The sequence below is a fragment of the Heptranchias perlo genome, chromosome 9, assembly GCF_035084215.1.
Source record: "Heptranchias perlo isolate sHepPer1 chromosome 9, sHepPer1.hap1, whole genome shotgun sequence".
Taxonomy (NCBI): domain Eukaryota; kingdom Metazoa; phylum Chordata; class Chondrichthyes; order Hexanchiformes; family Hexanchidae; genus Heptranchias; species Heptranchias perlo.
Genome location: NC_090333.1, coordinates 2,532,661 through 2,603,558, shown reverse-complemented (window position 1 = coordinate 2,603,558; position 70,898 = coordinate 2,532,661). Strand labels below are relative to the sequence as shown.

Sequence of the window (70,898 nt, the reverse complement as noted above, 5' to 3'; positions counted from 1 at the left end):
GAGGAGAGGACTTTTGACTGACAAGCTTCTGTTATATCAGGGCAGGTAGGTGCACTGACCCCTCTCTCTCTCGCTCTTTCTCCTGGGATGTGTTATTGAAGACGGACTGGTGAGTGTAAGCATGTTTAAACTCTTGGTCTCTGTCTCACTGTACAGGTAATGAAAGTGTATTGTAGGATGGTGCGTGCGGGACTCCTTGCTCTAACAGTGATTGAGTGTGTGCGAGACTCCTTGCTCTGTGGATCTTGACCGGAGATGTGTGTGTGGATTTTGACTGATGGAATCGTAGAATCTTATTGGACAGGAGGATTTAAATAACAGGTGATGCAGTGCCCTGAGGAGAAGGGATCTGCACTGTTCTGTGTGGTACAAATGGAGAATAAGAGAGTTCAATAAAAATCCTGGGATGTGCTATTGCAGGCGGGTTGGTGAGTATTAGTGTGTTTAAACTCTGATCTCGGTCTCGCTGCACAGATAATGAAAGTATATTGTAGGATGGTGTGTGCGAGACTCCTTGCTCTGTATTTTTACTGATGAATGTGGATTTTCACTGATGTGAGTGTGGAGATTTACTGATGATGTGAGTGTGGAGATTGAGCACAGAGTTTGGGAAAGGCAGAGAGTGAGCCTCGAACGGAGTGAACACATTCAACTGGGAAATTGGTGCATGTGGGAATTAGGTGCAGAGGGGGAAGGAGGTGCTAAGTGATTTAAACCCAAGAACTGCAGATGTTGACTGAGCGGAGCATAAAGGGAGACGCAGGAGGAATCAAAACAAGGCAAGGAGGCGCGCCGAGGGCAGGTCAGTCAGTATTTAGTTCATTGGTTAGTGTTTTTTAGTGGTTGGTTCGTGTTTTACTGTCTGATAAACAGTAAAGTGCCTTAAAGCTAAAGAAACAGTTTCCATGGCAGGACAGCTGGGGCCCGTCCCATGCACATCCTGTGCCATGTGGGAACTCCAGAACGCACTTTGTGTCCTGGAAAACCACATGTACAGGAAGTGCCGCCATCTGCTGGAGTTCAAGCTCAGGGCTTCTGAGTTTGAGGGGCGGCTGGCGTCACTACAGTGAATGCGGGAAGCTGAGAGTTTTGTGGATCGCACGTTTCAGGAGGTGGTCACCCCCCAGCTGCAGAGAGTTCAGGTGGAGAGGGAGTGGGTGTCCACCGGACAGACAAGAAGGAACAGGCAGGCCGTGCAGGAGTCCCCTGGGAGTGTGGCACTCACAAATTGGTATTCAGTGTTGAGTCCCAGTGAGGGTGTTGACACCATGGGGGAGTGCAGTCTGGAGCAAATCCACGGCACCGTGGGAGACTCGGCTGCACAGGGTCGGGGGGAGGGGGGGTACAAGAAATGCAGCTGTTATAGAGGATTCGAAAGTCCGGGGGATAGACAGGCATTTCTGCAACCGGCGACGTGAGTCCCACATGGTGTGTTGCCTCCCTGGTGCCAGGGTAAAGGACATCACTGAGAGGGTGCGGAACATTTTGAGGGGGGGCAGGGGAACAGCCAGAAGTCGTGGTCGATGTGGGAACCAATGACATAGGAAGGAAAGGGGTTGAGGTTCTGCAGCGTTTCAGGAGCTAGGGAGGAAGTTAAAAAGCAGGACCTCAAAGATAGTAATTTCTGGATTACTCCCAGTGTCTCCTGCTGGTGAGTGTAGGAATAGTAGGATAAGACAAGTTAATGCGTGGCTGGAGCAATGGTGCAGGAGAGAGGGCTTCAGGTTCCTGGGGCATTGGGACCAGTTCTGTCGGAGGGATCTGTTCAAGATGGACGGGTGACACCTCAACAGAACTGGGACCAGTGTCCTCATGGGGAGCTTAACTCGTGCTGTGGGGGAGGGTTAATATAATATAATTTGAATATAATGTGGGAAAATGTGAAGTCATCCACTTTGGGAGGAAAAATAAAAAAGCAAAATATTATTTGAATGGAGAAATACTACAAAATGCTGTGGTACAGTGGGATCTGGGTGTCCTCGTACATGACACACAAAAAGTCAACATACAGGTGCAGCAGGTAATCCGGAAGGCAAACGGACTATTGGCCTTTATTTCTCGGGGGATGGAGTATAAAAGCAGGGAAGTCATGCTACAACTGTACAGGGTGCTGGTGAGACCACACCTGGAGTACTGCATACAGTTCTGGTGCCCTTATTTAATGAAGGACATACTTGCATTGGAGGCAGTTCAGAGAAGGTTCACGAGGTTGATTCCGGGTATGGAAGGGTTGTCTTATGAGGAAAAATTGAACAGGTTGGGTCTATACTCATTGGAATTCAGAAGAATGAGAGGAGATCTTCTTGAAACATACAAGATTCTGAGGGGACTCGATAGGGTAGATGCTGAGAGGATGTTACCCCTCATGGGGGAATCTAAAACCAGGGGGCATAGTCTCAGAATAAGGGGTGACCGGTTTAGACTGAAATGAAGTGGAATTTCTTCTCCCAGAGGATCGTGAATCTTTGGAATTCTTTACCCCAAAAAGCTGTGGAGGCTGAGTCATTGAATACATTCAAGGCTGAGTCAGACAAATTTTTAATCAGCAAGGGAGTCAAAGGATATGGGGAAAGGGCGGGAAAGTGGAGTTGAGGTAAAAATCAGATCAGGCATGGTCTCATTAAATGGTGGAGTCGGCTCGAGGGGCCGAATGGCCTACTCCTGCTCCTATCTCGATGGTCTTATGGTGAAAACTAATTTGGCAGGGGAATGGACACCAGGAGGAAATACTTGAGGGGCGAAACAAGATGCTCAGAGGACTGGGAGGGACACGTAGCACTAGATTAAAGAATAGTTCAGAAATAGGGATCAGTCAGGGGGAAAATGCGAGGCAGTTTAAGATGAGATTGTGGGAGTACCTTCATCACACGGACTGCAGCGGTTCAAGAAGGCGGCTCACCACCACCAGCAACACCCACATTCCATGAACGAATCAGAAAAAAGATTGGAGTGCATTTGCGTAAATTCACGTAGTGTGGTAAATAAGGTTGGTGAGCTGCAGGCTCAAGTCGCCACATGGGACAATGATATCGTGGCAATAACAGAGACCTGGCTCAAAGAAGGGGAGGATTACGTACTTAATATTCCTGGCTACAAGGTATTCAGGAGAAAGAGGGAAGGATAGAAAGGAGGGGGGACTAGCAGTGTTGATCAAAGAAACTGTTATAGCACTGGAAAGGGATGATGTTGTTGAGGGGTCAAAGACAGAATCTATTTGGTTCGAATTAAGGGACAATAGAGGAACTATTATGTTACTGGGTGTATACTACAGGCCACCAAATAGTGGGGAGGAGAGAGAGGAGAACATTTGCAGGCAAATTACAGAAAGATGCAAGAACTATAGGGCAGTAATAATGGGGGACTTCAATTATCCTAATATAGATTGGGATAGTAACAGTATAAAGGGCAAAGAGGGGGAGGAATTCCTGAAATGTGTTCCAGAGAGCTTTCTGGAAGTGTGTTTCCAGCCCAACCAGGAAGGAAACAGTGCTGGACCTAGTTCTGGGGAATGAAGTGGGGCAGGTAGAGCATGTTTCAGTGGGGGAGCATTTGGGGAACAGTGATCATAATGTCATTAGGTTTAGAATAGTAATGGAAAAGGACAAGGAACAATCAAATGTGAAAATGCTTAACTGGAGAAGGGCAAATTTCAGTCAGTTAAAAGAGATCATGCCCAGGTGGAGTGGAATCAAAAATCGGCAGGCAAAACGGTAATTGAACGATGGGAGGCCAGTAAGGAGAAGTCTGTTCGAGTGCAGAGTAGACACATCCCAATGAGGGGAAAAGGGCGTTACAAAGCTAGAGCTCCCTGAATGACTAAAGATATCGAGATTAAAATGAAACATAAAAAGGAGGCTTATGATGAATGTAAGGTTCATAATACAGTAGAGAACCAGGCTGAATAATGGAAGTACAGTGGAGACCTTGTTTAAAATAAAGGGAATAATAGGGGCAAAGAGAGAGGATGAGAATAGATTAGAGGCTAATATAAAAGGGAACCCAAAAGTCTTTCATAAACACACGAATAGTAAAAGGGTAGTCAAAGGAGATCTTCTTGTGCAGGCAGAGGATATGGCTGAGGTACTAAATGAATACTTTGCATCGGTCTTCACTAGAGAAGAGGATGCTGCCATTGTACCAGTAAAGGAGGAGGTGGTAGTGATGTTGGACAGGATAAAAATAGATAAAGAGGAGATACTTAAAAGATTGGCAGGGCTCAAAGTAGAAAAGTCACCTGGTCCAGATGGGATGCAATCCAGGTTACTGAGGGAAGTAAGGGTAGAAATTACAGAGGCTCTGGCCACAATCTTCTAATCCTCCTTCGATACGGGGATGGTGCTGGAGGATTGCAAATGTTACACCCCTGTTCAAAAAAGGGGCGAGGTATAAACCCGGCAATTCCAGGCAGTCAGCCCAACATCGGTGGTGAGGAAACTTTGAGGCAAAAATCCAGACAAAATAAATTGGCACTTGGAAGAGTATGGGCTAATAAATGAAAGTCAGCATGGATTTGTTAAAGGAAAATCGAGTTTGACTAACTTGATTGAGTTCTTTGATGAAGTAACGGAGAGGGTTGATATTGTGTTTATGGACTTTAAAAGGCAATTGATAAAGTACCGCATAATAGACTTGTTAGCAAATTTCTACCCCATTGCGATTAAAACGACAGTGGCAGCATGGATATAAACTTGGCTATGGGATAGAAAGCAGAGAGTACTGTTGACCGGGTATTTTTCAGACTGGAGGGAAGTATAGAGTGGTGTTCCCCAGGGGTCAGTATTAGGACCACTGCTATTTTTAATATATATTAGTGACCTGGACTTGGATCTAGAGGGTATAATTTCAAAGTTTGCAGATGACACAAAACTCGGAAAAGTAGTAAACAATGTGGAGGACAGTAACAGACTTCAGGGGGACGGAGACAGACTGGTGAAATGGGCAGACACATGGCAGTGAAATTTACTGCAGAGAAGTGTGAAGTGATGCATTTTGGTAAGAAGAATAAGGAGAGGCAATATAAACTAAATGGTACAATTTTAAAGGGGGTGCAGGAACAGAGAGAACTGGGGGTGTATATACATTAACCTTTGAAGGTGACAGGACAAGTTGAGAAGGCTCTTAATCAAGTCCAGGATCCCATATGCTTTATTAAGAGCATAGAGTACAAAAGCAAGGAAGTTAAGTTAAACCTTTATAAAACACTGGTTAGGCCTCAACTGGAGTATTGTGTTCAATTCTGGGCACTGCACTTCAGGAAGGATGGAAAGGCCTTAGGGTTCAAAAGAGATTTACTAGAATGGAACCAGGGATGAGGGACTTCAGTGATGTGGAGAGACTGAAGAAGCTTGGGTTGTTCTCCTTGGAGCAGAGAAGGCGAAGGGGAGATTTGTTAGAGGTGCTCAATATCATGAACGGTTTTGACAGAGTAAATATGAGAAACTGTTTCCAGAGGCAGAAGGGTCAGTAACGAGTGGGTACAGAGATAAAATGATTGGCAAAAGAACCAGAGGCGACATGAGGAAACATTTTTTTATGCAGCCAGTTGTAATGATCTGGAATACACTGCCTGAAAGGGTGGATGAAGCAGATTCAATTGTAACTTTCAAAAGGGAATTGGATAAATACTTGACTTGGAAAAAAATTGACAGGGCCATGGGGAAAGACCACTGCATCGCTGCAGTATTTTCTCTGAGTATGTTATCGGATACATGTTACAATACAGGAGCAAAATTAATCTCTGAGCATTAGCACATTGTGAGTGAAGAGGCAGTGAATGCTGTCAAGTGGCACTGTGTGGTGACATAAGGCATACTTACCTGGCAGGGGAGAATCTGTGATCCTGAAGGTGGATCTCCCAGGATGAGGCTAGCCCATTGCACGCGGGGTGCGCTGACGCCTGCGATGTCCCCAAATGCGGGATACTTAACTGCAAAATTTGTGGTAGTGGGGGACTGCGTTCGGGCTCTCCCCTGCATTGAAACTAAAAGTTTGATTTTCGATCCAGTAGTCCACCAATCGGATGGGAGGCGGTGTTGTGTGTGTGTGTGTGTGTGTGTGTGTGTGCACGTTGTGTCAGTCAGTGAGTCTCTCTCTCTCTCTCTCTCTCTCTCACCCAGAGGCTGCTGTGGAAGGAAAGCTTTTTAAAAGGAACTTGCATATTGAAAGAAAGATATGTCTCAAGCTGCTGGGCCCTGTCCATTGTCACTTTAATGGCAGGGCGGGGCAGGACTGCTTTGACCAGGAGACCTGTTTTCTGGGTCGGAGGTATGACATTCCACTGATTTCCCACCCTCCCGTCCTTCCTTCTGAACACCTTTGCCGTTTAATCGAGGGCCAAAAGCCTGTGAAAGGGAAGGACTGGACGGACAGCTCCCTGCTGGTCGGTGCTGCCAGTGGGGCCGGTGTGCGTGTTCTCAGCCTCATGTCCAGGTTCCTCAGGGAGGTTGAGGCAGCTCCCCTGGTGGTCTAGTGGTTAGGACTGTAGGGTGCTTTGGGGTTGTTCTCACCCTATTGATCGGTGCAGATATCTGGTCCCCGGTCTAGCCAAGGAACACTTATACCTCACGGACCGGGGGTTCAGGAAGACAGGACTTTTGCTAACGCACCCAGTGATGGATCACGTAGCCGAATAACACAGAGAACACACAAACTCGGTGTTTGAATTTAATTGGAATGTTGCTTTGATTATTCCATCAACACGAAGAAAATAACGATAAAAACGGTCCTGCACAGTACATTGAGTTACACACACCCACTACAGTACCTTATCCCGCAAAACTAAGAGGCTGGTGGGGACCCTGGAGACACCTATCACACACACACACACACACACGTGTGGTCGGGGCTCACCGTTCCTTTGCACTCTTCGGTCTGGCTGACCGGTTCTCTCACATTGGTTTCACTGGAAGCTGCTCGTCTCCCTGGAGAGCTCGGGTGAAAAAAAAAGAGCGAGCAGGAACAAAGAGAGAGAGAAAGAGAGATAGAGCTGGAAAAGGGATAAGAGCTAAGAAGCAAGAGAGCAAGAACCAGAGACAGCAAACAAGAGCAAAAAACAAGAGACCAAACGCAAGAGAGCAAACAAGAGAGAGAGGGGTTTCGAGCTTCCACTTATATACCGCTCTCTTACAATAGTTTTCGTTGTTAAATGAGGCCCTTCCATGTCTGTTTAACAGTTCTTACAAAGTTGTTAAGAGTCTTTAATGGCTTTTGATGGTCTCTCATCATGTTGCAATTGCTTCTCTCGATGGGCCATTGTTCTTCGAATTCATTCCGATCGTCGAGCACTTGCCACACAAGGTTCCCTTTTCACCCCACGTCCTCGCTGTCGATTGGTTTTGCATCAGAACCGAGGCATGGCTCCGCCATGTCTGGAGCAGTTGCCTCTCTCAATGACCGACTGCCTCTCGAATTAGTGCTGATCATTGACCACCTGCTGTAGGTTTTGCATTGAAACAGAGACTGGTGACGTCTCACCTATCCTTCCATCTTAGGATTTTGGTCAATGGCCACAGTTTTACATACTCGGAAAAGGAGGAATTCCCAGAATTCTGACAGGACGCAACCTTTCAAACTCGTTGAGACCTGGGTTCGAATCCCGGTCGGGGGGAGCGACTTTCTGGTGCGGATTAATTGGCACCATCAAAGAAAGTCTCCTTTCCTGAGCGCGATGCTCCACCCTCACCACCACCGCCTTTTCCTCTCCTTGACAGACAGACAGAGAGTTCAGGAGCACGCACACTTTAATCTCGCAGTTTTCATTTGTACGCACAAAGACACGCAGACCCTGCTCGTTTAAAGTCAACGACGTCAAGGTATTTTGCAGTTTGAATTATATCGCTGCGAGGGAGCGAGGGGCACTCAGCCCAGGAGAAGAAAAGAATAGCAATGAGCTGAGAAAGTAAGTGCAATATATCAGCTTTATTCTGAGTAATAATCCATACACACGTAGAGAGACGCTGGGAAAGAGCTGTTTTTTCCTTTTGAATATCTCCCCAGAGGGAGGTGCACCGTTCCCAGAGACACTGCAATACTGGGTCGATGCGTGGAGTGGACGGAGCAAGCCCCTGTTCCATCTCCCTGTTCCAAAAATCAATTTAATATATGGTCCCCAGATAGGGGACGTATCAGATATTAAACTGATAAGAACAGATTTTTTTTCAAAAAATATACTTTATTCATAAAATTTGCAGCAATACATATAAAACAGTTGTCATATCACATTCCAAATGTACACAATACAGATTATACAATTTGCAGGTTACGTCAAGTACAGTTCAATGAACACATTGGACATCATTGCAGTTCATGACACTCTCGGGTGTCTCATTGCATCATACTCAACACAGATTATTGCTTACAGATTCATTTCAGATTCATTACAGGTACATTACAGCAATTTGAATTTTACATTCTGCCCGAGGGGGTTTTTCCCTGATTGCAGCCCCTCGGTTTACAATGGCGGGAAGGCTCTAATCGGTTGCCTTTCCCCACAGAGCCTTTGCGGCGGCCGCACCCATCCTCAGTGCGTCCCTCAGCACGTAGTCCTGGACCTTGGAATGTGCCAGTCTGCAACACTCGGTCGAGGACAGCTCCTTGTGCTGGAAGACCAGCAAGTTTCGGGCAGACCAAAGGGCGTCTTTCACCGAGTTGATGGTCTTCCAGCAGCAGCCGATGTCCGTCTCAGTGTGCGTCCCCGGGAACAGCCCATAGAGCACAGAATCCTGTGTTACGGAACTGCTCGGGACGAACCTGGACAGATACCACTGCATCTCTCTCCAGACCTTCTTTGCAAAGGCACATTCCATAAGGAGATGGGTGACGGTCTCGTCTCCACCGCAGCCTCCTCTGGGACAGCGCGCGGTGGCGCTGAGAGCCCGGGAGTGCATGAAGGATCTGACGGGAAGGGCCCTTCTCACCACCAGCCAAGCTAGGTCTTGGTGCTTGTTTGAAAGCTCTGGCGATGAGGCGTTCTGCCAAATGACATTGACAGTCTGCTCGGGGAACCAACCGACAGGATCCACCATCTCCTTTTCCCGCAGGGTCTCGAGGACGTTACGTGCGGACCACTTGTTGATCGCCTTGTGGTCAAAGGTGTTTTCCTGCACAAACCTTTCCACGCAGGACAGGTGGGGCGGAACGGTCCAACTGGACGGAGCGTTCCGTGGCAGCGTGGCCAGGCCCATCCTTCTCAACACCGGGGACAGGTAGAACCTCAGCACGTAGTGACACTTTGTGTTTGCGTACCGAGGGTCTATGCACAGCTTGATGCAGCCGCACACAAAGGCACGCCTTTCCCCCCTTTCTCTGGAGATTTGTACATCGTGACCCTGCGGACACAAAGGGAACGGGGGGAGATGGAGAGACAAGAGCAGAGGGAAAAGCAGAAAGTGGATGTTTTCTTCAAAAGGAAAAATTTGGCTACGGGGGATAAGCTGGGGAGTGGGACTAATTGGACAGCTCTTTCAAAGAGCCGGCACAGGCACGATGGGCCCAATGGGCTCCTTCTGTGCTGTTTGATTCTGATTCTATAACAGATGGGGAAGAGGGAAAGAGCAACCAAAAAGCAGACGGGTAACAGACAAAGAAGCAGCAGGTTAAAATAAAGCAAGGAACATTGAAATGAGACAATTGAGGTGATTGTAATGAAAGGAAGATCCTTCCTTTCATTAATGCTCCAGTGAGCAATGGAGCTTTGGAGGTGAGTGAGGGCTCCCCTCAGTTTCAGCTCACTGCCTGTCTGTGCACAATGGTTAACAGGGCCCTGGCTTCCACAGATAGTAGGCCTTATTCAAGATGTTCAGTCACTCTATCCTTGATTTTCGACTCTAGTAATTTCCCGACAACAGATGTTAGGTTAACTGGTCTATAATTTCCTGGTTTCCCCCTCTCACCATTCTTGAATCGCGGAGTGATGTGCAAATTTCCATTCTAAAGGAATGGTTCCTGAATTGAGAGAACTATGGACGATTATAGTTCGGGCATCTGCAGTGTCCTCACCTACTTCCTGCAAAACCCTGGGATGGAAATCCTGGGCATTTGTCACTCTTTAGTGCCATTATTTTCTTCATTACTGTTAATGTGCTCACGTTAATTATAATGAGTCCCCATCCCTGATTCAAAATTAGTTTCCTTGGGATGTCCAGCATGCTATCCTCTTCCTCCACTGTAAATACTGACGCAAAGTAATTAACGTAGTAAAAACAGGCTGAGGTACAGTGACTACCACAGACAGAGACAGTGAGAGAGACAAACATTGCTTGAAGCACAGACACAGAGACCTGTACACACGGACTGCACAGTGTCACAGGGGGAAATGGAAGCAAACGTCGTGATTATAAAGGGAACGGGGGGAGACGGAGAAAAAGAGCAGAGGGAAAAGCAGAAAGTGGATGTAGACTTCAAAAGGAAAAATTTGCAGGGCTACGGGGAATTAGCAGGGAGTGGGACTAATTGGATAGATCTTTCAAAGAGTCAGCCCAATGGCCTCCTTCTGTGCTGTTTGATTCTATGACCGATAGGGAACAGGGAAAAAGCAATCAAAAAGCAGATGGATAACAGACAAAGAAGTAGCAGGTTAAAATAAAAGAAAGGAAACTTTTGAAATCAGACAATTGAGGTGAGTTTAATGAAAGGAAGGTGTGAGCAAAGGAGCTTTGCAGGTGATTGAGGGCTCCGTTCAGTTCATTTGCTCACTGCCTGTCTGCACACAATGGTGAAAAGAGCTCTGTCCTCTCCAGGTAGCAGACCTTAGACCTGGCTCCCAGCAGGAGGTCTCACCTCACACAGCCCCGGGAAGGAACAATCTGGGTCACTGCACCAAGACAAAATGCCCTCCCCCCTCACAGACAGACTCAACTTGGACCTTTCCACAGCAGGGGGCTGTTTGAGACAGAGAAAGCAGTTAGCTGGTAGGATAGGGGCTTTGGACTGGGAGGAGAGGACTTTTGACTGACAAGCTTCTGTTACATCAGGGCAGGTAGGTGCACTGACCCCTCTCTCTCTCACTCTTTCTCCTGGGATGTGTTATTGAAGACGGACTGGTGAGTGTAAGCATGTTTAAACTCTTGGTCCCTGTCTCACTGTACAGGTAATGAAAGTGTATTGTAGGATGGTGCGTGCGGGACTCCTTGCTCTAACAGTGATTGAGTGTGTGCGAGACTCCTTGCTCTGTGGATCTTGACCGGAGATGTGTGTGTGGATTTTGACTGATGGAATCGTAGAATCTTATAGGACAGGAGGATTTAAATAACAGGTGATGCAGTGCCCTGAGGAGAAGGGATCTGCACTGTTCTGTGTGGTACAAATGGAGAATAAGAGAGTTCAATAAAAATCCTGGGATGTGCTATTGCAGGCGGGTTGGTGAGTATTAGTGTGTTTAAACTCTGATCTCGGTCTCGCTGCACAGATAATGAAAGTATATTGTAGGATGGTGTGTGCGAGACTCCTTGCTCTGTATTTTTACTGATGAATGCGGATTTTCACTGATGTGAGTGTGGAGATTTACTGATGATGTGAGTGTGGAGATTGAGCACAGAGTTTGGGAAAGGCAGAGAGTGAGCCTCGAACGGAGTGAACACATTCAACTGGGAATTTGGTGCATGTGGGAATTGGGTGCAGAGGGGGAAGGAGGTGCTAAGTGATTTAAACCCAAGAACTGCAGATGTTGACTGAGCGGAGCATAAAGGGAGACGCAGGAGGAATCAAAACAAGGCAAGGAGGCGCGCCGAGGGCAGGTCAGTCAGTATTTAGTTCATTGGTTCGTGTTTTTTAGTGGTTGGTTCGTGTTTTACTGTCAGATAAACAGTAAAGTGCCTTAAAGCTAAAGAAACAGTTTACGTGGCAGGACAGCTGGGGCCCGTCCCATGCACATCCTGTGCCATGTGGGAACTCCAGAACGCACTTTGTGTCCTGGAAAACCACATGTACAGGAAGTGCCGCCATCTGCTGGAGTTCAAGCTCAGGGCTTCTGAGTTTGAGGGGCGGCTGGCGTCACTACAGTGAATGCGGGAAGCTGAGAGTTTTGTGGATCGCACGTTTCAGGAGGTGGTCACCCCCCAGCTACAGAGAGTTCAGGTGGAGAGGGAGTGGGTGACTACCGGACAGACAAGAAGGAACAGGCAGGCCGTGCAGGAGTCCCCTGGGAGTGTGGCACTCACAAATTGGTATTCAGTGTTGAGTCCCAGTGAGGGTGTTGACACCATGGGGGAGTGCAGTCTGGAGCAAATCCACGGCACCGTGGGAGACTCGGCTGCACAGGGTCGGGGGGAGGGGGGGCACAAGAAATGCAGCTGTTATAGAGGATTCGAAAGTCCGGGGGATAGACAGGCATTTCTGCAACCGGCGACGTGAGTCCCACATGGTGTGTTGCCTCCCTGGTGCCAGGGTAAAGGACATCACTGAGAGGGTGCGGAACATTTTGAGGGGGGGCAGGGCAACAGCCAGAAGTCGTGGTCTATGTGGGAACCAATGACATAGGAAGGAAAGGGGTTGAGGTTCTGCAGAGTTTCAGGAACTAGGGAGGAAGTTAAAAAGCAGGACCTCAAAGATAGTAATCTCTGGATTACTCCCAGTGTCTCGTGCTGATGAGTGTAGGAATAGTTGGAAAAGACAAGTTAATGCGTGGCTGGAGCAATGGTGCAGGAGAGAGGGCTTCAGGTTCCTGGGGCATTGGGACCAGTTCTGTAGGAGGGATCTGTTCAAGATGGACGGGTGACACCTCAACAGAACTGGGACCAGTGTCCTCATGGGGAGGTTAACTCGTGCTGTGGGGGAGGGTTAATATAATATAATTGGAATATAATGTGGGAAAATGTGAAGTCATCCACTTTGGGAGGAAAAATAAAAAAGCAAAATATTATTTGAATGGAGAAATACTCTTCAAGGGAGAACATCACGGCAGTAGTGAGAGGGGATATATCCGAGGGTTCGCCCACTGAGTCTATATGGGTAGAACTGAAAAATAAGAAAGGAGAGATCACTTTGATAGGATTGTACTACAGACCCCCAAATAGTCAACGGGAAATTGAGGAGCAAATATGTAAGGAGATTACAGACAGCTGCAAGAAAAATAGGGTGGTAATAGTCGGGGACTTTAACTTTCCCAACATTGACTGGGACAGCCATAGCATTAGGGGCTTGGATGGAGAGAAATTTGTTGAGTGTATTCAGGAGGAATTTCTCAATCAGTATGTGGATGGCCCGACTAGAGAGGGGGCAAAACTTGACCTCCTCTTGGGAAATAAGGAAGGGCAGGTGACAGAAGTGTTAGTGAGGGATCACTTTGGGACCAGTGATCATAATTCCATTAGTTTTAAGATAGCTATGGAGAAGGATAGGTCTGGCCCAAAAGTTAAAATTCTAAATTGGGGAAAGGCCAATTTTGATGGTATTAGACTGGAACTTTCAGAAGTTGATTGGGAGAGTCTGTTGGCAGGCAAAGGGACGTCTGGTAAGTGGGAGGCTTTCAAAAGTGTGTTAACCAGGGTTCAGGGTAAGCACATTCCTTATAAAGTGAAGGGCAAGGCTGGTAGAAGTAGGGAACCTTGGATGACTCGGGAGATTGAGGCACTAGTCAAAAAGAAGAAGGAGGCACATGACATGCATAGGCAGCTAGGATCAAGTTGATCCCTTGAAGAGTATAGAGATTGCCGGAGTAGAGTTAAGAGAGAAATCAGGAGGGCAAAAAGGGGACATGAGATTGCTTTGGCAGATAAGGCAAAGGAGAATCCAAAGAGCTTCTACAAATACATAAAGGGCAAAAGAGTAACTAGGGAGAGAGTAGGGCCTCTTAAGGATCAACAAGGTCATCTATGTGCGGAACCACAAGAGATGGGTGAGATCCTGAATGAATATTTCACATCGGTATTTACGGTTGAGAAAGGCATGGATGTTAGGGAACTTGGGGAAAGAAATAGTGATGTCTTGAGGAGTGTACATATTACAGAGAGGGAGGTGCTGGAAGTCTTAACTCGCATCAAGGTAGATAAATCTCCGGGACCTGATGAAATGTATCCCAGGACGTTATGGGAGGTTCGGGAGGAAATTGCGGGTCCCCTAGCAGAGATATTTGAATCATCCACCGCTACAGGTGAGGTGCCTGAAGATTGGAGGGTAGCAAATGTTGTGCCTTTGTTTAAGAAGGGCGGCAGGGAAAAGCCTGGGAACTGCAGACCGGTGAGCCTGACATCTGTAGTGGGCAAGTTGTTGGAGGGTATTCTGAGGGACAGAATCTACAGGCATTTGGAGAGGCAGGGACTAATTAGGAACAGTCAGCATGGTTTTGTGAGAGGAAAATCATGTCTCACGAATTTGATTGAGTTTTTTGAAGGGGTAACCAAGAAGATAGATGAGGGCTGTGCAGTGGACGTGGTCTACATGGACTTCAGCAAAGCCTTTGACAAGGTACCGCATGGTAGGTTGTTGCATAAGGTTAAATCTCACGGGATCCAAGGTGAGGTAGCCAATTGGATACAAAATTGGCTTGACGACAGAAGACAGAGGGTGGTTGTAGAGGGTTGTTTTTCAAACTGGATGCCTGTGTCCAGCGGTGTGCCTCAGGGATCGGTGCTGGGTCCGCTGTTATTTGTTATTTATATTAATGATTTGGATGAGAATTTAGGAGGCATGGTTAGTAAGTTTGCAGATGACACCAAGATTGGTGGCATTGTGGACAGTGAAGAAGGTTATCCAGGATTGCAACGGGATCTTGATCAATTGGGTCAGTGGGCCGATGAATGGCAGATGGAGTTTAATTTAGATAAATGTGAGGTGATGCATTTTGGGAGATCGAATCGGGCCAGGACCTACTCCGTTAATGGTAGGGCGTTGGGGAGAGTTATAGAACAAAGAGATCTAGGAGTACAGGTTCATAGCTCCTTGAAAGTGGAGTCACAGGTGGATAGGGTGGTGAAGAAGGCATTTGGCATGCTTGGTTTCATTGGTCAGAACATTGAATGCAGGAGTTGGGATGTATTGTTGAAGTTGTACAGGGCATTGGTGAGGCCACACTTGGAGTACTGTGTACAGTTCTGGTCACCCTATTACAGAAAGGATATTATTAAACTAGAAAGAGTGCAGAAAAGATTTACTAGGATGCTACCGGGACTTGATGGTTTGACTTATAGGGAGAGGTTGGACAGACTGGGACTTTTTTCCCTGGAGAGTAGGAGGTTAAGGGGTGATCTTATAGAAGTCTATAAAATAATGAGGGGCATAGATAAGGTAGATAGTCAAAATCTTTTCCCAAAGGTAGGGGAGTCTATAACGAGGGGGCATAGATTTCAGTATGACAGAGAATAAATGTCCAATCTATTGGCGCAATAGCTAAATGGACTCAATTTAGATTGTCAGTTATATTGCCACGAAATTCTAAAATGATTTGGGTGTATGATGTTCCTCTGAATTAATCAGCAAGGGTGGGAGTCCATAACGAGGGGGCACAGATTTAAGGTGAGAGGGGAGAGATACAAAAGGGTCCAGAGTGGCAATTTTTTCACTCAAAGGGTGGTGAGTGTCTGGAACGAGCTGCCAGAGGCAGTAGTAGAGGCGGGTACAATTTTGTCTTTTAAAAAGCATGTGGACAGTTACATGGGTAAGATGGGTATACAGGGATATGGGCCAAGTGCAGGAAATTGGGACTAGCTTAGTGGTACAAACTGGGCGACATGGACATGTTGGGCCAAAGGGCCTGTTTCCATGTTGTAACTTCTGTGATTCTATAAAATGCTGTGGTACAGTGGGATCTGGGTGTCCTCGTACATGACACACAAAAAGTCAACATACAGGTGCAGCAGGTAATCTGGAAGGCAAACGGACTATTGGCCTTTATTTCTAGGGGGATGGAGTATAAAAACAGTGAAGTCATGCTACAACTGTACAGGGTGCTGGTGAGACCACACCTGGAGTACTGCATACAGTTCTGGTGCCCTTATTTAATGAAGGACATACTTGCATTGGAGGCAGCTCAGAGAAGGTTCACGAGGTTGATTCCGGGTATGGAAGGGTTGTCTTATGAGGAAAGATTGAACAGGTTGGGTCTATACTCATTGGAGTTCAGAAGAATGAGAGGAGATCTTCTTGAAAGATACAAGATTCTGAGGGGACTCGATAGGGTAGATGCTGAGAGGATGTTACCCCTCATGGGGGAATCTAAAACTAGGGGGCATAGTCTCAGAATAAGGGGTGACCGGTTTAGACTGAAATGAAGTGGAATTTCTTCTCCCAGAGGATCGTGAATCTTTGGAATTCTTTATCCCAAAAAGCTGTGGAGGCTGAGTCATTGAATACATTCAAGGCTGAGTCAGACAAATTTTTAATCAGCAAGGGAGTCAAAGGATATGGGGAAAGGGCGGGAAAGTGGAGTTGAGGTAAAAATCAGATCAGGCATGGTCTCATTAAATGGTGGAGTAGGCACGAGGGGCCGAATGGCCTACTCCTGCTCCTATCTCGATGGTCTAATGGTGAAAACTAATTTGGCAGGGGAATGGACACCAGGAGGAAATATTTGAGAGGAGAAACAAGATGCACAGAGGACTGGGAGGGACAAGTAGCACTCGATTAAAGAATAGTTCAGAAATAGGGATCAGTCAGGGGGAAAATGCGAGGCAGTTTAAGATGAGATTGTGGGAGTACCTTCATCACACGGACTGCAGCGGTTCAAGAAGGCGGCTCACCACCACCAGCAACACCCACATTCCATGAACGAATCAGAAAAAAGATTGGAGTGCATTTGCGTAAATGCACGTAGTGTGGTAAATAAGGTTGGTGAGCTGCAGGCTCAAGTCGCCACATGGGACAATGATATAGTGGCAATAACAGAGACCTGGCTCAAAGAAGGGGAGGATTACGTACTTAATATTCCTGGCTACAAGGTATTCAGGAGAAAGAGGGAAGGATAGAAAGGAGGAGGGACTAGCAGTGTTGATCAAAGAAACTGTTATAGCACTGGAAAGGGATGATGTTGTTGAGGGGTCAAAGACAGAATCTATTTGGTTAGAATTAAGGGACAATAGAGGAACTATTATGTTACTGGGTGTATACTACAGGCGACCAAATAGTGGGGAGGAGAGAGAGGAGAACATTTGCAGGCAAATTACAGAAAGATGCAAGAACTATAGGGCAGTAATAATGGGGGACTTCAATTATCCTAATATAGATTGGGATAGTAACAGTATAAAGGGCAAAGAGGGGGAGGAATTCCTGAAATGTGTTCCAGAGAGCTTTCTGGAACAGTGTGTTTCCAGCCCAACCAGGATGGAAACAGTGCTGGACCTAGTTCTGGGGAATGAAGTGGGGCTGGTAGAGCATGTTTCAGTGGGGGAGCATTTGGGGAACAGTGATCATAATGTCATTAGGTTTAGAATAGTAATGGAAAAGGACAAGGAACAATCAAATGTGAAAATGCTTAACTGGAGAAGGGCAAATTTCAGTCAGTTAAAAGAGATCATGCCCAGGTGGAGTGGAATCAAAAATCGGCAGGCAAAACGGTAATTGAACGATGGGAGGCCTGTAAGGAGAAGTCTGTTTGAGTGCAGAGTAGACACATCCCAATGAGGGGAAAAGGGCGTTACAAAGCTAGAGCTCCCTGAATGACTAAAGATATCGAGATTAAAATGAAACATAAAAAGGAGGCTTATGATGAATGTAAGGTTCATAATACAGTAGAGAACCAGGCTGAATAATGGAAGTACAGTGGAGACCTTGTTTAAAATAAAGGGAATAATAGGGGCAAAGAGAGAGGATGAGAATAGATTAGAGGCTAATATAAAAGGGAACGCAAAAGTCTTTCATAAACACACGAATAGTAAAAGGGTAGTCAAAGGAGATCTTCTTGTGCAGGCAGAGGATATGGCTGAGGTACTAAATGAATACTTTGCATCGGTCTTCACTAGAGAAGAGGATGCTGCCATTGTACCAGTAAAGGAGGAGGTGGTAGTGATGTTGGACAGGATAAAAATAGATAAAGAGGAGATACTTAAAAGATTGGCAGGGCTCAAAGTAGAAAAGTCACCTGGTCCAGATGGGATGCAATCCAGGTTACTGAGGGAAGTAAGGGTAGAAATTACAGAGGCTCTGGCCACAATCTTCTAATCCTCCTTCGATACGGGGATGGTGCTGGAGGATTGCAAATGTTACACCCCTGTTCAAAAAAGGGGCGAGGTATAAACCCGGCAATTCCAGGCAGTCAGCCCAACATCGGTGGTGAGGAAACTTTGAGGCAAAAATCCAGACAAAATAAATTGGCACTTGGAAGAGTATGGGCTAATAAATGAAAGTCAGCATGGATTTGTTAAAGGAAAATCGAGTTTGACTAACTTGATTGAGTTCTTTGATGAAGTAACGGAGAGGGTTGATATTGTGTTTATGGACTTTAAAAGGCAATTGATAAAGTACCGCATAATTGACTTGTTAGCAAAATTAAAGCCCATGCGATTAAAACGACAGTGGCAGCATGGATATAAACTTGGCTATGGGATAGAAAGCAGAGAATACTGGTGACCGGTTATTTTTCAGACTGGAGGGAAGTATAGAGTGGTGTTCCCCAGGGGTCAGTATTAGGACCACTGCTATTTTTAATATATATTAGTGACCTGGACTTGGATCTAGAGGGTATAATTTCAAAGTTTGCAGATGACACAAAACTCGGAAAAGTAGTAAACAATGTGGAGGATAGTAACAGACTTCAGGGGGACGTAGACAGACTGGTGAAATGGGCAGACACATGGCAGTGAAATTTACTGCAGAGAAGTGTGAAGTGATGCATTTTGGTAAGAAGAATAAGGAGAGGCAATATAAACTAAATGGTACAATTTTAAAGGGGGTGCAGGAACAGAGAGAACTGGGGGTGTATATACATTAACCTTTGAAGGTGACAGGACAAGTTGAGAAGGCTCTTAATCAAGTCCAGGATCCCATATGCTTTATTAAGAGCATAGAGTACAAAAGCAAGGAAGTTAAGTTAAACCTTTATAAAACACTGGTTAGGCCTCAACTGGAGTATTGTGTTCAATTCTGGGCACCGCACTTCAGGAAGGATGGAAAGGCCTTAGGGTTCAAAAGAGATTTACTAGAATGGAACCAGGGATGAGGGACTTCAGTGATGTGGAGAGACTGAAGAAGCTTGGGTTGTTCTCCTTGGAGCAGAGAAGGCGAAGGGGAGATTTGTTAGAGGTGCTCAATATCATGAACGGTTTTGACAGAGTAAATATGAGAAACTGTTTCCAGAGGCAGAAGGGTCAGTAACGAGTGGGTACAGAGATAAAATGATTGGCAAAAGAACCAGAGGCGACATGAGGAAACATTTTTTTATGCAGCCAGTTGTAATGATCTGGAATACACTGCCTGAAAGGGTGGATGAAGCAGATTCAATTGTAACTTTCAAAAGGGAATTGGATAAATACTTGACTTGGAAAAAAATTGACAGGGCCATGGGGAAAGACCACTGCATCGCTGCAGTATTTTCTCTGAGTATGTTATCGGATACATGTTACAATACAGGAGCAAAATTAATCTCTGAGCATTAGCACATTGTGAGTGAAGAGGTAGTGAATGCTGTCAAGTGGCACTGTGTGGAGACATAAGGCATACTTACCTGGCAGGGGAGAATCTGTGATCCTGAAGGTGGATCTCCCAGGATGAGGCTAGCCCATTGCACGCGGGGTGCGCTGACGCCTGCGATGTCCCCAAATGCGGGATACTTAACTGCAAAATTTGTGGTAGTGGGGGACTGCGTTCGGGCTCTCCCCTGCATTGAAACTAAAAGTTTGATTTTCGATCCAGTAGTCCACCAATCGGATGGGAGGTGTTGTTTGTGTGTGTGTATGTGTGTGTGTGTGTGTGTGTGTGTGTGTGTGTACGTTGTGTCAGTCAGTGAGTCTCTCTCTCACTCAGAGGCTGCTGTGGAGGGAAAGCTTTTTAAAAAGAACTTTCATATTGAAAGAAAGATATGTCTGAAGCTGCTGGGCCCTGTCCATTGTCACATTAATGGCAGGGCGGGGCAGGACTGCTTTGACCAGGAGACCTGTTTTCTGGGTCGGAGGTGTGACATTCCAGTGGACCTGCTTTGTGCTGATTTCCCTCCCTCCCGTCCTTCTGAACACCTTTGCCGTTTTATCGAGGGCCAAAAGCCTGTGAAAGGGAAGGACCGGCCGGCCGTTTCCCTGCTGGTCGGTGCTGCCATTGGGGCCGGCGTGCATGTTCTCAGCCTCATGTACAGGTTCCTCAGGGAGATCGAGGCAGGTCTAGTGGTTAGGACTGTAGGGTGCTTTGGGGTTGTTCTCACCCTATTGATCGGTGCAGATATCTGGTCCCCGGTCTAGCCAAGGAACACTTATACCTCACGGACCGGGGGTTCAGGAAGACAGGACTTTTGCTAACGCACCCGGTGATGGATCACGTAGCCGAATAGCACAGAGAACACAAAAACTCGGTGTTTGAATTTAATTGGAATGTTGGTTTTATTATTCCATCAACACGAAGAAAATAACGATAAAAACGGTCCTACACAGTACATTGAGTTACACACACCCACTACAGGACCTTATCCCGCTGAACAATATGAAAGTTCTTTTTAAAAAGCTTTCCCTCCACAGCAGCCTCTGAGTGAGAGAGAGGCTGGTGGGGACCCTGGAGACACCTATCACACACACACACACACACGTATGGTTGGGGCTCACCATTCCTTTGCACTCTTCGGTCTGGCTGACCGGTTCTCTCACATTGGTTTCGTTGGAAGCTGCTCTCCTCCCTGGAGAGCTCAGGTGAAAAAAAAGAGCGAGCAGGAACTAAGAGAGAGAGAGAGAGAGAAAGAGCTGGAAAAGGGATAAGAGCTAAGAAGCAAGAGAGCAAGAACCAGAGACAGCAAACAAGCGCAAAAAACAAGAGACCAAAAGCAAGAGAGCAAACAAGAGAGAGAGAGGTTTCGAACTTCCACTAAAAGACCCTTCTCTTACAATAGTTTTCGTTGTTAAATGAGGCCCTTCCATGTCTGTTTAACAGTTCTTACAAAGTCGTTAAGAGTCTTTAATGGTTTTTGATGGTCTCTCATCATGTTGCAATTGCTTCGCTCGATGGGCCATTGTTCTTCGAATTCATTCCGATCGTCGAGCACTTGCCACACAAGGCTCCCTTTTCACCCCACGTCCTCGCTGTCGATTTGGTTTTGCATCAGAACCGAGGCCATGTCTGGAGCAGTTGCCTCTCTCAATGACCGACTGCCTCTCGAATTAGTGCTGATCGTTGACCACCTGCTGTAGGTTTTGCATTGAAACAGAGACTGGTGACGTCTCACCTATCCTTCCATCTTAGGATTTTGGTCAATGGCCAAAGTTTTACAAACTCGGAAGAGGAGGAATTCTCAGAATTCTAATAGGAGGCAACCTTTCAAACTCGTTGAGACCTGGGTTCGAATCCCCGTCGGGGGGAGCGACTTTCTGGTGCAGATTAATTGGCACCATCAAAGAAAGTCTCCTTTCCTGAGCGCGATGTTACTTGCCACTTATGAGCCCAAGCCTGGATGTTGTCCAGGTCTTGCTGCATGCAGGCTCGGACTGCTTCATTATTTGAGGGGTTGCGAATGGAACTGAACACTGTGCAGTCATCAGCGAACATCCCCATTTCTGACCTTATGATGGAGGGAAGGTCATTGATGAAGCAGCTGAAGATGGTTGGGCCTAGGACACTGCCCTGAGGAACTCCTGCAGCAATGCCCTGGGGCTGAGATGATTGGCCTCCAACAACCACTACCATCTTCCTTTGTGCTAGGTATGACTCCAGCCACTGGAGAGTTTTCCCCCTGATTCCCATTGACTTCAATTTTACTCGGGCTCCTTGGTGCCACACTCGGTCAAATGCTGCCTTGATGTCAAGGGCAGTCACACTCACCTCACCTCTGGAATTCAGCTCTTTTGTCCATGTTTGGACCAAGGCTGTAATGAGGTCTGGAGCCGAGTGGTCCTGGCGGAACCCAAACTGAGCATCGGTGAGCAGGTTATTGGTGAGTAAGTGCCGCTTGATAGCACTGTCGACGACACCTTCCATCACTTTGCTGATGATTGAGAGTAGACTGATGGGGCGGTAATTGGCCGGATTGGATTTGTCCTGCTTTTTGTGGACAGGACATACCTGGGCAATTTTCCACATTGTCGGGTAGATGCCAGTGTTGCAGCTGTACTGGAACAGCTTGGCTAGAGGCGCAGCTAGTTCTGGAGCACAAGTCTTCAGCACGACAGCTGGGATGTTGTCGGGGCCCATAGCCTTTGCTGTATCCAGTGCACTCAGCCGTTTCTTGACATCACGTGGAGTGAATCGAATTGGCCGATGACTGGGTTTCGTGATGGTGGGGATATCGGGAGGAGGCTGAGATGGATCATCCACTCGGCACTTAGAATCATAGAAGAATCATAGAAGTTACAACATGGAAACAGGCCCTTCGGCCCAACATGTCCATGTCGCCCAGTTTATACCACTAAGCTAGTCCCAATTGCCTGCACTTGGCCCATATCCCTCTATACCCATCTTACCCATGTAACTGTCCAAAATAGAATCATAGAAGTTACAACAGAATCATAGAAGTTACAACTTCTGGCTGAAGATGGTTGCAAACGCTTCAGCCTTGTCTTTTGCACTCACGTGCTGGACTCCGCCATCATTGAGAATGGGGATGTTTGCAGAGCCTCCTCCTCCCGTTAGTTGTTTAATTGTCCACCACCATTCACGATTGGATGTGGCAGGACTGCAGAGCTTTGATCTGATCCGTTGGTTGTGGAATCGCTTAGCTCTGTCTATAGCATGTTGCTTCCGCTGTTTAGCATGCATGTAGTCCTGAGTTGTAGCTTCACCAGGTTGGCACCTCATTTTTAGGTACGCCTGGTGCTGCTCCTGGCATGCTCTTCTACACTCCTCATTGAACCAGGGTTGATCCCCTGGCTTGTTGGTAATTGTAGAGTGAGGAATATGCCGGGCCATGAGGTTACAGATTGTGCTGGAATACAATTCTGCTGCTGCTGATGGCCCACAGCGCCTCATGGATGCCCAGTTTTGAGCTGCTAGATCTGTTCTGAATCTATCCCATTTAGCACGGTGGTAGTGCCACACAACACGTTGGATGGTGTCCTCATTGCGAAGACGGGACTTCATCTCCACGAGGACTGTGCGGTGGTCACTCCTACCAATACTGTCATGGACAGATGCATTTGCGACAGGTAGATTGGTGAGGACGAGGTCAAGTAAGTTTTTCCCTCGTGTTGGTTCGCTCACCACCTGCCGCAGGCCCAGTCTGGCAGCTATGTCCTTCAGGACTCGGCCAGCTCGGTCAGTAGTGGTGCTACCGAGCCACTCTTGGTGATGGACATTGAAGTCCCCCACCCAGAGTACATTTTGTGCCCTTGCTACCCTCAGTGCTTCCTCCAAGTGGTGCTCAACATGGAGGAGGACTGATTCATCAGCTGAGGGAGAACGGTAGGTGGTAATCAGCAGGAGGTTTCCTTGCCCATGTTTGACCTGATGCCATGAGATTTCATGGGGTCCAGAGTCAATGTTGAGGACTCCCAGGGCCACTCCCTCCTGACTGTATATCACTGTACCGCCACCTCTGGCGGGTCTGTCCTGCCGGTGGGACAGGACATACCCAGGGATGGTGATGGAAGAGTCTGGGACGTTGGCTGAAAGATATGATTCTGTGAGTATGGCTATGTCAGGCTGTTGCTTGACTAGTCTGTGGGACAGCTCTCCCAATTTTGGCACAAGTCCCCAGATGTTAGTAAGGAGGACCTTGCAGGGTCGACTGGGCTTGGTGTTTTGCCGTTGTCGTGTCCGGTGCCTAGTGGTCCGATGCCGGGTGGTCCGTCCGGTTTTATTCTTATTATGACTTTTCGTAGCGAGATTTTACAACTGAGTGGCTTGCTAGGCCATTTCAGAGGGCAATTAAGAATCAACCACATTGCTGTGGGTCTGGAGTCACATATAGGCCAGACCGGGTAAGGGCAGCAGGCTTCCAAAACCCTGGTTAGACCGCACCTGGAGTACTGTGAGCAGTTCTGGGCACCGCACCTTCGGAAGGACATATTGGCCTTGGAGGGAGTGCAGCGTAGGTTTACTAGAATGATACCCGGACTTCAAGGGTTAAGTTACGAGGAGAGATTACACAAATTGGGGTTGTATTCTCTAGAGTTTCGAAGGTTAAGGGGTGATCTGATCGAAGTTTATAAGATATTAAGGGGAACAGATAGGGTGGATAGAGAGAAACTATTTCCGCTGGTTGGGGATTGTAGGAGTAGGGGGCACAGTCTTAAAAATTAGAGCCAGACCTTTCAGGAGTGAGATTAGAAAACATTTGGAACTCACTTCCCCAAACGGCAATTGATACCAGCTCAATTGCTAAATTTAAATCTGAGATAGACAGCTTTTTGGCAACCAAAGATAGAATCATAGAATCATAGAATCATAGAAGTTACAACATGGAAACAGGCCCTTCGGCCCAACATGTCCATGTCGCCCAGTTGATACCACTAAGCTAGTCCCAATTGCCTGCACTTGGCCCATATCCCTCGATACCCATCTTCCCCATGTAACTGTCCAAATGCTTTTTAAAAGACAAAATTGTACCCGCCTCTACTACTGCCTCTGGCAGCTCGTTCCAGACACTCACCACCCTTTGAGTGAAAAAATTGCCCCTCTGGATCCTTTTGTATCTCTCCCCTCTCACCTTAAATCTGTGCCCCCTCGTTATAGACTCCCCTACCTTTGGGAAAAGATTTTGACTATCGACCTTATCTATGCCCCTCATTATTTTATAGACTTCTATAAGATCACCCCTTAACCTCCTACTCTCCAGGGAAAAAAGTCCCAGTCTGTCTAACCTCTCCCTGTAAGTCAAACCATCAAGTCCCGGTAGCATCCTAGTAAATCTTTTCTGCACTCTTTCTAGTTTAATAATATCCTTTCTATAATAGGGTGACCAGAACTGTACACAGTACTCCAAGTGTGGCCTCACCAATGCCCTGTACAACTTCAACAAGACATCCCAACTCCTGCATTCAATGTTCTGACCAATGAAACCAAGCATGCTGAATGCCTTCTTCACCACCCTATCCACCTGTGACTCCACTTTCAAGGAGCTATGAATCTGTACTCCTAGATCTCTTTGTTCTATAACTCTCCCCAACGCCCTACCATTAACGGAGTAGGTCCTGGCCCGATTCGATCTACCAAAATGCATCACCTCACATTTATCTAAATTAAACTCCATCTGCCATTCATCGGCCCACTGGCCCAATTTATCAAGATCCCGTTGCAATCCTAGATAACCTTCTTCACTGTCCACAATGCCACCAATCTTGGTGTCATCTGCAAACTTACTAACCATGCCTCCTAAATTCTCATCCAAATCATTAATATAAATAACAAATAACAGCGGACCCAGCACCGATCCCTGAGGCACACCGCTGGACACAGGCATCCAGTTTGAAAAACAACCCTCGACAACCACCCTCTGTCTTCTGTCGTCAAGCCAATTTTGTATCCAATTGGCTACCTCACCTTGGATCCCATGAGATTTAACCTTATGTAACAACCTACCATGCGGTACCTTGTCAAATGCTTTGCTGAAGTCCATGTAGACCACGTCTACTGCACAGCCCTCATCTATCTTCTTGGTTACCCCTTCAAAAAACTCAATCAAATTCGTGAGACATGATTTTCCTCTCACAAAACCATGCTGACTGTTCCTAATTAGTCCCTGCCTCTCCAAATGCCTGTAGATCCTGTCCCTCAGAATACCCTCTAACAACTTACCCACTACAGATGTCAGGCTCACTGGTCTGTAGTTCCCAGGCTTTTCCCTGCCGCCCTTCTTAAACAAAGGCACAACATTTGCTACCCTCCAATCTTCAGGCACCTCACCTGTAGCGGTGGATGATTCAAATATCTCTGCTAGGGGACCCGCAATTTCCTCCCTAACCTCCCTTAACGTCCTGGGATACATTTCATCAGGTCCCGGAGATTTATCTACCTTGATGCGCGTTAAGACTTCCAGCACCTCCCTCTCTGTAATATGTACACTCCTCAAGACATCACTATTTATTTCCCCAAGTTCCCTAACATCCATGCCTTTCTCAACCGTAAATACCGATGTGAAACATTCGTTCAGGATCTCACCCATCTCTTGTGGTTCCGCACATAGATGACCTTGTTGATCCTTAAGAGGCCCTACTCTCTCCCTAGTTACCCTTTTGCCCTTTATGTATTTGTCGAAGCTCTTTGGATTCTCCTTTGCCTTATCTGCCAAAGCAATCTCATGTCCCCTTTTTGCCCTCCTGATTTCTCTCTTAACTCTACTCCGGCAATCTCTATACTCTTCAAGGGATCAACTTGATCCTAGCTGCCTATGCATGTCATGTGCCTCCTTCTTCTTTTTGACGAGTGCCTCAATCTCCCGAGTCATCCAAGGTTCCCTACTTCTACCAGCCTTGCCCTTCACTTTATAAGGAATGTGCTTACCCTGAACCCTGGTTAACACACTTTTGAAAGCCTCCCACTTACCAGACGTCCCTTTGCCTGCCAACAGACTCTCCCAATCAACTTCTGAAAGTTCCTGTCTAATACCATCAAAATTGGCCTTTCCCCAATTTAGAATTTTAACTTTTGGGCCAGACCTATCCTTCTCCATAGCTATCTTAAAACTAATGGAATTATGATCACTGGTCCCAAAGTGATCCCTCACTAACACTTCTGTCACCTGCCCTTCCTTATTTCCCAAGAGGAGGTCAAGTTTTGCCCCCTCTCTAGTCGTGCCATCCACATACTGAATGAGAAATTCCTCCTGAATACACTCAACAAATTTCTCTCCATCCAAGCCCCTAATGCTATGGCTGTCCCAGTCAATGTTGGGAAAGTTAAAGTCCCCTACTATTACCACCCTATTTTTCTTGCAGCTGTCTGTAATCTCCTTACATATTTGCTCCTCAATTTCCCGTTGACTATTTGGGGGTCTGTAGTACAATCCTATCAAAGTGATCTCTCCCTTCTTATTTTTCAGTTCTACCCATATGGACTCAGTGGGCGAACCCTCGGATATATCCCCTCTCACTACTGCCGTGATGTTCTCCCTAATCAAGAACGCAACTCCCCCTCCTCTCTTACCTCCTGCTCTATCTTTCCTATAGCATCTGTACCCTGGAACATTGAGCTGCCAGTCCTGCCCCTCCCTTAGCCATGTTTCAGTAATAGCTATAACATCCGAGTCCCATGTACCCATCCATGCCCTGAGTTCATCTGCCTTGCCCATCAGACTTCTTGCATTGAAATAAATGCAGTTTAATCTAGACTTCCCTTGGTCTTTGCCCTGCTTTCTCAGACCATCTGTCCGGTCATGTTCTGTACACTCTCCCTTACTACTTTTTGTTTCTGTCACCACTTTATTTCCCACTGACTTCCTGCATCGGTTCCCATCCCCCTGCCACATTAGTTTAAACCCTCCCCAACAGCACTGGCAAACACTCCCCCTCGGACATTGGTTCCAGTCCTGCCCAGATGCAGACCGTCCAATTTGTACTGGTCCCACCTCCCCCAGAACCGGTTCCAATGGCCCAGGAATTTGAATCCCTCCAGCTTGCACCATCTCTCAAGCCACGTATTCATCTTAGCTATCCTGTCATTCCTACTCTGACTAACCCGTGGCACTGGTAGCAATCCTGAGATTACTACCTTTGAGGTCCTACTCTTTAGTTTAACTCCTAACTCACTAAATTCAGCTTGTAGGACCTCATCCTGTTTTTTACCTATATCGTTGGTGCCTATATGCACCACGACAACTGGCTGTTCACCCTCCCCCTCCAGAATGTCCTGCAGCCGCTCCGAGACATCCTTGACCCTTGCACCAGGGAGGCAACATACCATCCTGGAGTCTCGGTTGCGTCCGCAGAAACGCCTGTCTATTCCCCTTACAATCGAGTCCCCTATCACAATAGCTCTGCCACTCTTTTTCCTGCCCTCCTGTGCAGCAGAGCCAGCCACGGTGCCATGAACCTGGCCACTGCCACCTTCCCCTGGTAAGCCATCTCCCCCAACAGTATCCAAAACGGTATACCTGTTTTGGAGGGAGATGACCGCAGGGGACCCCTGCACTGCCTTCCTACTCTTCCTCTGTCTGTTGGTCACCCATTCACTATCTCCCTCAGTAATTTTTATCTGCGGTGTGACCAACTCACTGAACGTGCTATCCACGACTTTCTCAGCATCGCGGATGCTCCAAAGTGAATCCATCCGCAGCTCCAGAGCCGTCAAGCGGTCAAACAATAGCTGCAGCTGGACACACATCCCGCAGGTGAAGGAATCAGGGATACAGGAAGGAGCCCTGAATTCCCACATCCCACAAGAGGAACATGACACGGCGCTGGGATCTCCTGCCATGACTTAACCCTTAAATTAGCTTAAGAACAACTACAATGTCAAGAGAAAAAAAAAGGAAAGAAAAACTACTTACCACTCCCTTTAAGGAGTTTACTCCTTTAAATTGTTCTCGATTTAGAGAATGTTAACTACACTAGGGACCTTGATTCACTAAAAAATAAACGCTACTTCCGATAAGACCTGCAGACCTTCCCTTTCTTTTTACTTCAGTTACTGCAGATAAGTAGAAATACTCACCTGAACCTACTCACCAATCAGGTGCCTCCCCTGTGTCGCGTCCCGATCTGATTCCTGACGTCACTTCGAACTCGGTCGCAGCTCGGCTCGGCTCCGCTCGGCTCGGCTGTTCTCAGCGCTCTGAAATCCCGCCTTTTATCGGACGCTCCCTCCGCTCGGCTCGGCTCCTCTCAGCTGTTCTCAGCGCTCTGAAATCCCGCCTTTTATCGGAAGCTCCCTCCGCTCGGCTCGGCTCCTCTCAGCTGTTCTCAGCGCTCTGAAATCCCGCCTTTTATCGGACGCTCCCTCCGCTCGGCTCCTCTCAGCTGTTCTCAGCGCTCTGAAATCCCGCCTTTAATCGGACGCTCCCTCCGCTCGGCTCGGCTCCTCTCAGCTGTTCTCAGCGCTCTGAAATCCCGCCTTTTATCGGACGCTCCCTCCGCTCGGCTCCTCTCAGCTGTACTCAGCGCTCTGAAATCCCGCCTTTTATCGGACGCTCCCTCCGCTCGGCTCGGCTCCTCTCAGCTGTTCTCAGCGCTCTGAAATCCCGCCTTTTATCGGACGCTCCCTCCGCTCGGCTCGGCTCCTCTCAGCTGTTCTCAGCGCTCTGAAATCCCGCCTTTTATCGGAAGCTCCCTCCGCTCGGCTCGGCTCCTCTCAGCTGTTCTCAGCGCTCTGAAATCCCGCCTTTTATCGGACGCTCCCTCCGCTCGGCAAAGGCAGGTATATGGAGTTAGATCACAGATCAGCCATGATCTTATCAAATGGCGGAGCAGGCACGAGGGCTGAATGGCCTCCTCCTGTTCCTATGTTCCTAAAACACAAGACGTGTTAAAGGCTGGTTAAACTGTTGAACGACGTTAATGTTTCAGAAGTGCATATTGTGAGTTGTGTGTCAAGCTGCTCCTGACTAGGCCCTGTCCATTGTCATGTTAATCCAAGGGCAGGGCGGGGCGGGACTGCTTTGACCAGGAGATCTGTTTTCTGGGACGCAGGCGTGACATTCCAGGCCAGGTCAGGGAGGGACCTGCCACCCACGTGTGACATTCCAGGGAGGCACCTGCTTTGTGCTGATTCGAAACTACTACTATAGCGACAACTTGCAGCTGGAGGCGGGACATTTCCCTCGAAGGGCGACACGCAAACAACGATCGCCGGCACCGCATCGCTGCAGTATTTTCTCCGAGAGTAATGCATCGGATATAGGGTCCAATATTTGAGCAGAATTAATCTCTCAGAGCATCAGCACGTTGCGAGCGAAGCGACATTTTGATTTTTAAAACCTGCCGTTGCAACCGTAAGAGGCAGTGAATGCTGTCAAGTGGCACTGTGTGGCGACATAAGGCATACTTACCTGGCAGGGAAGAATCTGTGATCCCGAAGGTGGATCTCCCAGGACGAGGCTAGCCCATTGCACACGGGGTGTGCTGACACCTGCGATGTCCCCAAATGCGGGATACTCGACTGCAAAATTTGTGGTAGTGGGGGACTGCGTTCGCGCTCTCCCCTGCATTGAAACTAAAAGTTAGATTTTCGATCCAGTAGTCCACCAATCGGATGGGAGGCGTTGTTTTGTGTGTGTGTGTACGTTATGTCAGTCAGTCAGTCTCTCTCTCTCTCTCTCACTCAGAGGCTGCTGTGGAAGGAAAGGTTTTTAAAAAGAACTTGCATATTGAAAGAAAGATGTGTCTGAAGCTGCTGGGCCCTGTCCATTGTCACATTAATGGCAGGGCGGGGCAGGACTGCTTTGACCAGGAGACCTGTTTTCTGGGTCGGAGGTGTGACATTCCACTGATTTCCCACCCTCCCGTCCTTCCTTCTGAACACCTTTGCCGTTTAATCGAGGGCCAAAAGCCTGTGAAAGGGAAGGACCAGCCGGCCGGCCCCCTACTGGTCGGTGCTGCCAGTGGGGCCGGTGTGCGTGTTCTCAGCCTCATGTCCAGGTTCCTCAGGGAGGTTGAGGCAGCTCCCCTGGTGGTCTAGTGGTTAGGACTGTAGGGTGCTTTGGGGTTGTTCTCACCCTATTGATCGGTGCAGATATCTGGTCCCCGGTCTAGCCAAGGAACACTTATACCTCATGGACCGGGAGTTCAGGAAGACAGGACTTATGCTAACGCACCCGGTGATGGATCACATAGCCGAATGGCACAGAGAACACACAAACTCGGTGTTTGAATTTAATTGGAATGTTGCTTTTATTATTCCATCAACACGAAGAAAATAACGATAAAAACGGTCCTGCACAGTACATTGAGTTACACACACCCACTACAGTACCTTATCCCGCTAAACTAAGAGGCTGGTGGGGACCCTGGAGACACCTATCACACACACACACGTATGGTTGGGGCTCACCATTCCTTTACACTCTTCGGTCTGGCTGACCGGTTCTCTCACATTGGTTTCGTTGGAAGCTGCTCTCCTCCCTGGAGAGCTCGGGTGAAAAAAAAAGAGCGAGCAGGAACTAAGAGAGAGAGAGAAAGAGCTGGAAAAGAGATAAGAGCAAAGAAGCAAGAGAGCAAGAACCAGAGACAGCAAACAAGCGCAAAAAACAAGAGACCAAAAGCAAGAGAGCAAACAAGAGAGAGAGGGGTTTCGAGCTTCCACTTATATACTCCTCTCTTACAATAGTTTTCGTTGTTAAATGAGGCACTTCCATGTCTGTTTAACAGTTCTTACAAAGTTGTTAAGAGTCTTTAATGGCTTTTGATGGTCTCTCATCATGTTGCAATTGCTTCTCTCGATGGGCCATTGTTCTTCGAATTCATTCCGATCGTCGAGCACTTGCCACACAAGGCTCCCTTTTCACCCCACGTCCTCGCTGTCGATTGGTTTTGCATCAGAACCGAGGCATGGCTCCGCCATGTCTGGAGCAGTTGCCTCTCTCAATGACCGACTGCCTCTCGAATTAGTGCTGATCATTGACCACCTGCTGTAGGTTTTGCATTGAAACAGAGACTGGTGACGTCTCACCTATCCTTCCATCTTAGGATTTTGGTCAATGGCCAAAGTTTTCCAAACTCGGAAGAGGAGGAATTCCCAGAATTCTTACAGGACGCAACCTTTCAAACTCGTTGAGACCTGGGTTCGAATCCCGGTCGGGGGGATGACTTTCTGGTGCAGATTAATTGGCAGCATCAAAGAAAGTCTCCTTTCCTGAGCGCGATGCTCCACCCTCACCACCACCGCCTTTTCCTCTCCTTGACAGACAGACAGAGAGTTCAGGAGCACGCACACTTTAATCTCGCAGTTTTCATTTGTACGCACAAAGACACGCAGACCCTGCTCGTTTAAAGTCAACGACGTCAAGGTATTTTGCAGTTTGAATTATATCGCTGCGAGGGAGCGAGGGGCACTCAGCCCAGGAGAAGAAAAGAATAGCAATGAGCTGAGAAAGTAAGTGCAATATATCAGCTTTATTCTGAGTAATAATCCATACACACGTAGAGAGACACTGGGAAAGAGCTGTTTTTTCCTTTTGAATATCTCCCCACAGGGAGGTGCACCGTTCCCAGAGACACTGCAATACTGGGTCGATGCGTGGAGTGGACGGAGCAAGCCCCTGTTCCATCTCCCTGTTCCAAAAATCAATTTAATATATGGTCCCCAGATAGGGGACGTATCAGATATTAAACTGATAAGAACAGATACTACACTTGATCTTAGCCAAAAGGCCGAGAAGCGATAACGCGCTCGATGTGAATTGATCTTGGGTCCTGTCTGCCCTCCCTCCTTTGACTCTGGCTGAATGTGTCTAAAGCAGTCTAGAACCACTGCCGTTCTCTCCCGCTCTGGGCACAATTTTGCCACCATTTCTAATTGCAACAGTGGATCGGCTTAAAGAAGTTGCCGTTTTTACCTTTCTCGCTCTGATTGCTTGAGAGATTTGTAAATTTGCCAGTAGTCCACCAATCAGATGGGAGAGGGTTGTGTCTCAACGGACCTCCGTCAGTCAGTCTCAGTCACTAACTAACTGCCGTGGAAGGAAACCTCTTTAGAGAAAACTAGTGACGTGATGTGACGTGTCTGAGTGAGATTACAACAGGCCAATTGAGAAAGAGGTGAGGTGCTGACAATCAGCAGCTTGTGTTTAAACATTCGTTCCACAGCAGGCAAGACCAATCAAAAGAAAATACTGCAGATGCCGGCTTGGCTGGCTGGCTGGGTGGAAATGGGAAATAAAAACTGAGTACAACAGAGCACCGAGTGAGACAGCTGAGAGTTTGGTGAGTGTGGGAGTTTGGTGAAGTGGGGGAAGGAGGTGCTGCTTTGTCTTGCTTTTCCTAACTTTTTCCGCAGAGCGGCGGCGGACCTGAGCAGCAGAAGACTGAGAGTGGGGAATAAAAGCAGCAGCAGACCTGCAACAAGAGAAAACTACTGTGCAACGTCACAGGTGAGGCAGGAGAGTCCGAGAGGTGAGCACAGTGTAAAAGGAGACAGAGAGCGGGAGGAGAGTCTGAGAGGTGAACGCAGTGTAAATCTAAGGCAAGTTATGGCAGCACAGCTCGCACCCGTGATATGTTCCTCCTGCCCCATACGGGAAGCCATGGACACTACCAGGGTCCCTGGCGACCATGTGTGCAGGAAGTGTGTCCAGCTGCAGCTACTGGCTAACCGCATTTCGGAGCTGGAGCTGCGGGTGGATTCACTGTGGAGCATCCATGATGCTGAGACTATTGTGGATAGCACGATCAGTGAGGTGGTCACACCGCAGGTAAAGATTACGCAGGCAGAAAGGAAATGGGTGACCGCCAGGCAGAATAAAAGGACTAGGCAGGTAGAGCAGGAGTCCCCTGGGGCCATCTCCCTCTCAAACAGATATACAGCTTTGGATACTGTTGGGGGAGATGGCTTATCAGGGGAAAGCAGCAAGAGCCAATTTCGTGGCACCACGGGTGGCTCTGCTGCACAGGAGGGGAGGAAGAAGAGTGGCAGGGCTATAGTGATAGGGGATCCAATTGTAAGGGGAACAGATAGGCGTTTCTGCGGCCGCAATCGTGACTCCAGGATGGTATGTTGCCTCCCTGATGCTAGGGTCAAGGAAGGTAGATCGAATCGGGCCAGGACCTACTCCGTTAATGGTAGGGCATTGGGGAGAGTTATAGAACAAAGAGATCTAGGAGTACAGGTTCATAGCTCCTTGAAAGTGGAGTCACAGGTGGATAGGGTGGTGAAGAAGGCATTTGGCATGCTTGGTTTCATTGGTCAGAACATTGAATACAGGAGTTGGGATGTTTTGTTGAAGTTGTACAGGACATTAGTAAGGCCACACTTGGAATACTGTGTACAGTTCTGGTCACCCTATTATAGAAAGGATATTATTAAACTAGAAAGAGTGCAGAAAAGATTTACTAGGATGCTACCGAGACTTGATGGTTTGACTTATAGGGAGAGGTTGGATAGACTGGGACTTTTTTCCCTGGAGAGTAGGAGGTTAAGGGGTGATCTTATAGAAGTCTATAAAATAATGAGGGGCATAGATAAGGTAGATAGTCAAAATCTTTTCCCAAAGGTAGGGGAGTCTATAACGAGGGGACATAGATTTAAGGTGAGAGGGGAGAGATACAAAAAGGTCCAGAGGGGCAATTTTTTCACTCAAAGGGTGGTGAGTGTCTGGAACGAGCTGCCAGAGGCAGTAGTAGAGGCGGGTACAATTTTGTCTTTTAAAACGCATTTGGACAGTTACATGGGTAAGATGGGTATAGAGGGATATGGGCCAAGTGCAGGCAATTGGGACTAGCTTAGTGGTATCAACTGGGCGACATGGACATGTTGGGCCGAAGGGCCTGTTTCCATGTTGTAAACTTCTATGACTCTATGTCGCGGAGCAGCTCCAGGACATTCTGGAGGGGGAGGGTGAACAGCCAGTAGTCGTGATCCATATTGGTACCAATGACATAGGTAAAAAAAGGGATGAGGTCCTGCAATGTGAATTTAAGGAGTTAGGAGATAAATTTAAAAAGCAGGACTTCAAAGGTAGTGATCTCAGGATTACTACCAGTGCCATGTGCTACTATTTATAGGAACAAGAGAATAGACCGGATGAATGCGTGGCTGCAGGGATGGTGTAGGAGGGAGGGATTTCGATTCCTAGTTCTGGGAAAGGTGGGACCCGTACAAGCGGGACGGGTTACACCCGAGCAGGTCCGGGACCAATGTCCTCGCGGGGGTGTTTGCGAATGCTGTTGGGGAAGGTTTAAACTAGAATGGCAGGGGGATGGGAACCTGAGCGGGGAGTCAGAAGGGAGTAAAGTTGAGAGCAGCATGAGAGGGGAAGACCCAGGGGAAATTTACAATACAAATAGTACAAACAGTTGTTCAAGAACAAGTGAAAGGGAAAAGCGTATAGCAGCAGAAACAAAGTGTACATTAGGAACTACAGATAAAGTGAAAACTAGAAGACGTAAGGAGATTAACCCAGCACCAAAGCTGAAGGTCAGGCTAGGGTGTGTGGCCCAACTAAGAGATCTATATACAAATGCACAGAGTATAAGGGATATATTAAATGAACTACAGGTTCAAATTCAAATTGGAAGGTATGACATGATAGCTATTACTGAGACATGGCTGCAGGATGGTCAGGATTGGGAACTAAATATACCAGGTTATAAAGTCTACAGGAGAGATAGGTAAAATGGAAGAGGGGGAGGAGTATCCTTCGTGATTAGAGATGAAATCACTTCAATGATAAAGGAGGATATAACGAGAGGTAAGCAGCCAACAGAGACCTTATGGGTTGAATTGAGAAATAGGAAAGGATCTAAGACTATGTGGGAGTTACATATAGGACCCCTGGCAGCAGCTCTGAAGTGCTAGATTGTATAAATGCAGAATTAGACAAGCGTGTAACAAAGGCATAGTGGTCTTAATGGGGGAACTTCAACCTTCACATAGATTGGGAAAAGCAGACCAGCAACTGTCAGAAAGGTAGTGAATTTCTTGAGTGTGTCCGGGATAGTTTTCTACCTCGAGAATTTTCAGTTAATCAGAGAGAGCCAGCATGGATTTGTGAAAGGTAGGTCGTGCTTGACAAACCTGAATGAATTTTTTGAAGAGGTGACTAAAGTAGTGGATAGGGGAATGTCAGTGGATGTTATTTATATGGACTTCCAGAAGGCATTTGATAAGGTCTCACAGAAGAGACTGTTAGCTAAGATAGAAGCCCATGGAATCGAGGGAAAAGTACGGACTTGGTTAGGAAGTTGGCTGAGCGAAAGGCGACAGTGAGTATGGATAATGGGAAGGTACTCACATTGGCAGGGTGTGATTAGTGGAGTCCCGCAGGGATCTGTCTTGGGGCCTCAATTATTCACAATGTTTATTAACGACTTAGATGAAGGCATAGAAAGTCTCATATCTAAGTTTGCCGATGACACAAAGATTGGTGGCATTGTCAACAGTGTAGATGAAAACATAAAATTACAAAGCGATATTGATCGATTAGGTGAATGGGCAAAACTGTGGCAAATGGAATTCAATGTAGACAAATGTGAGGTCATCCACTTTGGATCAAAAAAGGATAGAACAGGATACTTTCTAAATGGTAAAAAGTTAAAAACAGTGGATGTCCAAAGGGATTGAGGGGTCCAGGTACATAGATCATTGAAGTGTCATGAACAGGTGCAGAAAATAATCAATAAGGCTAATGGAATGCTGGCCTTTATATCTAGAGGACTGGAGTACAAGGGGGCAGAAGTTATGCTGCAGCTATACAAAACCCTGGTAAGACCGCACCTGGAGTACTGTGAGCAGTTCTGGGCACCGCACCTTCGGAAGGACACAATGGCCTTGGAGGGAGTGCAGCGTAGGTTTACTAGAATGATACCTGGACTTCAAGGGTTAAGTTACGAGGAGAGATTACACAATTTGGGGTTGTATTCTCTGGAGTTTCGAAGGTTAAGGGGTGATCTGATCAAAGTTTATAAGATATTAAAGGGAACAGATAGGGTGGATAGAGAGAAACTATTTCCGCTGGTTGGGGATTGTAGGAGTAGGGGGCACAGTCTAAAAATTAGAGCCAGACCTTTCAGGAGTGAGATTAGAAAACATTTGGAACTCACTTCCCCAAACGGCAATTGATACTAGCTCAATTGCTAAATTTAAATCTGAGATAGACAGCTTTTTGGCAACCAAAGATATTAAGGGATGTGGGCCAAAGGCAGGTATATGGAGTTAGATCACAGATCAGCCATGATCTTATCAAATGGCGGAGCAGGCACGAGGGCTGAATGGCCTCCTCCTGTTCCTATGTTCCTAAACACAAGACGTGTTAAAGGCTGGTTAAACTGTTGAACGACGTTAATGTTTCAGAAGTGCATATTGTGAGTTGTGTGTCAAGCTGCTCCTGACTAGGCCCTGTCCATTGTCATGTTAATCCAAGGGCAGGGCGGGGCGGGACTGCTTTGACCAGGAGATCTGTTTTCTGGGACGCAGGCGTGACATTCCAGGCCAGGTCAGGGAGGGACCTGCCACCCACGTGTGACATTCCAGGGAGGCACCTGCTTTGTGCTGATTCGAAACTACTACTATAGCGACAACTTGCAGCTGGAGGCGGGACATTTCCCTCGAAGGGCGACACGCAAACAACGATCGCCGGCACCGCATCGCTGCAGTATTTTCTCCGAGAGTATATCATCGGATATAGGGTCCAATATTTGAGCAGAATTAATCTCTCAGAGCATCAGCACGTTGCGAGCGAAGCGACATTTTGATTTTTAAAACCTGCCGTTGCAACCGTAAGAGGCAGTGAATGCTGTCAAGTGGCACTGTGTGGCGACATAAGGCATACTTACCTGGCAGGGAAGAATCTGTGATCCCGAAGGTGGATCTCCCAGGACGAGGCTAACCCATTGCACACGGGGTGTGCTGACACCTGCGATGTCCCCAAATGCGGGATACTCGACTGCAAAATTTGTGGTAGTGGGGGACTGCGTTCGCGCTCTCCCCTGCATTGAAACTAAAAGTTAGATTTTCGATCCAGTAGTCCACCAATCGGATGGGAGGCGTTGTTTTGTGTGTGTGTGTACGTTATGTCAGTCAGTCAGTCTCTCTCTCTCTCTCTCACTCAGAGGCTGCTGTGGAAGGAAAGGTTTTTAAAAAGAACTTGCATATTGAAAGAAAGATGTGTCTGAAGCTGCTGGGCCCTGTCCATTGTCACATTAATGGCAGGGCGGGGCAGGACTGCTTTGACCAGGAGACCTGTTTTCTGGGTCGGAGGTGTGACATTCCACTGATTTCCCACCCTCTCGTCCTTCCTTCTGAACACCTTTGCCGTTTAATCGAGGGCCAAAAGCCTGTGAAAGGGAAGGACCAGCCGGCCGGCCCCCTACTGGTCGGTGCTGCCAGTGGGGCCGGTGTGCGTGTTCTCAGCCTCATGTCCAGGTTCCTCAGGGAGGTTGAGGCAGCTCCCCTGGTGGTCTAGTGGTTAGGACTGTAGGGTGCTTTGGGGTTGTTCTCACCCTATTGATCGGTGCAGATATCTGGTCCCCGGTCTAGCCAAGGAACACTTATACCTCACGGACCGGGAGTTCAGGAAGACAGGACTTATGCTAACGCACCCGGTGATGGATCACATAGCCGAATGGCACAGAGAACACACAAACTCGGTGTTTGAATTTAATTGGAATGTTGCTTTTATTATTCCATCAACACGAAGAAAATAACGATAAAAACGGTCCTGCACAGTACATTGAGTTACACACACCCACTACAGTACCTTATCCCGCTAAACTAAGAGGCTGGTGGGGACCCTGGAGACACCTATCACACACACACACGTATGGTTGGGGCTCACCATTCCTTTACACTCTTCGGTCTGGCTGACCGGTTCTCTCACATTGGTTTCGTTGGAAGCTGCTCTCCTCCCTGGAGAGCTCGGGTGAAAAAAAAAGAGCGAGCAGGAACTAAGAGAGAGAGAGAAAGAGCTGGAAAAGAGATAAGAGCAAAGAAGCAAGAGAGCAAGAACCAGAGACAGCAAACAAGCGCAAAAAACAAGAGACCAAAAGCAAGAGAGCAAACAAGAGAGAGAGGGGTTTCGAGCTTCCACTTATATACTCCTCTCTTACAATAGTTTTCGTTGTTAAATGAGGCGCTCCATGTCTGTTTAACAGTTCTTACAAAGTTGTTAAGAGTCTTTAATGGCTTTTGATGGTCTCTCATCATGTTGCAATTGCTTCTCTCGATGGGCCATTGTTCTTCGAATTCATTCCGATCGTCGAGCACTTGCCACACAAGGCTCCCTTTTCACCCCACGTCCTCGCTGTCGATTGGTTTTGCATCAGAACCGAGGCATGGCTCCGCCATGTCTGGAGCAGTTGCCTCTCTCAATGACCGACTGCCTCTCGAATTAGTGCTGATCATTGACCACCTGCTGTAGGTTTTGCATTGAAACAGAGACTGGTGACGTCTCACCTATCCTTCCATCTTAGGATTTTGGTCAATGGCCAAAGTTTTCCAAACTCGGAAGAGGAGGAATTCCCAGAATTCTTACAGGACGCAACCTTTCAAACTCGTTGAGACCTGGGTTCGAATCCCGGTCGGGGGGAGCGACTTTCTGGTGCAGATTAATTGGCAGCATCAAAGAAAGTCTCCTTTCCTGAGCGCGATGCTCCACCCTCACCACCACCGCCTTTTCCTCTCCTTGACAGACAGACAGAGAGTTCAGGAGCACGCACACTTTAATCTCGCAGTTTTCATTTGTACGCACAAAGACACGCAGACCCTGCTCGTTTAAAGTCAACGACGTCAAGGTATTTTGCAGTTTGAATTATATCGCTGCGAGGGAGCGAGGGGCACTCAGCCCAGGAGAAGAAAAGAATAGCAATGAGCTGAGAAAGTAAGTGCAATATATCAGCTTTATTCTGAGTAATAATCCATACACACGTAGAGAGACACTGGGAAAGAGCTGTTTTTTCCTTTTGAATATCTCCCCAGAGGGAGGTGCACCGTTCCCAGAGACACTGCAATACTGGGTCGATGCGTGGAGTGGACGGAGCAAGCCCCTATTCCATCTCCCTGTTCCAAAAATCAATTTAATATATGGTCCCCAGATAGGGGACGTATCAGATATTAAACTGATAAGAACAGATTTTTTTTTTTTTTTTTTTTTTCTGACACTCTGGGGTGCCTTATTGCCTTACAGATTCATTCCAGATTCCTTGCAGTGACATTACATCAAGCCAAAGCTCTACAAGCCAAAGCTCTACACTCTGCCCGAGGGGATTTCTCCCTGACTGCATCCCCCCGGCATACAATGGCAGGAAGGCTCCAAATGGTTGCCTTCCCCCACTTGACCACTTGATCTTAGCCAAAAGGCCGAGAAGCGATAACGCGCTCGATGTGAATTGATCTTGGGTCCTGTCTGCCCTCCCTCCTTTGACTCTGGCTGAATGTGTCTAAAGCAGTCTAGAACCACTGCCGTTCTCTCCCGCTCTGGGCACAATTTTGCCACCATTTCTAATTGCAACAGTGGATCGGCTTAAAGAAGTTGCCGTTTTTACCTTTCTCGCTCTGATTGCTTGAGAGATTTGTAAATTTGCCAGTAGTCCACCAATCAGATGGGAGAGGGTTGTGTCTCAACGGACCTCCGTCAGTCAGTCTCAGTCACTAACTAACTGCCGTGGAAGGAAACCTCTTTAGAGAAAACTAGTGACGTGATGTGACGTGTCTGAGTGAGATTACAACAGGCCAATTGAGAAAGAGGTGAGGTGCTGACAATCAGCAGCTTGTGTTTAAACATTCGTTCCACAGCAGGCAAGACCAATCAAAAGAAAATACTGCAGATGCCGGCTTGGCTGGCTGGCTGGGTGGAAATGGGAAATAAAAACTGAGTACAACAGAGCACCGAGTGAGACAGCTGAGAGTTTGGTGAGTGTGGGAGTTTGGTGAAGTGGGGGAAGGAGGTGCTGCTTTGTCTTGCTTTTCCTAACTTTTTCCGCAGAGCGGCGGCGGACCTGAGCAGCAGAAGACTGAGAGTGGGGAATAAAAGCAGCAGCAGACCTGCAACAAGAGAAAACTACTGTGCAACGTCACAGGTGAGGCAGGAGAGTCCGAGAGGTGAGCACAGTGTAAAAGGAGACAGAGAGCGGGAGGAGAGTCTGAGAGGTGAACGCAGTGTAAATCTAAGGCAAGTTATGGCAGCACAGCTCGCACCCGTGATATGTTCCTCCTGCCCCATACGGGAAGCCATGGACACTACCAGGGTCCCTGGCGACCATGTGTGCAGGAAGTGTGTCCAGCTGCAGCTACTGGCTAACCGCATTTCGGAGCTGGAGCTGCGGGTGGATTCACTGTGGAGCATCCATGATGCTGAGACTATTGTGGATAGCACGATCAGTGAGGTGGTCACACCGCAGGTAAAGATTACGCAGGCAGAAAGGAAATGGGTGACCGCCAGGCAGAATAAAAGGACTAGGCAGGTAGAGCAGGAGTCCCCTGGGGCCATCTCCCTCTCAAACAGATATACAGCTTTGGATACTGTTGGGGGAGATGGCTTATCAGGGGAAAGCAGCAAGAGCCAATTTCGTGGCACCACGGGTGGCTCTGCTGCACAGGAGGGGAGGAAGAAGAGTGGCAGGGCTATAGTGATAGGGGATCCAATTGTAAGGGGAACAGATAGGCGTTTCTGCGGCCGCAATCGTGACTCCAGGATGGTATGTTGCCTCCCTGATGCTAGGGTCAAGGAAGGTAGATCGAATCGGGCCAGGACCTACTCCGTTAATGGTAGGGCATTGGGGAGAGTTATAGAACAAAGAGATCTAGGAGTACAGGTTCATAGCTCCTTGAAAGTGGAGTCACAGGTGGATAGGGTGGTGAAGAAGGCATTTGGCATGCTTGGTTTCATTGGTCAGAACATTGAATACAGGAGTTGGGATGTTTTGTTGAAGTTGTACAGGACATTAGTAAGGCCACACTTGGAATACTGTGTACAGTTCTGGTCACCCTATTATAGAAAGGATATTATTAAACTAGAAAGAGTGCAGAAAAGATTTACTAGGATGCTACCGAGACTTGATGGTTTGACTTATAGGGAGAGGTTGGATAGACTGGGACTTTTTTCCCTGGAGAGTAGGAGGTTAAGGGGTGATCTTATAGAAGTCTATAAAATAATGAGGGGCATAGATAAGGTAGATAGTCAAAATCTTTTCCCAAAGGTAGGGGAGTCTATAACGAGGGGACATAGATTTAAGGTGAGAGGGGAGAGATACAAAAAGGTCCAGAGGGGCAATTTTTTCACTCAAAGGGTGGTGAGTGTCTGGAACGAGCTGCCAGAGGCAGTAGTAGAGGCGGGTACAATTTTGTCTTTTAAAACGCATTTGGACAGTTACATGGGTAAGATGGGTAGAGAGGGATATGGGCCAAGTGCAGGCAATTGGGACTAGCTTAGTGGTATCAACTGGGCGACATGGACATGTTGGGCCGAAGGGCCTGTTTCCATGTTGTAAACTTCTATGACTCTATGTCGCGGAGCAGCTCCAGGACATTCTGGAGGGGGAGGGTGAACAGCCAGTAGTCGTGATCCATATTGGTACCAATGACATAGGTAAAAAAAGGGATGAGGTCCTGCAATGTGAATTTAAGGAGTTAGGAGATAAATTTAAAAAGCAGGACTTCAAAGGTAGTGATCTCAGGATTACTACCAGTGCCATGTGCTACTATTTATAGGAACAAGAGAATAGACCGGATGAATGCGTGGCTGCAGGGATGGTGTAGGAGGGAGGGATTTCGATTCCTAGTTCTGGGAAAGGTGGGACCCGTACAAGCGGGACGGGTTACACCCGAGCAGGTCCGGGACCAATGTCCTCGCGGGGGTGTTTGCGAATGCTGTTGGGGAAGGTTTAAACTAGAATGGCAGGGGGATGGGAACCTGAGCGGGGAGTCAGAAGGGAGTAAAGTTGAGAGCAGCATGAGAGGGGAAGACCCAGGGGAAATTTACAATACAAATAGTACAAACAGTTGTTCAAGAACAAGTGAAAGGGAAAAGCGTATAGCAGCAGAAACAAAGTGTACATTAGGAACTACAGATAAAGTGAAAACTAGAAGACGTAAGGAGATTAACCCAGCACCAAAGCTGAAGGTCAGGCTAGGGTGTGTGGCCCAACTAAGAGATCTATATACAAATGCACAGAGTATAAGGGATATATTAAATGAACTACAGGTTCAAATTCAAATTGGAAGGTATGACATGATAGCTATTACTGAGACATGGCTGCAGGATGGTCAGGATTGGGAACTAAATATACCAGGTTATAAAGTCTACAGGAGAGATAGGTAAAATGGAAGAGGGGGAGGAGTATCCTTCGTGATTAGAGATGAAATCACTTCAATGATAAAGGAGGATATAACGAGAGGTAAGCAGCCAACAGAGACCTTATGGGTTGAATTGAGAAATAGGAAAGGATCTAAGACTATGTGGGAGTTACATATAGGACCCCTGGCAGCAGCTCTGAAGTGCTAGATTGTATAAATGCAGAATTAGACAAGCGTGTAACAAAGGCATAGTGGTCTTAATGGGGGAACTTCAACCTTCACATAGATTGGGAAAAGCAGACCAGCAACTGTCAGAAAGGTAGTGAATTTCTTGAGTGTGTCCGGGATAGTTTTCTACCTCGAGAATTTTCAGTTAATCAGAGAGAGCCAGCATGGATTTGTGAAAGGTAGGTCGTGCTTGACAAACCTGAATGAATTTTTTGAAGAGGTGACTAAAGTAGTGGATAGGGGAATGTCAGTGGATGTTATTTATATGGACTTCCAGAAGGCATTTGATAAGGTCTCACAGAAGAGACTGTTAGCTAAGATAGAAGCCCATGGAATCGAGGGAAAAGTACGGACTTGGTTAGGAAGTTGGCTGAGCGAAAGGCGACAGTGAGTATGGATAATGGGAAGGTACTCACATTGGCAGGGTGTGATTAGTGGAGTCCCGCAGGGATCTGTCTTGGGGCCTCAATTATTCACAATGTTTATTAACGACTTAGATGAAGGCATAGAAAGTCTCATATCTAAGTTTGCCGATGACACAAAGATTGGTGGCATTGTCAACAGTGTAGATGAAAACATAAAATTACAAAGCGATATTGATCGATTAGGTGAATGGGCAAAACTGTGGCAAATGGAATTCAATGTAGACAAATGTGAGGTCATCCACTTTGGATCAAAAAAGGATAGAACAGGATACTTTCTAAATGGTAAAAAGTTAAAAACAGTGGATGTCCAAAGGGATTGAGGGGTCCAGGTACATAGATCATTGAAGTGTCATGAACAGGTGCAGAAAATAATCAATAAGGCTAATGGAATGCTGGCCTTTATATCTAGAGGACTGGAGTACAAGGGGGCAGAAGTTATGCTGCAGCTATACAAAACCCTGGTAAGACCGCACCTGGAGTACTGTGAGCAGTTCTGGGCACCGCACCTTCGGAAGGACACAATGGCCTTGGAGGGAGTGCAGCGTAGGTTTACTAGAATGATACCTGGACTTCAAGGGTTAAGTTACGAGGAGAGATTACACAATTTGGGGTTGTATTCTCTGGAGTTTCGAAGGTTAAGGGGTGATCTGATCAAAGTTTATAAGATATTAAAGGGAACAGATAGGGTGGATAGAGAGAAACTATTTCCGCTGGTTGGGGATTGTAGGAGTAGGGGGCACAGTCTAAAAATTAGAGCCAGACCTTTCAGGAGTGAGATTAGAAAACATTTGGAACTCACTTCCCCAAACGGCAATTGATACTAGCTCAATTGCTAAATTTAAATCTGAGATAGACAGCTTTTTGGCAACCAAAGATATTAAGGGATGTGGGCCAAAGGCAGGTATATGGAGTTAGATCACAGATCAGCCATGATCTTATCAAATGGCGGAGCAGGCACGAGGGCTGAATGGCCTCCTCCTGTTCCTATGTTCCTAAACACAAGACGTGTTAAAGGCTGGTTAAACTGTTGAACGACGTTAATGTTTCAGAAGTGCATATTGTGAGTTGTGTGTCAAGCTGCTCCTGACTAGGCCCTGTCCATTGTCATGTTAATCCAAGGGCAGGGCGGGGCGGGACTGCTTTGACCAGGAGATCTGTTTTCTGGGACGCAGGCGTGACATTCCAGGCCAGGTCAGGGAGGGACCTGCCACCCACGTGTGACATTCCAGGGAGGCACCTGCTTTGTGCTGATTCGAAACTACTACTATAGCGACAACTTGCAGCTGGAGGCGGGACATTTCCCTCGAAGGGCGACACGCAAACAACGATCGCCGGCACCGCATCGCTGCAGTATTTTCTCCGAGAGTAATGCATCGGATATAGGGTCCAATATTTGAGCAGAATTAATCTCTCAGAGCATCAGCACGTTGCGAGCGAAGCGACATTTTGATTTTTAAAACCTGCCGTTGCAACCGTAAGAGGCAGTGAATGCTGTCAAGTGGCACTGTGTGGCGACATAAGGCATACTTACCTGGCAGGGAAGAATCTGTGATCCCGAAGGTGGATCTCCCAGGACGAGGCTAACCCATTGCACACGGGGTGTGCTGACACCTGCGATGTCCCCAAATGCGGGATACTCGACTGCAAAATTTGTGGTAGTGGGGGACTGCGTTCGCGCTCTCCCCTGCATTGAAACTAAAAGTTAGATTTTCGATCCAGTAGTCCACCAATCGGATGGGAGGCGTTGTTTTGTGTGTGTGTGTACGTTATGTCAGTCAGTCAGTCTCTCTCTCTCTCTCTCACTCAGAGGCTGCTGTGGAAGGAAAGGTTTTTAAAAAGAACTTGCATATTGAAAGAAAGATGTGTCTGAAGCTGCTGGGCCCTGTCCATTGTCACATTAATGGCAGGGCGGGGCAGGACTGCTTTGACCAGGAGACCTGTTTTCTGGGTCGGAGGTGTGACATTCCACTGATTTCCCACCCTCCCGTCCTTCCTTCTGAACACCTTTGCCGTTTAATCGAGGGCCAAAAGCCTATGAAAGGGAAGGACCAGCCGGCCGGCCCCCTACTGGTCGGTGCTGCCAGTGGGGCCGGTGTGCGTGTTCTCAGCCTCATGTCCAGGTTCCTCAGGGAGGTTGAGGCAGCTCCCCTGGTGGTCTAGTGGTTAGGACTGTAGGGTGCTTTGGGGTTGTTCTCACCCTATTGATCGGTGCAGATATCTGGTCCCCGGTCTAGCCAAGGAACACTTATACCTCATGGACCGGGAGTTCAGGAAGACAGGACTTTTGCTAACGCACCCGGTGATGGATCACATAGCCGAATGGCACAGAGAACACACAAACTCGGTGTTTGAATTTAATTGGAATGTTGCTTTTATTATTCCATCAACACGAAGAAAATAACGATAAAAACGGTCCTGCACAGTACATTGAGTTACACACACCCACTACAGTACCTTATCCCGCTAAACTAAGAGGCTGGTGGGGACCCTGGAGACACCTATCACACACACACACGTATGGTTGGGGCTCACCATTCCTTTACACTCTTCGGTCTGGCTGACCGGTTCTCTCACATTGGTTTCGTTGGAAGCTGCTCTCCTCCCTGGAGAGCTCGGGTGAAAAAAAAAGAGCGAGCAGGAACTAAGAGAGAGAGAGAAAGAGCTGGAAAAGAGATAAGAGCAAAGAAGCAAGAGAGCAAGAACCAGAGACAGCAAACAAGCGCAAAAAACAAGAGACCAAAAGCAAGAGAGCAAACAAGAGAGAGAGGGGTTTCGAGCTTCCACTTATATACTCCTCTCTTACAATAGTTTTCGTTGTTAAATGAGGCGCTCCATGTCTGTTTAACAGTTCTTACAAAGTTGTTAAGAGTCTTTAATGGCTTTTGATGGTCTCTCATCATGTTGCAATTGCTTCTCTCGATGGGCCATTGTTCTTCGAATTCATTCCGATCGTCGAGCACTTGCCACACAAGGCTCCCTTTTCACCCCACGTCCTCGCTGTCGATTGGTTTTGCATCAGAACCGAGGCATGGCTCCGCCATGTCTGGAGCAGTTGCCTCTCTCAATGACCGACTGCCTCTCGAATTAGTGCTGATCATTGACCACCTGCTGTAGGTTTTGCATTGAAACAGAGACTGGTGACGTCTCACCTATCCTTCCATCTTAGGATTTTGGTCAATGGCCAAAGTTTTCCAAACTCGGAAGAGGAGGAATTCCCAGAATTCTTACAGGACGCAACCTTTCAAACTCGTTGAGACCTGGGTTCGAATCCCGGTCGGGGGGAGCGACTTTCTGGTGCAGATTAATTGGCAGCATCAAAGAAAGTCTCCTTTCCTGAGCGCGATGCTCCACCCTCACCACCACCGCCTTTTCCTCTCCTTGACAGACAGACAGAGAGTTCAGGAGCACGCACACTTTAATCTCGCAGTTTTCATTTGTACGCACAAAGACACGCAGACCCTGCTCGTTTAAAGTCAACGACGTCAAGGTATTTTGCAGTTTGAATTATATCGCTGCGAGGGAGCGAGGGGCACTCAGCCCAGGAGAAGAAAAGAATAGCAATGAGCTGAGAAAGTAAGTGCAATATATCAGCTTTATTCTGAGTAATAATCCATACACACGTAGAGAGACACTGGGAAAGAGCTGTTTTTTCCTTTTGAATATCTCCCCAGAGGGAGGTGCACCGTTCCCAGAGACACTGCAATACTGGGTCGATGCGTGGAGTGGACGGAGCAAGCCCCTATTCCATCTCCCTGTTCCAAAAATCAATTTAATATATGGTCCCCAGATAGGGGACGTATCAGATATTAAACTGATAAGAACAGATTTTTTTTTTTTTTTTTATTTTTTTTTATTTTTTTTCTGACACTCTGGGGTGCCTTATTGCCTTACAGATTCATTCCAGATTCCTTGCAGTGACATTACATCAAGCCAAAGCTCTACAAGCCAAAGCTCTACACTCTGCCCGAGGGGATTTCTCCCTGACTGCATCCCCCCGGCATACAATGGCAGGAAGGCTCCAAATGGTTGCCTTCCCCCACTTGACCACTTGATCTTAGCCAAAAGGCCGAGAAGCGATAACGCGCTCGATGTGAATTGATCTTGGGTCCTGTCTGCCCTCCCTCCTTTGACTCTGGCTGAATGTGTCTAAAGCAGTCTAGAACCACTGCCGTTCTCTCCCACTCTGGGCACAATTTTGCCACCATTTCTAATTGCAACAGTGGATCGGCTTAAAGAAGTTGCCGTTTTTACCTTTCTCGCTCTGATTGCTTGAGAGATTTGTAAATTTGCCAGTAGTCCACCAATCAGATGGGAGAGGGTTGTGTCTCAACGGACCTCCGTCAGTCAGTCTCAGTCACTAACTAACTGCCGTGGAAGGAAACCTCTTTAGAGAAAACTAGTGACGTGATGTGACGTGTCTGAGTGAGATTACAACAGGCCAATTGAGAAAGAGGTGAGGTGCTGACAATCAGCAGCTTGTGTTTAAACATTCGTTCCACAGCAGGCAAGACCAATCAAAAGAAAATACTGCAGATGCCGGCTTGGCTGGCTGGCTGGGTGGAAATGGGAAATAAAAACTGAGTACAACAGAGCACCGAGTGAGACAGCTGAGAGTTTGGTGAGTGTGGGAGTTTGGTGAAGTGGGGGAAGGAGGTGCTGCTTTGTCTTGCTTTTCCTAACTTTTTCCGCAGAGCGGCGGCGGACCTGAGCAGCAGAAGACTGAGAGTGGGGAATAAAAGCAGCAGCAGACCTGCAACAAGAGAAAACTACTGTGCAACGTCACAGGTGAGGCAGGAGAGTCCGAGAGGTGAGCACAGTGTAAAAGGAGACAGAGAGCGGGAGGAGAGTCTGAGAGGTGAACGCAGTGTAAATCTAAGGCAAGTTATGGCAGCACAGCTCGCACCCGTGATATGTTCCTCCTGCCCCATACGGGAAGCCATGGACACTACCAGGGTCCCTGGCGACCATGTGTGCAGGAAGTGTGTCCAGCTGCAGCTACTGGCTAACCGCATTTCGGAGCTGGAGCTGCGGGTGGATTCACTGTGGAGCATCCATGATGCTGAGACTATTGTGGATAGCACGATCAGTGAGGTGGTCACACCGCAGGTAAAGATTACGCAGGCAGAAAGGAAATGGGTGACCGCCAGGCAGAATAAAAGGACTAGGCAGGTAGAGCAGGAGTCCCCTGGGGCCATCTCCCTCTCAAACAGATATACAGCTTTGGATACTGTTGGGGGAGATGGCTTATCAGGGGAAAGCAGCAAGAGCCAATTTCGTGGCACCACGGGTGGCTCTGCTGCACAGGAGGGGAGGAAGAAGAGTGGCAGGGCTATAGTGATAGGGGATCCAATTGTAAGGGGAACAGATAGGCGTTTCTGCGGCCGCAATCGTGACTCCAGGATGGTATGTTGCCTCCCTGATGCTAGGGTCAAGGAAGGTAGATCGAATCGGGCCAGGACCTACTCCGTTAATGGTAGGGCGTTGGGGAGAGTTATAGAACAAAGAGATCTAGGAGTACAGGTTCATAGCTCCTTGAAAGTGGAGTCACAGGTGGATAGGGTGGTGAAGAAGGCATTTGGCATGCTTGGTTTCATTGGTCAGAACATTGAATACAGGAGTTGGGATGTTTTGTTGAAGTTGTACAGGACATTAGTAAGGCCACACTTGGAATACTGTGTACAGTTCTGGTCACCCTATTATAGAAAGGATATTATTAAACTAGAAAGAGTGCAGAAAAGATTTACTAGGATGCTACCGAGACTTGATGGTTTGACTTATAGGGAGAGGTTGGATAGACTGGGACTTTTTTCCCTGGAGAGTAGGAGGTTAAGGGGTGATCTTATAGAAGTCTATAAAATAATGAGGGGCATAGATAAGGTAGATAGTCAAAATCTTTTCCCAAAGGTAGGGGAGTCTATAACGAGGGGACATAGATTTAAGGTGAGAGGGGAGAGATACAAAAAGGTCCAGAGGGGCAATTTTTTCACTCAAAGGGTGGTGAGTGTCTGGAACGAGCTGCCAGAGGCAGTAGTAGAGGCGGGTACAATTTTGTCTTTTAAAACGCATTTGGACAGTTACATGGGTAAGATGGGTAGAGAGGGATATGGGCCAAGTGCAGGCAATTGGGACTAGCTTAGTGGTATCAACTGGGCGACATGGACATGTTGGGCCGAAGGGCCTGTTTCCATGTTGTAAACTTCTATGACTCTAGATCCCTCTCGATCGTGGGCAAGAACCTGGTCATCAGGTGCGAGGTGCTCTCGGTGTTGCTGTACGTGGCGCAGGTCTGGCCCATACCTCGCTCCTGCGCCGCGACAGTCACCCGAGCCATCTTCCACTTTGTCTGGAGATCAAAAATGGACCGTGTTCGCAGGGTCACGATGTACAAATCTCCAGAGAAAGGGGGGAAAGGCGTGCCCAACGTGGCCCTCATCCTGATGGCCACCTTTGTGTGCGGCTGCATCAAGCTGTGCATAGACCCTCAGTACGCAAACACAAAGTGTCACTACGTGCTGAGGTTCTACCTGTCCCCGGTGTTGAGAAGGATGGGCCTGGCCACGCTGCCACGGAACGCTCCGTCCAGTTGGACCGTTCCGCCCCACCTGTCCTGCGTGGAAAGGTTTGTGCAGGAAAACACCTTTGACCACAAGGCGATCAGCAAGTGGTCCGCACGGAACGTCCTCGAGACCCTGCGGGAAAAGGAGATGGTGGATCCTGTCGGTTGGTTCCCCGAGCAGACTGTCAATGTCATTTGGCAGAACGCCTCATCGCCAGAGCTTTCAAACAAGCACCAAGACCTAGCTTGACTGGTGGTGAGAAGGGCCCTTCCCGTCAGATCCTTCATGCACTCCCGGACTCAGCGCCACCGCGCGCTGTCCCAGAGGAGGCTGCGGTGGAGACGAGACCGTCACCCATCTCCTTCTGGAATGTGCCTTTGCAAAGAGGGGCTGGAGAGAGATGCAGTGGTATCTGTCCAGGTTCGTCCCGAGCAGTTCCGTAACACAGGTTTCTGTGCTCTACGGGCTGTTCCTTGGGACGCACACTGAGACGGACATCAGCTGCTGCTGGAAGACCATCAACTCGGTGAAAGACGCCCTTTGGTCTGCCCGAAACTTGCTGGTCTTCCAGCACAAGGAGCTGTCCTCGACCGAGTGTTGCAGACTGGCACATTCCAAGGTCCAGGACTACGTGCTGAGGGACGCACTGAGGATGGGTGCGGCCGCCGCAAAGGCCCTGTGGGGAAAGGCAACCGTTTAGAGCCTTCCCGCCATTGTAAACCGAGGGGCTGCAATCAGGGAAAAACCCCCTCGGGCAGAATGTAAAATTCAAATTGCTGTAATATACCTGCAATGAATCTGAAATGAATCTGCAAGCAATAATCTGTGTTGAGTATGATGCAATGAGACACCCGAGAGTGTCATGAACTGTAATTATGTCCAATGTGTTCATTGAACTGTACTTGACGTAACCTGCAAATTGTATAATCTGTATTGTGTACGTTTGGAAAGTGATATGACAACTGTTTTATATGTATTGCTGCAAATTTTATGAATAAAGTATATTTTTGGAAAAAAAAATCTGTTCTTATCAGTTTAATATCTGATACGTCCCCTATCTGGGGACCATATATTAAATTGATTTTTGGAACAGGGAGATGGAATAGGGGCTTGCTCCGTCCACTCCACGCATCGACCCAGTATTGCAGTGTCTCTGGGAACGGTGCACCTCCCTCTGGGGAGATATTCAAAAGGAAAAAACAGCTCTTTCCCAGTGTCTCTCTACGTGTGTATGGATTATTACTCAGAATAAAGCTGATATATTGCACTTACTTTCTCAGCTCATTGCTATTCTTTTCTTCTCCTGGGCTGAGTGCCCCTCGCTCCCTCGCAGCGATATAATTCAAACTGCAAAATACCTTGACGTCGTTGACTTTAAACGAGCAGGGTCTGCGTGTCTTTGTGCGTACAAGTGAAAACTGCGAGATTAAAGTGTGCGTGCTCCTGAACTCTCTGTCTGTCTGTCAAGGAGAGGAAAAGGCGGTGGTGGTGAGGGTGGAGCATCGCGCTCAGGAAAGGAGACTTTCTTTGATGGTGCCAATTAATCTGCACCAGAAAGTCGCTCCCCCCGACGGGGATTCGAACCCAGGTCTCAACGAGTTTGAAAGGTTGCCTCCTCTAACAATTCTGGGAATTCCTCCTCTTCCGAGTTTGTAAAACTTTGGCCATTGACCAAAATCCTAAGATGGAAGGATAGGTGAGACGTCACCAGTCTCTGTTTCAATGCAAAACCTACAGCAGGTGGTCAACGATCAGCACTAATTCGAGAGGCAGTCGGTCATTGAGAGAGGCAACTGCTCCAGACATGGCCTCGATTCTGATGCAAAACCAATCGACAGCGAGGACGTGGGGTGAAAAGGGAGCCTTGTGTGGCAAGTGCTCGACGATCGGAATGAATTCGAAGAACAATGGCCCATCGAGAGAAGCAATTGCAACATGATGAGAGACCATCAAAAGCCATTAAAGACTCTTAACAACTTTGTAAGAACTGTTAAACAGACATGGAGTGCCTCATTTAACAACGAAAACTATTGTAAGAGAAGGGTCTTTTAGTGGAAGTTCGAAACCTCTCTCTCTCTTGTTTGCTCTCTTGCTTTTGGTCTCTTGATTTATGCTCTTGTTTGCTGTCTCTGGTTCTTGCTCTCTTGCTTCTTAGCTCTTATCCCTTTTCCAGCTCTTTCTCTCTCTCTCTCTCTTAGTTCCTGCTCGCTCTTTTTTTTCACCTGAGCTCTCCAGGGAGGAGAGCAGCTTCCAACGAAACCAATGTGAGAGAACCGGTCAGCCAGACCGAAGAGTGCAAAGGAATGGTGAGCCCCAACCATACGTGTGTGTGTGTGTGTGTGTGTGATAGGTGTCTCCAGGGTCCCCACCAGCCTCTCTCTCACTCAGAGGCTGCTGTGGAGGGAAAGCTTTTTAAAAAGAACTTTCATATTGTTCAGCGGGATAAGGTACTGTAGTGGGTGTGTGTAACTCAATGTACTGTGTAGGACCGTTTTTATCGTTATTTTCTTCGTGTTGATGGAATAATAAAACCAACATTCCGATTAAATTCAAACACCGAGTTTGTGTGTTCTCTGTGCTATTCGGCTACGTGATCCATCACCGGGTGCGTTAGCAAAAGTCCTGTCTTCCTGAACCCCCGGTCCATGAGGTATAAGTGTTCCTTGGCTAGACCGGGGACCAGATATCTGCACCGATCAATAGGGTGAGAACAACCCCAAAGCACCCTACAGTCCTAACCACTAGACCTGCCTCAACCTCCCTGAGGAACCTGTACATGAGGCTGAGAACATGCACGCCGGCCCCAATGGCAGCACCGACCAGCAGGGAGCTGTCCGTCCGGTCCTTCCCTTTCACAGGCTTTTGGCCCTCGATAAAACGGCAAAGGTGTTCAGAAGGACGGGAGGGAGGGAAATCAGCACAAAGCAGGTCCACTGGAATGTCACAACTCCGACCCAGAAAACAGGTCTCCTGGTCAAAGCAGTCCTGCCCCGCCCTGCCATTAATGTGACAATGGACAGGGCCCAGCAGCTTCAGACATATCTTTCTTTCAATATGAAAGTTCTTTTTAAAAAGCTTTCCCTCCACAGCAGCCTCTGAGTGAGAGAGAGACTCACTGACTGACACAACGTACACACACACACACACACACACACACACACACAAACAACACCTCCCATCCGATTGGTGGACGACTGGATCGAAAATCAAACTTTTAGTTTCAATGCAGGGGAGAGCCCGAACGCAGTCCCCCACTACCACAAATTTTGCAGTTAAGTATCCCGCATTTGGGGACATCGCAGGCGTCAGCGCACCCCGCGTGCAATGGGCTAGCCTCATCCTGGGAGATCCACCTTCAGGATCACAGATTCTCCCCTGCCAGGTAAGTATGCCTTATGTCGCCTCACAGTGCCACTTGACAGCATTCACTACCTCTTCACTCACAATGTGCTAATGCTCAGAGATTAATTTTGCTCCTGTATTGTAACATGTATCCGATAACATACTCAGAGAAAATACTGCAGCGATGCAGTGGTCTTTCCCCATGGCCCTGTCAATTTTTTTCCAAGTCAAGTATTTATCCAATTCCCTTTTGAAAGTTACAATTGAATCTGCTTCATCCACCCTTTCAGGCAGTGTATTCCAGATCATTACAACTGGCTGCATAAAAAAATGTTTACTCATGTCGCCTCTGGTTCTTTTGCCAATCATTTTATCTCTGTACCCACTCGTGACTGACCCTTCTGCCTCTGGAAACAGTTTCTCATATTTACTCTGTCAAAACCATTCATGATATTGAGCACCTCTAACAAATCTCCCCTTCGCCTTCTCTGCTCCAAGGAGAACAACCCAAGCTTCTTCAGTCTCTCCACATCACTGAAGTCCCTCATCCCTGGTTCCATTCTAGTAAATCTCTTTTGAACCCTAAGGCCTTTCCATCCTTCCTGAAGTGCGGTGCCCAGAATTGAACACAATACTCCAGTTGAGGCCTAACCAGTGTTTTATAAAGGTTTAACTTAACTTCCTTGCTTTTGTACTCTATGCTCTTAATAAAGCATATGGGATCCTGGACTTGATTAAGAGCCTTCTCAACTTGTCCTGTCACCTTCAAAGGTTAATGTATATACACCCCCAGTTCTCTCTGTTCCTGCACCCCCTTTAAAATTGTACCATTTAGTTTATATTGCCTCTCCTTATTCTTCTTACCAAAATGCATCACTTCACACTTCTCTGCAGTAAATTTCACTGCCATGTGTCTGCCCATTTCACCAGTCTGTCTACGTCCCCCTGAAGTCTGTTACTATCCTCCACATTGTTTACTACTTTTCCGAGTTTTGTGTCATCTGCAAACTTTGAAATTATACCCTCCAGATCCAAGTCCAGGTCACTAATATATATTAAAAATAGCAGTGGTCCTAATACTGACCCCTGGGGAACACCACTCTATACTTCCCTCCAGTCTGAAAAATAACCGGTCACCAGTACTCTCTGCTTTCTATCCCATAGCCAAGTTTATATCCATGCTGCCACAATCGTTTTAATCGCATGGGCTTTAATTTTGCTAACAAGTCTACTATGCGGTACTTTATCAATTGCCTTTTAAAGTCCATAAACACAATATCAACCCTCTCCGTTACTTCATCAAAGAACTCAATCAAGTTAGTCAAACTCGATTTTCCTTTAACAAATCCATGCTGACTTTCATTTATTAGCCCAGACTCTTCCAAGTGCCAATTTATTTTGTCTGGATTTTTGCCTCAAAGTTTCCTCACCATCGATGTTGGGCTGACTGCCTGGAATTGCCGGGTTTATACCTCGCCCCTTTTTTGAACAGGGGTGTAACATTTGCAATCCTCCAGCACCATCCCCGTATCGAAGGAGGATTAGAAGATTGTGGCCAGAGCCTCTGTAATTTCTACCCTTACTTCCCTCAGTAACCTGGATTGCATCCCATCTGGATCAGGTGACTTTTCTACTTTGAGCCCTGCCAATCTTTTAAGTATCTCCTCTTTATCTATTTTTATCCTGTCCAACATCACTACCACCTCCTCCTTTACTGGTACAATGGCAGCATCCTCTTCTCTAGTGAAGACCGATGCAAAGTATTCATTTAGTACCTCAGCCATATCCTCTGCCTGCACAAGAAGATCTCCTTTGACTACCCTTTTACTATTCGTGTGTTTATGAAAGACTTTTGGGTTCCCTTTTATATTAGCCTCTAATCTATTCTCATCATCTCTCTTTGCCCCTATTATTCCCTTTATTTTAAACAAGGTCTCCACTGTACTTCCATTATTCAGCCTGGTTCTCTACTGTATTATGAACCTTACATTCATCATAAGCCTCCTTTTTATGTTTCATTTTAATCTCAATATCTTTAGTCATTCAGGGAGCTCTAGCTTTGTAATGCCCTTTTCCCCTCATTGGGATGTGTCTACTCTGCACTCGAACAGACTTCTCCTTACAGGCCTCCCATCGTTCAATTACCGTTTTGCCTGCCGATTTTTGATTCCACTCCACCTGGGCATGATCTCTTTTAACTGACTGAAATTTGCCCTTCTCCAGTTAAGCATTTTCACATTTGATTGTTCCTTGTCCTTTTCCATTACTATTCTAAACCTAATGATATTATGATCACTGTTCCCCAAATGCTCCCCCACTGAAACATGCTCTACCTGCCCCACTTCATTCCCCAGAACTAGGTCCAGCACTGTTTCCTTCCTGGTTGGGCTGGAAACACACTGTTCCAGAAAGCTCTCTGGAACACATTTCAGGAATTCCTCCCCCTCTTTGCCCTTTATACTGTTACTATCCCAATCTATATTAGGATAATTGAAGTCCCCCATTATTACTGCCCTATAGTTCTTGCATCTTTCTGTAATTTGCCTGCAAATGTTCTCCTCTCTCTCCTCCCCACTATTTGGTGGCCTGTAGTATACACCCAGTAACATAATAGTTCCTCTATTGTCCCTTAATTCTAACCAAATAGATTCTGTCTTTGACCCCTCAACAACATCATCCCTTTCCAGTGCTATAACAGTTTCTTTGATCAACACTGCTCGTCCCTCCTCCTTTCTATCCTCCCCTCTTTCTCCTGAATACCTTGTAGCCAGGAATATTAAGTACGTAATCCTCCCCTTCTTTGAGCCAGGTCTCTGTTATTGCCACTATATCATTGTCCCATGTGGCGACTTGAGCCTGCAGCTCACCAACCTTATTTACCACACTACGTGAATTTACGCAAATGCACTCCAATCTTTTTTCTGATTCGTTCATGGAATGTGGGTGTTGCTGGTGGTGGTGAGCCGCCTTCTTGAACCGCTGCAGTCCGTGTGATGAAGGTACTCCCACAATCTCATCTTAAACTGCCTCGCATTTTCCCCCTGACTGATCCCTATTTCTGAACTATTCTTTAATCGAGTGCTACTTGTCCCTCCCAGTCCTCTGTGCATCTTGTTTCTCCTCTCAAATATTTCCTCCTGGTGTCCACTCCCCTGCCAAATTAGTTTTCACCATAAGACCATCGAGATAGGAGCAGGAGTAGGCCACTCGGCCCCTCGAGCCGACTCCACCATTTAATGAGACCATGCCTGATCTGATTTTTACCTCAACTCCACTTTCCCGCCCTTTCCCCATATCCTTTGACTCCCTTGCTGATTAAAAATTTGTCTGACTCAGCCTTGAATGTATTCAATGACTCAGCCTCCACAGCTTTTTGGGGTAAAGAATTCCAAAGATTCACGATCCTCTGGGAGAAGAAATTCCACTTCATTTCAGTCTAAACCGGTCACCCCTTATTCTGAGACTATGCCCCCTGGTTTTAGATTCCCCCATGAGGGGTAACATCCTCTCAGCATCTACCCTATCGAGTCCCCTCAGAATCTTGTATGTTTCAAGAAGATCTCCTCTCATTCTTCTGAACTCCAATGAGTATAGACCCAACCTGTTCAATCTTTCCTCATAAGACAACCCTTCCATACCCGGAATCAACCTCGTGAACCTTCTCTGAACTGCCTCCAATGCAAGTATGTCCTTCCTTAAATAAGGGCACCAGAACTGTACGCAGTACTCCAGGTGTGGTCTCATCAGCACCCTGTACAGTTGTAGCATGACTTCCCTGCTTTTATACTCCGTTCCCCGAGAAATAAAGGCCAATAGTCCGTTTGCCTTCCGGATTACCTGCTGCACCTGTATGTTGACTTTTTGTGTGTCATGTACGAGGACACCCAGATCCCACTGTACCACAGCATTTTGTAGTATTTCTCCATTCAAATAATATTTTGCTTTTTTATTTTTCCTCCCAAAGTGGATGACTTCACATTTTCCCACATTATATTCCAATTATATTATATTAACCCTCCCCCACAGCACGAGTTAAGCTCCCCATGAGGACACTGGTCCCAGTTCTGTTGAGGTGTCACCGTCCATCTTGAACAGATCCCTCCTACAGAACTGGTCCCAATGCCCCAGGAACCTGAAGCCCTCTCTCCTGCACCATTGCTCCAGCCACGCATTAACTTGTCTTTTCCTACTATTCCTACACTCACCAGCACGAGACACTGGGAGTAATCCAGAGATTACTATCTTTGAGGTCCTGCTTTTTAACTTCCTCCCTAGCTCCTGAAACGCTGCAGAACCTCAACCCCTTTCCTTCCTATGTCATTGGTTCCCACATCGACCACGACTTCTGGCTGTTCCCCTGCCCCCCCTCAAAATGTTCCGCACCCTCTCAGTGATGTCCTTTACCCTGGCACCAGGGAGGCAACACACCATGTGGGACTCACGTCGCCGGTTGCAGAAATGCCTGTCTATCCCCCGGACTTTCGAATCCTCTATAACAGCTGCATTTCTTGTGCCCCCCCTCCCCCGGACCCTGTGCAGCCGAGTCTCCCACGGTGCCGTGGATTTGCTCCAGACTGCACTCCCCCATGGTGTCAACACCCTCACTGGGACTCAACACTGAATACCAATTTGTGAGTGCCACACTCCCAGGGGACTCCTGCACGGCCTGCCTGTTCCTTCTTGTCTGTCCGGTGGACACCCACTCCCTCTCCACCTGAACTCTCTGCAGCTGGGGGGTGACCACCTCCTGAAACGTGCGATCCACAAAACTCTCAGCTTCCCGCATTCACTGCAGTGACGCCAGCCGCCCCTCAAACTCAGAAGCCCTGAGCTTGAACTCCAGCAGATGGCGGCACTTCCTGTACATGTGGTTTTCCAGGACACAAAGTGCGTTCTGGAGTTCCCACATGGCACAGGATGTGCATGGGACGGGCCCCAGCTGTCCTGCCATGGAAACTGTTTCTTTAGCTTTAAGGCACTTTACTGTTTATCTGACAGTAAAACACGAACCAACCACTAAAAAACACTAACCAATGAACTAAATACTGACTGACCTGCCCTCGGCGCGCCTCCTTGCCTTGTTTTGATTCCTCCTGCGTCTCCCTTTATGCTCCGCTCAGTCAACATCTGCAGTTCTTGGGTTTAAATCACTTAGCACCTCCTTCCCCCTCTGCACCTAATTCCCACATGCACCAAATTCCCAGTTGAATGTGTTCACTCCGTTCGAGGCTCACTCTCTGCCTTTCCCAAACTCTGTGCTCAATCTCCACACTCACATCATCAGTAAATCTCCACACTCACATCAGTGAAAATCCGCATTCATCAGTAAAAATACAGAGCAAGGAGTCTCGCACACACCATCCTACAATATACTTTCATTATCTGTGCAGCGAGACCGAGATCAGAGTTTAAACACACTAATACTCACCAACCCGCCTGCAATAGCACATCCCAGGATTTTTATTGAACTCTCTTATTCTCCATTTGTACCACGCAGAACAGTGCAGATCCCTTCTCCTCAGGGCACTGCATCACCTGTTATTTAAATCCTCCAGTCCTATAAGATTCTACGATTCCATCAGTCAAAATCCACACACACATCTCCGGTCAAGATCCACAGAGCAAGGAGTCTCGCACACACTCAATCACTGTTAGAGCAAGGAGTCCCGCACGCACCATCCTACAATACACTTTCATTACCTGTACAGTGAGACAGGGACCAAGAGTTTAAACATGCTTACACTCACCAGTCCGTCTTCAATAACACATCCCAGGAGAAAGAGTGAGAGAGAGAGGGGTCAGTGCACCTACCTGCCCTGATATAACAGAAGCTTGTCAGTCAAAAGTCCTCTCCTCCCAGTCCAAAGCCCCTATCCGACCAGCTAACTGCTTTCTCTGTCTCAAACAGCCCCCTGCTGTGGAAAGGTCCAAGTTGAGTCTGTCTGTGAGGGGGGAGGGCATTTTGTCTTGGTGCAGTGACCCAGATTGTTCCTTCCCAGGGCTGTGTGAGGTGAGACCTCCTGCTGGGAGCCAGGTCTAAGGACAGAGCTCTTTTCACCATTGTGTGCAGACAGGCAGTGAGCAAATGAACTGAACGGAGCCCTCAATCACCTGCAAAGCTCCTTTGCTCACACCTTCCTTTCATTAAACTCACCTCAATTGTCTGATTTCAAAAGTTTCCTTTCTTTTATTTTAACCTGCTACTTCTTTGTCTGTTATCCATCTGCTTTTTGATTGCTTTTTCCCTGTTCCCTATCGGTCATAGAATCAAACAGCACAGAAGGAGGCCATTGGGCTGACTCTTTGAAAGATCTATCCAATTAGTCCCACTCCCTGCTAATTCCCTGTAGCCCTGCAAATTTTTCCTTTCGAAGTATACATCCACTTTCTGCTTTTCCCTCTGCTCTTTTTCTCCGTCTCCCCCCGTTCCCTTTATAATCACGACGTTTGCTTCCATTTCCCCCTGTGACACTGTGCAGTCCGTGTGTACAGGTCTCTGTGTCTGTGCTTCAAGCAATGTTTGTCTCTCTCACTGTCTCTGTCTGTGGTAGTCACTGTACCTCAGCCTGTTTTTACTACGTTAATTACTTTGCGTCAGTATTTACAGTAGAGGAAGAGGATAGCATGCTGGACATCCCAAGGAAACTAATTTTGAATCAGGGATGGGGACTCACTGTAATCATAAATCATCAGGTGGCACGAATGTTACGTGCTGCCTGCATCGCAAACAACAGGCGAAGGTTAATCACCTACTGCGATCCCAGCACCTGTTTTCAGGAGTTAACAAATTTAACCCAAGAGTTTAAAGATAGAGAGACACTTGCACTGTCCTACAATATACTTTCATTGCTTGTACAGGCATCACTTGTCATTTAAATCCTTCTGTGCTGTAAGGTTCTATGATTCCATCAGCAAAAATCCACATTCAAAACATCAGTAAAAATCCACAGAGCAAGAGGTCTCCCACACACCATCCTCCAATACACTTTCATTACCTGTGCAGCAAAGACAGAGATCAAGAGTAATACTCACCAACCTGCCGACAGTAGCACATCCCAGGAGTAAGAGAGAGAGGGGCCAGTGCATCTGCCTCCCCTGATGGAGCAGAAACTTGTCAGTCAAAAGTCTTCTCCTCCCAGTCCAAAGCCCCCAACCTACCAGGTAACTGCTTTCTCTGTCTCAAACCCAGCCCCCTTCTGTGGAAGGGTCCAAGGTGAGTCTGTCTGTGAGGGGGGAGGGCCTTCTGTCTTGGTGCAGTGACCCAGGTGGTTCCTTCCTGGGCCTGTCTGAGGTCAGACCTCCTGCTGGGAGCCAGGAATAAGGCCTACTACCTGTGGAGGCCAGGGCCCTGTTAACCATTGTGCACAGAGTCAGTGAGCTGAAACTGAGGGGAGCCCTCACTCACCTCCAAAGCTCCATTGCTCACTGGAGCATTAATGAAAAGAAGGATCTTCCTTTCATTACAATCACCTCAATTGTCTCATTTCAATGTTCCTTGCTTTATTTTAACCTGCTGCTTCTTTGTCTGTTACCCGTCTGCTTTTTGGTTGCTCTTTCCCTGTTCCCCATCTGTTATAGAATCAGAATCAAACAGCACAGAAGGAGCCCATTGGGCCCATCGAGCCGGTGCCGGCTCTTTGAAAGAGCTGTCCAATTAGTCCCACTCCCCAGCTAATTCACCGTAGACAAATTTTTCCTTTGAAGTATCCATCCACTTTCTGCTTTTCCCTCTGCTCTTGTCTCTCCATCTCCCCCTGTTCCCTTTGTATTATAGTAGATACAGCACAGGAGGTGGCCATTCAGCCCCTCGTGCCTGTGCTGTCTCTTTGAAAGAACTATCCAATTAATCCCACTCCCTCTGCTCTTTCCCCACAGCCCTGTAAGTTATTTCCCTTCAAGTATTTATCTAATTCTCTGTTGAAAGTTACTATTGAATCTGCTTCCACCACCCTTTCAGGCAGTGCATTCCAGATCATTACAACTCACTGCATTAAAAAATGTTTCCTCTCGTCACCTCTGGCTCTTCTGCTGATTCATTTTGTCCCGGATTGTTGTCCCTAAAAGTTTCCCCACCACCGACGTTAGGCTGACTGCAATTGCCGGGTTTATCCCTCTCCCTTTTTTGAACAGGGGTATAACATTTGCAATCCTCCAGTCCTCCGGCACCATCCCCATATCTAAAGGAGGATTGGAAGATTGTGGCCAGACCCAACGCAATTTCCACCCTTACTTCCCTCAATCACCTCGGATGCATCCCATCTGGACCGGGTGACTTTTCTACTTTGAGCATCGCCAATCTTTTAAGCACCTCCTCCTCCTGTAATCCTGACATCCCCAGCCATTTCCCATTGTGACATCAATAGAACCATGGAAAAGATACAGCACAGAAGGGGCCATTCGGCCCATCGTGTCCGCACCGGCTCGAAGAACAACCAGGTGCCCATTCTAATCCCACCTTCCAGCATCCGGTCTGTAGCCCTGCAGCTTACAGCACTTTAGGTGCAGGTCCAGGTACTTTTTAAAAGAGTTGAGGGTCCCTGCCTCTACCACCAATTCGGGCAGTGAATTCCATACACCCACCACCCTCTGGGTAAAAAAGTTTTTCCTCATATCCCCTTTAATCCTTCCGCCAATCATCTTAAATCAATGTCCTCTCGTTCTTGAACTCTCCGCTAGGGGAAACAGGTACTTCCTGTCTACTCTATCTGGGCCCCACATAATTTTGTACACCTCAATCAAGTCTCCCCTCAGCCTCCTCTGCTCCAAGGAAAACAACCCCAGCCTATCCAATCTCTCCTCGTAGCTGCAATTTTCAAGCCCTGACAACATTCTTGTAATACTTCTTTGCACTCTCTCCACAGCAATTACATCCTTCCTGTAATGTGGTGACCAGAACTGCGCTCAATACTCCAGCTGTGGCCTTACCAGCATTTTATACAGTTCCATCATTACATCCCTGCTTTTTATTCTATACCTCGGCTAATAATGGAGAGCATTCCATATGCCTTCTTCACAACCTTATCTACCTGTACTGCCACCTTCAGGGACCTGTGCACACGCACTCCAAGATCTCTCACTTCCTCGACCCCTCTCAATATATTCCCGTTTACTGCGTGTTCCCGTTTACTGTTTGCCCTCCCTAAGTGCATTACCTCACACTTCTCCGGGTTGAACTCCATTTGCCACTTTTCCGCCCACTCCACCAAACCATTGATATTTTCTTGGAGTCTACAGCTATCCTCTTCACTATCAACTACACGGCCAATTTTTGTGTCGTCTGCAAATTTGCCAATCATGCCCCTTACATTCAAGTCCAAATCATTAATATATACCACAAACAGCAAGGGACCCAACACTGAGCCCTGTGGCACACCACTGGAAACGGATTTCCATTCACAAAGACATCTGTGTGCAGAAGTCCTCTGCACTTGAAGCATGTGCTTCAAGCATTGTTTGTCTCGCTCTCGCTGTCTGTCTGTGGGAGTCACTGTGCCTCAACCTGTTTTTACTGAACACTTTCATTTTCTACATGTATCACACAGAACAGTGCAGATCCGTTCACTGCACTGCATCACCCCTCATTTAAACAGGTGGAATGGTCAGGACCTTGATCAAACTCTTCCCTTTCTGTGTCTTTATATTTACCAATACACAACTGGATCTATCTCCCTCTGTATCACTCACACCTTTATCTATCTCTCTCTGTTGGTGTCTGTTTCAATTACTGTACTGAGTCACACCTTTATCTATCTCCCTCTATCACCTCCTGTACTTAGTCTCACCTTTATCTGTCGCCCCTCTTGGTGTCTCTGTGTATCACTCACTATACTGAGTCTCACTTTGAACTAACTCCCTCTGTTGGTTTGTCTCTATTACTCACTGTACTCAGTCACACATTATCCCTCTCTGCTGGTGTCTCTCTGTAGTACTGTACTGAGTCTCACCTTTATTTATCTCCCTCTGTCGGTGTCTATCACATGGGGACATGGAAGCTGAACGTGAAACTGTTGACCCCGGGAAACATTGAGGAACTGACGAGGGATTACAAAGGTTGGAGAACCGTAAAGCCCCTCTTTGACTCCCCAGTGCACTGGTGGGAAGCCATCAAGGCGAACATCAAGAGGTTCTTCATCCTCAAAAGGTGTTCAGATGGCGAGAGAGAGGCAGAGGGAAACGTCCCGACTCCAGAAAAGCATGCAGAATCTTCTCCTGCTGCAGTCGATGGGGATCGATGTCGGGGAGGAACTCAGAGAGGTGAAGGACCAGCAAGCCTCGCTCTTTGCCTCCGAGGCCTCCAAGATCATCTTCCGGTCCAGAGTCCGCTCCGTGGAGCAGGACGAGACTTGCTCGCGCTTCTTCTTCCAAAAGGTGCACAGAGAGAGCTCTGTGATCAGCAGCCTGAAGGAAGAGAACGGCTCGGTCACGTCCTCGCAGCCCGACATACTGAGGATCTGCAAATCCTTTTATGCCGGACTGTACGACGCGAAGCCCACAGACAGCGCGGCCTCCCACTCCTTCTTGTCGTCTATCACGGAGGTTCTAGACGACAGCGAGCGGGAGAGTCTGGATCACCCGCTAACTCTGGACGAACTGACAAAGGCCGTCCGATCCTTCGAGAAGAGTAAGACTCCCGGAAGCGACGGCTTACCGATGGAGTTGTACTCGGCTCTGTGGGATTGGATAGGCCCAGACCTGCTGGAAGTGTACGGGGGTATGCTCCTGGCAGGCAGCATGTCAGACTCCATGAGGAAAGGCATCATCACCCTCATCTACAAGCAGAAGGGGGAGAGGGAAGAAATCAAAAATTGGCGACCCATCTCACTACTTAACGTGGACTACAAAATTCTGTCCAAGGTCATCGCCAATCGGGTCAAGTCAGCCCTGGAGGTGGTGATCCACCCCGATCAGACCTGCGCCGTACCCGGCAGGAAGATCTCTGATAGCCTGGCGCTACTCAGGGATACGATTGCCTATGTACAGGACAGGGGGGTGAACACCTGCCTGATCAGCCTGGACCAGGAGAAGGCCTTTGACAGAATATCCCACACGTACATGATGGACGTGCTCTCCAAAATGGGGTTTGGGGAGGGAATCCGCAATTGGATCCAACTGCTCTACACAAACATCAGTAGCGCAGTTTCAATCAACGGGTGGGAATCAGAAAGCTTTCCGATCAAATCTGGAGTCAGGCAGGGCTGTCCTCTCTCCTCCGTCTTGTTCGTGTGTTGCATCGAACCCTTTGCCGAGTCCATCAGGAGGGATGCGGGCATAAGAGGGGTGACGATCCCAGGCAGCGGAGGCACTCAGGTCAAGGCCTCCCTGTACATGGATGACGTCGCCGTCTTTTGCTCGGATCAGCTGTCGGTCCGCAGATTGATGAGCATCTGCGACCAGTTCGAACTGGCCTCGGGGGCCAGGGTAAATCGTAGCAAGAGCGAGGCCATGTTCTTTGGGAACTGGACCGACCGATCCTTTGTCCCCTTCACCGTCAGGTCGGATTACCTGAAGGTGCTGGGGATCTGGTTCGGGGGGGCCGGGGCGTGCACCAAAAACTGGGAGGAGCGTATCTCCAAGGTTAAGCAGAAACTGGGACTGTGGCATCAACGATCCCTCTCGATCGTGGGCAAGAACCTGGTCATCAGGTGCGAGGTGCTCTCGGTGTTGCTGTACGTGGCGCAGGTCTGGCCCATACCTCGCTCCTGCGCCGCGACAGTCACCCGAGCCATCTTCCACTTTGTCTGGAGATCAAAAATGGACCGTGTCCGCAGGGTCACGATGTACAAATCTCCAGAGAAAGGGGGGAAAGGCGTGCCCAACGTGGCCCTCATCCTGATGGCCACCTTTGTGTGCGGCTGCATCAAGCTGTGCATAGACCCTCAGTACGCAAACACAAAGTGTCACTACGTGCTGAGGTTCTACCTGTCCCCGGTGTTGAGAAGGATGGGCCTGGCCACGCTGCCACGGAACGCTCCGTCCAGTTGGACCGTTCCGCCCCACCTGTCCTGCGTGGAAAGGTTTGTGCAGGAAAACACCTTTGACCACAAGGCAATCAGCAAGTGGTCCGCACGGAACGTCCTCGAGACCCTGCGGGAAAAGGAGATGGTGGATCCTGTCGGTTGGTTCCCCGAGCAGACTGTCAATGTCATTTGGCAGAACGCCTCATCGCCAGAGCTTTCAAACAAGCACCAAGACCTAGCTTGGCTGGTGGTGAGAAGGGCCCTTCCCGTCAGATCCTTCATGCACTCCCGGACTCAGCGCCACCGTGCGCTGTCCCAGAGGAGGCTGCGGTGGAGACGAGACCGTCACCCATCTCCTTCTGGAATGTGCCTTTGCAAAGAGGGGCTGGAGAGAGATGCAGTGGTATCTGTCCAGGTTCGTCCCGAGCAGTTCCGTAACACAGGATTCTGTGCTCCACGGGCTGTTCCCGGGGACGCACACTGAGACGGACATCAGCTGCTGCTGGAAGACCATCAACTCGGTGAAAGACGCCCTTTGGTCTGCCCGAAACTTGCTGGTCTTCCAGCACAAGGAGCTGTCCTCGACCGAGTGTTGCAGACTGGCACATTCCAAGGTCCAGGACTACGTGCTGAGGGACGCACTGAGGATGGGTGCGGCCGCCGCAAAGGCCCTGTGGGGAAAGGCAACCGTTTAGAGCCTTCCCGCCATTGTAAACCGAGGGGCTGCAATCAGGGAAAAACCCCCTCGGGCAGAATGTAAAATTCAAATTGCTGTAATATACCTGCAATGAATCTGAAATGAATCTGCAAGCAATAATCTGTGTTGAGTATGATGCAATGAGACACCCTGGAGTGTCATGAACTGTAATTATGTCCAATGTGTTCATTGAACTGTACTTGACGTAACCTGCAAATTGTATAATCTGTATTGTGTACGTTTGGAAAGTGATATGACAACTGTTTTGTATGTACTGCTGCAAATTTTATGAATAAAGTATATTTTTGGAATAAAAAAAATCTGTTCTTATCAGTTTAATATCTGATACGTCCCCTATCTGGGGACCATATATTAAATTGATTTTTGGAACAGGGAGATGGAATAGGGGCTTGCTCCGTCCACTCCACGCATCGACCCAGTATTGCAGTGTCTCTGGGAACGGTGCACCTCCCTCTGGGGAGATATTCAAAAGGAAAAAACAGCTCTTTCCCAGTGTCTCTCTACGTGAGTATGGATTATTACTCAGAATAAAGCTGATATATTGCACTTACTTTCTCAGCTCATTGCTATTCTTTTCTTCTCCTGGGCTGAGTGCCCCTCGCTCCCTCGCAGCGATATAATTCAAACTGCAAAATACCTTGACGTCGTTGACTTTAAACGAGCAGGGTCTGCGTGTCTTTGTGCGTACAAATGAAAACTGCGAGATTAAAGTGTGCGTGCTCCTGAACTCTCTGTCTGTCTGTCAAGGAGAGGAAAAGGCGGTGGTGGTGAGGGTGGAGCATCGCGCTCAGGAAAGGAGACTTTCTTTGATGGTGCCAATTAATCTGCACCAGAAAGTCGCTCCCCCCGACCGGGATTCGAACCCAGGTCTCAACGAGTTTGAAAGGTTGCCTCCTATAAGAATTCTGAGAATTCCTCCTCTTCCGAGTTTGTAAAACTTTGGCCATTGACCAAAATCCTAAGGTGGAAGGATAGGTGAGACGTCACCAGTCTCTGTTTCAATGCAAAACCTACAGCAGGTGGTCAATGATCAGCACTAATTCGAGAGGCAGTCGGTCATTGAGAGAGGCAACTGCTCCAGACATGGCCTCGGTTCTGATGCAAAACCAATCGACAGCGAGGACGTGGGGTGAAAAGGGAGCCTTGTGTGGCAAGTGCTCGACGATCGGAATGAATTCGAAGAACAATGGCCCATCGAGAGAAGCAATTGCAACATGATGAGAGACCATCAAAAGCCATTAAAGACTCTTAACAACTTTGTAAGAACTGTTAAACAGACATGGAGCGCCTCATTTAACAACGAAAACTATTGTAAGAGAAGGGTCTTTTAGTGGAAGTTCGAAACCTCTCTCTCTCTTGTTTGCTCTCTTGCTTTTGGTCTCTTGATTTATGCTCTTGTTTGCTGTCTCTGGTTCTTGCTCTCTTGCTTCTTAGCTCTTATCCCTTTTCCAGCTCTTTCTCTCTCTCTCTCTCTTAGTTCCTGCTCGCTCTTTTTTTTCACCTGAGCTCTCCAGGGAGGAGAGCAGCTTCCAACGAAACCAATGTGAGAGAACCGGTCAGCCAGACCGAACAGTGCAAAGGAATGGTGAGCCCCAACCATACGTGTGTGTGTGTGTGTGTGATAGGTGTCTCCAGGGTCCCCACCAGCCTCTCTCTCACTCAGAGGCTGCTGTGGAGGGAAAGCTTTTTAAAAAGAACTTTCATATTGTTCAGCGGGATAAGGTCCTGTAGTGGGTGTGTGTAACTCAATGTACTGTGTAGGACCGTTTTTATCGTTATTTTCTTCGTGTTGATGGAATAATAAAACCAACATTCCAATTAAATTCAAACACCGAGTTTGTGTGTTCTCTGTGCTATTCGGCTACGTGATCCATCACCGGGTGCGTTAGCAAAAGTCCTGTCTTCCTGAACCCCCGGTCCGTGAGGTATAAGTGTTCCTTGGCTAGACCGGGGACCAGATATCTGCACCGATCAATAGGGTGAGAACAACCCCAAAGCACCCTACAGTCCTAACCACTAGACCTGCCTCAACCTCCCTGAGGAACCTGTACATGAGGCTGAGAACATGCACGCCGGCCCCAATGGCAGCACCGACCAGCAGGGAAACGGCCGGCCGGTCCTTCCCTTTCACAGGCTTTTGGCCCTCGATAAAACGGCAAAGGTGTTCAGAAGGACGGGAGGGAGGGAAATCAGCACAAAGCAGGTCCACTGGAATGTCACACCTCCGACCCAGAAAACAGGTCTCCTGGTCAAAGCAGTCCTGCCCCGCCCTGCCATTAATGTGACAATGGACAGGGCCCAGCAGCTTGAGACATATCTTTCTTTCAATATGAAAGTTCTTTTTAAAAAGCTTTCCCTCCACAGCAGCCACTGAGTGAGAGAGAGACTCACTGACTGACACAACGTACACACACACACACACACACACACAAACAACACCTCCCATCCGATTGGTGGACTACTGGATCGAAAATCAAACTTTTAGTTTCAATGCAGGGGAGAGCCCGAACGCAGTCCCCCACTACCACAAATTTTGCAGTTAAGTATCCCGCATTTGGGGACATCGCAGGCGTCAGCGCACCCCGCGTGCAATGGGCTAGCCTCATCCTGGGAGATCCACCTTCAGGATCACAGATTCTCCCCTGCCAGGTAAGTATGCCTTATGTCGCCTCACAGTGCCACTTGACAGCATTCACTACCTCTTCACTCACAATGTGCTAATGCTCAGAGATTAATTTTGCTCCTGTATTGTAACATGTATCCGATAACATACTCAGAGAAAATACTGCAGCGATGCAGTGGTCTTTCCCCATGGCCCTGTCAATTTTTTTCCAAGTCAAGTATTTATCCAATTCCCTTTTGAAAGTTACAATTGAATCTGCTTCATCCACCCTTTCAGGCAGTGTATTCCAGATCATTACAACTGGCTGCATAAAAAAATGTTTCCTCATGTCGCCTCTGGTTCTTTTGCCAATCATTTTATCTCTGTACCCACTCGTGACTGACCCTTCTGCCTCTGGAAACAGTTTCTCATATTTACTCTGTCAAAACCGTTCATGATATTGAGCACCTCTAACAAATCTCCCCTTCGCCTTCTCTGCTCCAAGGAGAACAACCCAAGCTTCTTCAGTCTCTCCACATCACTGAAGTCCCTCATCCCTGGTTCCATTCTAGTAAATCTCTTTTGAACCCTAAGGCCTTTCCATCCTTCCTGAAGTGCAGTGCCCAGAATTGAACACAATACTCCAGTTGAGGCCTAACCAGTGTTTTATAAAGGTTTAACTTAACTTCCTTGCTTTTGTACTCTATGCTCTTAATAAAGCATATGGGATCCTGGACTTGATTAAGAGCCTTCTCAACTTGTCCTGTCACCTTCAAAGGTTAATGTATATACACCCCCAGTTCTCTCTGTTCCTGCACCCCCTTTAAAATTGTACCATTTAGTTTATATTGCCTCTCCTTATTCTTCTTACCAAAATGCATCACTTCACACTTCTCTGCAGTAAATTTCACTGCCATGTGTCTGCCCATTTCACCAGTCTGTCTACATCCCCCTGAAGTCTGTTACTATCCTCCACATTGTTTACTACTTTTCCGAGTTTTGTGTCATCTGCAAACTTTGAAATTATACCCTCTAGATCCAAGTCCAGGTCACTAATATATATTAAAAATAGCAGTGGTCCTAATACTGACCCCTGGGGAACACCACTCTATACTTCCCTCCAGTCTGAAAAATAACCGGTCACCAGTACTCTCTGCTTTCTATCCCATAGCCAAGTTTATATCCATGCTGCCACTGTCGTTTTAATCGCATGGGCTTTAATTTTGCTAACAAGTCAATTATGCGGTACTTTATCAATTGCCTTTTAAAGTCCATAAACACAATATCAACCCTCTCCGTTACTTCATCAAAGAACTCAATCAAGTTAGTCAAACTCGATTTTCCTTTAACAAATCCATGCTGACTTTCATTTATTAGCCCATACTCTTCCAAGTGCCAATTTATTTTGTCTGGATTTTTGCCTCAAAGTTTCCTCACCACCGATGTTGGGCTGACTGCCTGGAATTGCCGGGTTTATACCTCGCCCCTTTTTTGAACAGGGGTGTAACATTTGCAATCCTCCAGCACCATCCCCGTATCGAAGGAGGATTAGAAGATTGTGGCCAGAGCCTCTGTAATTTCTACCCTTACTTCCCTCAGTAACCTGGATTGCATCCCATCTGGACCAGGTGACTTTTCTACTTTGAGCCCTGCCAATCTTTTAAGTATCTCCTCTTTATCTATTTTTATCCTGTCCAACATCACTACCACCTCCTCCTTTACTGGTACAATGGCAGCATCCTCTTCTCTAGTGAAGACCGATGCAAAGTATTCATTTAGTACCTCAGCCATATCCTCTGCCTGCACAAGAAGATCTCCTTTGACTACCCTTTTACTATTCGTGTGTTTATGAAAGACTTTTGCGTTCCCTTTTATATTAGCCTCTAATCTATTCTCATCCTCTCTCTTTGCCCCTATTATTCCCTTTATTTTAAACAAGGTCTCCACTGTACTTCCATTATTCAGCCTGGTTCTCAACTGTATTATGAACCTTACATTCATCATAAGCCTCCTTTTTATGTTTCATTTTAATCTCGATATCTTTAGTCATTCAGGGAGCTCTAGCTTTGTAACGCCCTTTTCCCCTCATTGGGATGTGTCTACTCTGCACTCGAACAGACTTCTCCTTACTGGCCTCCCATCGTTCAATTACCGTTTTGCCTGCCGATTTTTGATTCCACTCCACCTGGGCATGATCTCTTT

General features: G+C 47.5%; 8 non-coding genes and 5 pseudogenes across 8 annotated transcripts; 7 read left to right on the top strand and 6 right to left on the bottom strand.

Annotated features, from left to right (window-relative positions):
• The first annotated feature begins 5,808 nt into the window (after positions 1-5,808).
• On the top strand, positions 5,809-5,972 carry LOC137325662 (U1 spliceosomal RNA). The gene has a single exon (XR_010963908.1). It is a non-coding gene; the product is annotated as a U1 spliceosomal RNA (small nuclear RNA).
• A 2,024-nt stretch (positions 5,973-7,996) lies between these two features.
• LOC137325807 (U2 spliceosomal RNA) lies at positions 7,997-8,167 on the bottom strand (annotated as a pseudogene).
• Positions 8,168-19,580: 11,413 nt separating this feature from the next.
• Positions 19,581-19,744, top strand: LOC137325661 (U1 spliceosomal RNA). Its single transcript, XR_010963906.1, has one exon. It is a non-coding gene; the product is annotated as a U1 spliceosomal RNA (small nuclear RNA).
• A 10,222-nt stretch (positions 19,745-29,966) lies between these two features.
• LOC137325917 (U1 spliceosomal RNA) lies at positions 29,967-30,130 on the top strand. The gene has a single exon (XR_010964054.1). It is a non-coding gene; the product is annotated as a U1 spliceosomal RNA (small nuclear RNA).
• A 1,985-nt stretch (positions 30,131-32,115) lies between these two features.
• On the bottom strand, positions 32,116-32,306 carry LOC137325785 (U2 spliceosomal RNA). Its single transcript, XR_010964025.1, has one exon. It is a non-coding gene; the product is annotated as a U2 spliceosomal RNA (small nuclear RNA).
• A 5,098-nt stretch (positions 32,307-37,404) lies between these two features.
• On the top strand, positions 37,405-37,568 carry LOC137325816 (U1 spliceosomal RNA). The gene has a single exon (XR_010964030.1). It is a non-coding gene; the product is annotated as a U1 spliceosomal RNA (small nuclear RNA).
• Positions 37,569-39,553: 1,985 nt separating this feature from the next.
• LOC137325862 (U2 spliceosomal RNA) lies at positions 39,554-39,762 on the bottom strand (annotated as a pseudogene).
• A 5,281-nt stretch (positions 39,763-45,043) lies between these two features.
• On the top strand, positions 45,044-45,207 carry LOC137325803 (U1 spliceosomal RNA). The gene has a single exon (XR_010964029.1). It is a non-coding gene; the product is annotated as a U1 spliceosomal RNA (small nuclear RNA).
• A 1,985-nt stretch (positions 45,208-47,192) lies between these two features.
• LOC137325880 (U2 spliceosomal RNA) lies at positions 47,193-47,364 on the bottom strand (annotated as a pseudogene).
• A 3,714-nt stretch (positions 47,365-51,078) lies between these two features.
• LOC137325823 (U2 spliceosomal RNA) lies at positions 51,079-51,250 on the top strand (annotated as a pseudogene).
• Positions 51,251-53,303: 2,053 nt separating this feature from the next.
• On the bottom strand, positions 53,304-53,467 carry LOC137325660 (U1 spliceosomal RNA). Its single transcript, XR_010963905.1, has one exon. It is a non-coding gene; the product is annotated as a U1 spliceosomal RNA (small nuclear RNA).
• Positions 53,468-66,372: 12,905 nt separating this feature from the next.
• Positions 66,373-66,546, top strand: LOC137325813 (U2 spliceosomal RNA; annotated as a pseudogene).
• Positions 66,547-68,587: 2,041 nt separating this feature from the next.
• On the bottom strand, positions 68,588-68,751 carry LOC137325659 (U1 spliceosomal RNA). The gene has a single exon (XR_010963904.1). It is a non-coding gene; the product is annotated as a U1 spliceosomal RNA (small nuclear RNA).
• Positions 68,752-70,898: the final 2,147 nt, after the last annotated feature.